General features: G+C 55.0%; 1 protein-coding gene across 1 annotated transcript; it reads left to right on the top strand.

The window, feature by feature from the left end:
- The first annotated feature begins 32,339 nt into the window (after window positions 1-32,339).
- Window positions 32,340-57,098, top strand: ZFTRAF1 (zinc finger TRAF-type containing 1). The gene is given in 4 exon segments (XM_077490464.1): window positions 32,340-32,597; window positions 41,668-41,905; window positions 48,204-48,413; window positions 51,491-57,098. Coding segments are annotated over 4 exon segments (1,083 nt in total). The 5' UTR covers window positions 32,340-32,354; the 3' UTR covers window positions 51,883-57,098.
- The last annotated feature ends 6,469 nt before the right edge of the window (window positions 57,099-63,567 follow it).

The raw sequence follows: 63,567 nt of genomic DNA, 5'->3' as shown, positions 1-63,567 counted from the left end.
GGTGAGATGATTGGAGGACGGGGACCTCATTGTCCGGTGGTGAGATGATTGGAGGACAGTGACCTCATTGTCGTGTGGTGAGATGATTGGAGGACAGTGACCTCATTGTCCAGTGGTGAGATGATTGGAGGACAGGGACCTCATTGTCTGGTGGTGAGATGATTGGAGGACAGGGACCTCATTGTCTGGTGGTGAGATGATTGGAGGACAGGGACCTCATTGTCCAGTGGTGAGATGATTGGAGGATGGGGACCTCATTGTCTGGTGGTGAGATGATTGGAGGACAGGGACCTCATTGTCTGGTGGTGAGATGATTGGAGGACAGGGACCTCATTGTCCAGTGGTGAGATGATTGGAGGACAGGGACCTCATTGTCTGGTGGTGAGATGATTGGAGGACAGGGACCTCATTGTCCAGTGGTGAGATGATTGGAGGACAGGGACCTCATTGTCCAGCGGTGAGATGATTGGAGGACAGGGACCTCATTGTCTGGTGGTGAGATGATTGGAGGACAGGGACCTCATTGTCTGGTGGTGAGATGATTGGAGGACAGGGACCTCATTGTCTGGTGGTGAGATGATTGGAGGACAGGGACCTCATTGTCTGGTGGTGAGATGATTGGAGGACAGGGACCTCATTGTCTGGTGGTGAGATGATTGGAGGACAGGGACCTCATTGTCTGGTGGTGAGATGATTGGAGGACAGGGACCTCATAGTCCAGTGGTGAGATGATTGGAGGACAGGGACCTCATTGTCTGGTGGTGAGATGATTGGAGGACAGGGACCTCATAGTCCAGTGGTGAGATGATTGGAGGACAGGGACCTCATTGTCTGGTGGTGAGATGATTGGAGGACAGTGACCTCATAGTCCAGTGGTGAGATGATTGGAGGACAGTGACCTCATTGTCTGGTGGTGAGATGATTGGAGGACAGGGACCTCATTGTCCAGTGGTGAGATGATTGGAGGACAGTGACCTCATAGTCCAGTGGTGAGATGATTGGAGGACAGGGACCTCATTGTCCAGTGGTGAGATGATTGGAGGACAGGGACCTCATTGTCTGGTGGTGAGATGATTGGAGGACAGGGACCTCATTGTCCAGTGGTGAGATGATTGGAGGACAGGGACCTCATTGTCCAGCGGTGAGATGATTGGAGGACAGGGACCTCATTGTCTGGTGGTGAGATGATTGGAGGACAGGGACCTCATTGTCCAGTGGTGAGATGATTGGAGGACAGGGACCTCATTGTCTGGTGGTGAGATGATTGGAGGACAGGGACCTCATTGTCTGGTGGTGAGATGATTGGAGGACGGGGACCTCATTGTCCAGTGGTGAGATGATTGGAGGACAGGGACCTCATTGTCTGGTGGTGAGATGATTGGAGGACAGGGACCTCATTGTCCAGCGGTGAGATGATTGGAGGACAGGGACCTCATTGTCTGGTGGTGAGATGATTGGAGGACAGGGACCTCATTGTCCAGTGGTGAGATGATTGGAGGACGGGGACCTCATAGTCCAGTGGTGAGATGATTGGAGGACAGTGACCTCATTGTCCAGTGGTGAGATGATTGGAGGACAGGGACCTCATTGTCCAGTGGTGAGATGATTTTGAGGACAGGGACCTCATTGTCCAGTGGTGAGATGATTGGAGGACAGGGACCTCATTGTCCAGTGGTGAGATGATTGGAGGACAGGGACCTCATTGTCCAGTGGTGAGATGATTGGAGGACAGGAACCTCATTGTCCAGTGGTGAGATGATTGGAGGACAGGGACCTCATTGTCCGGTGGTGAGATGATTGGAGGACGGGGACCTCATTGTCCGGTGGTGAGATGATTGGAGGACGGGGACCTCATAGTCCAGTGGTGAGATGATTGGAGGACGGGGACCTAATAGTCCAGTGGTGAGATGATTGGAGGACAGTGACCTCATAGTCCAGTGGTGAGATGATTGGAGGACAGGGACCTCATAGTCCAGTGGTGAGATGATTGGAGGACGGGGACCTCATTGTCCAGTGGTGAGATGATTGGAGGACGGGGACCTCATAGTCCAGTGGTGAGATGATTGGAGGACAGGGACCTCATTGTCCAGTGGTGAGATGATTGGAGGACAGGGACCTCATTGTCCAGTAGTGAGATGATTGGAGGACAGGAACCTCATTGTCCAGTGGTGAGATGATTGGAGGACAGGGACCTCATAGTCCAGTGGTGAGATGATTGGAGGACAGGGACCTCATAGTCCAGTGGTGAGATGATTGGAGGACAGGGACCTCATTGTCCAGTGGTGAGATGATTGGAGGACAGGGACCTCATTGTCCAGTGGTGAGATGATTGGAGGACGGGGACCTCATAGTCCAGTGGTGAGATGATTGGAGGACGGGGACCTCATTGTCCGGTGGTGAGATGATTGGAGGACGGGGACCTCATAGTCCAGTGGTGAGATGATTGGAGGACGGGGACCTCATAGTCCAGTGGTGAGATGATTGGAGGACAGGGACCTCATTGTCCGGTGGTGAGATGATTGGAGGACAGGGACCTCATTGTCCCGTGGTGAGATGATTGGAGGACAGGAACCTCATAGTCCAGTGGTGAGATGATTGGAGGACGGGGACCTCATTGTCCAGTGGTGAGATGATTGGAGGACGGGGACCTCATTGTCCAGTGGTGAGATGATTGGAGGACGGGGACCTCATTGTCCGGTGGTGAGATGATTGGAGGACAGGAACCTCATTGTCGTGTGGTGAGATGATTGGAGGACAGGGACCTCATTGTCCAGTGGTGAGATGATTGGAGGACAGGGACCTCATTGTCTGGTGGTGAGATGATTGGAGGACAGGGACCTCATTGTCCAGTGGTGAGATGATTGGAGGACAGGGACCTCATTGTCCAGTGGTGAGATGATTGGAGGACGGTGACCTCATTGTCCAGTGGTGAGATGATTGGAGGACAGGGACCTCATTGTCTGGTGGTGAGATGATTGGAGGACAGGGACCTCATAGTCCAGTGGTGAGATGATTGGAGGACAGGGACCTCATTGTCTGGTGGTGAGATGATTGGAGGACAGTGACCTCATAGTCCAGTGGTGAGATGATTGGAGGACAGTGACCTCATTGTCTGGTGGTGAGATGATTGGAGGACAGGGACCTCATTGTCCAGTGGTGAGATGATTGGAGGACAGGGACCTCATTGTCTGGTGGTGAGATGATTGGAGGACAGTGACCTCATAGTCCAGTGGTGAGATGATTGGAGGACAGTGACCTCATTGTCTGGTGGTGAGATGATTGGAGGACAGGGACCTCATTGTCCAGTGGTGAGATGATTGGAGGACAGTGACCTCATAGTCCAGTGGTGAGATGATTGGAGGACAGGGACCTCATTGTCCAGTGGTGAGATGATTGGAGGACAGGGACCTCATTGTCTGGTGGTGAGATGATTGGAGGACAGGGACCTCATTGTCCAGTGGTGAGATGATTGGAGGACAGGGACCTCATTGTCCAGCGGTGAGATGATTGGAGGACAGGGACCTCATTGTCTGGTGGTGAGATGATTGGAGGACAGGGACCTCATTGTCCAGTGGTGAGATGATTGGAGGACAGGGACCTCATTGTCTGGTGGTGAGATGATTGGAGGACAGGGACCTCATTGTCTGGTGGTGAGATGATTGGAGGACGGGGACCTCATTGTCCAGTGGTGAGATGATTGGAGGACAGGGACCTCATTGTCTGGTGGTGAGATGATTGGAGGACAGGGACCTCATTGTCCAGCGGTGAGATGATTGGAGGACAGGGACCTCATTGTCTGGTGGTGAGATGATTGGAGGACAGGGACCTCATTGTCCAGTGGTGAGATGATTGGAGGACGGGGACCTCATAGTCCAGTGGTGAGATGATTGGAGGACAGTGACCTCATTGTCCAGTGGTGAGATGATTGGAGGACAGGGACCTCATTGTCCAGTGGTGAGATGATTTTGAGGACAGGGACCTCATTGTCCAGTGGTGAGATGATTGGAGGACAGGGACCTCATTGTCCAGTGGTGAGATGATTGGAGGACAGGGACCTCATTGTCCAGTGGTGAGATGATTGGAGGACAGGAACCTCATTGTCCAGTGGTGAGATGATTGGAGGACAGGGACCTCATTGTCCAGTGGTGAGATGATTGGAGGACAGGGACCTCATAGTCCAGTGGTGAGATGATTGGAGGACAGTGACCTCATAGTCCAGTGATGAGATGATTGGAGGACAGTGACCTCATTGTCCAGTGGTGAGATGATTGGAGGACAGGAACCTCATAGTCCAGTGGTGAGATGATTGGAGGACGGGGACCTCATTGTCCAGTGGTGAGATGATTGGAGGACGGGGACCTCATTGTCCAGTGGTGAGATGATTGGAGGACGGGGACCTCATTGTCCAGTGGTGAGATGATTGGAGGACGGGGACCTCATTGTCCGGTGGTGAGATGATTGGAGGACAGGAACCTCATTGTCGTGTGGTGAGATGATTGGAGGACAGTGACCTCATTGTCCAGTGGTGAGATGATTGGAGGACAGGGACCTCATTGTCCGGTGGTGAGATGATTGGAGGACGGGGACCTCATTGTCCGGTGGTGAGATGATTGGAGGACAGTGACCTCATTGTCGTGTGGTGAGATGATTGGAGGACAGTGACCTCATTGTCCAGTGGTGAGATGATTGGAGGACAGGGACCTCATTGTCTGGTGGTGAGATGATTGGAGGACGGGGACCTCATTGTCCGGTGGTGAGATGATTGGAGGATGGGGACCTCATTGTCTGGTGGTGAGATGATTGGAGGACAGGGACCTCATTGTCTGGTGGTGAGATGATTGGAGGACAGGGACCTCATTGTCCAGTGGTGAGATGATTGGAGGACAGGGACCTCATTGTCTGGTGGTGAGATGATTGGAGGACAGGGACCTCATTGTCTGGTGGTGAGATGATTGGAGGACAGGGACCTCATTGTCTGGTGGTGAGATGATTGGAGGACAGGGACCTCATTGTCTGGTGGTGAGATGATTGGAGGACAGGGACCTCATAGTCCAGTGGTGAGATGATTGGAGGACAGGGACCTCATTGTCTGGTGGTGAGATGATTGGAGGACAGGGACCTCATAGTCCAGTGGTGAGATGATTGGAGGACAGGGACCTCATTGTCTGGTGGTGAGATGATTGGAGGACAGTGACCTCATAGTCCAGTGGTGAGATGATTGGAGGACAGTGACCTCATTGTCTGGTGGTGAGATGATTGGAGGACAGGGACCTCATTGTCCAGTGGTGAGAGTATTGGAGGACAGGGACCTCATTGCCTGGTGGTGAGATGATTGGAGGACAGGGACCTCATTGTCCAGTGGTGAGATGATTGGAGGACAGGGACCTCATTGTCCAGCGGTGAGATGATTGGAGGACAGGGACCTCATTGTCTGGTGGTGAGATGATTGGAGGACAGGGACCTCATTGTCCAGTGGTGAGATGATTGGAGGACAGGGACCTCATTGTCCAGTGGTGAGATGATTGGAGGACAGGGACCTCATAGTCCAGTGGTGAGATGATTGGAGGACAGTGACCTCATAGTCCAGTGATGAGATGATTGGAGGACAGTGACCTCATTGTCCAGTGGTGAGATGATTGGAGGACAGGAACCTCATAGTCCAGTGGTGAGATGATTGGAGGACGGGGACCTCATTGTCCAGTGGTGAGATGATTGGAGGACGGGGACCTCATTGTCCAGTGGTGAGATGATTGGAGGACGGGGACCTCATTGTCCAGTGGTGAGATGATTGGAGGACGGGGACCTCATTGTCCGGTGGTGAGATGATTGGAGGACAGGAACCTCATTGTCGTGTGGTGAGATGATTGGAGGACAGTGACCTCATTGTCCAGTGGTGAGATGATTGGAGGACAGGGACCTCATTGTCCGGTGGTGAGATGATTGGAGGACGGGGACCTCATTGTCCGGTGGTGAGATGATTGGAGGACAGTGACCTCATTGTCGTGTGGTGAGATGATTGGAGGACAGTGACCTCATTGTCCAGTGGTGAGATGATTGGAGGACAGGGACCTCATTGTCTGGTGGTGAGATGATTGGAGGACAGGGACCTCATTGTCTGGTGGTGAGATGATTGGAGGACAGGGACCTCATTGTCCAGTGGTGAGATGATTGGAGGATGGGGACCTCATTGTCTGGTGGTGAGATGATTGGAGGACAGGGACCTCATTGTCTGGTGGTGAGATGATTGGAGGACAGGGACCTCATTGTCCAGTGGTGAGATGATTGGAGGACAGGGACCTCATTGTCTGGTGGTGAGATGATTGGAGGACAGGGACCTCATTGTCCAGTGGTGAGATGATTGGAGGACAGGGACCTCATTGTCCAGCGGTGAGATGATTGGAGGACAGGGACCTCATTGTCTGGTGGTGAGATGATTGGAGGACAGGGACCTCATTGTCTGGTGGTGAGATGATTGGAGGACAGGGACCTCATTGTCTGGTGGTGAGATGATTGGAGGACAGGGACCTCATTGTCTGGTGGTGAGATGATTGGAGGACAGGGACCTCATTGTCTGGTGGTGAGATGATTGGAGGACAGGGACCTCATTGTCTGGTGGTGAGATGATTGGAGGACAGGGACCTCATAGTCCAGTGGTGAGATGATTGGAGGACAGGGACCTCATTGTCTGGTGGTGAGATGATTGGAGGACAGGGACCTCATAGTCCAGTGGTGAGATGATTGGAGGACAGGGACCTCATTGTCTGGTGGTGAGATGATTGGAGGACAGTGACCTCATAGTCCAGTGGTGAGATGATTGGAGGACAGTGACCTCATTGTCTGGTGGTGAGATGATTGGAGGACAGGGACCTCATTGTCCAGTGGTGAGATGATTGGAGGACAGTGACCTCATAGTCCAGTGGTGAGATGATTGGAGGACAGGGACCTCATTGTCCAGTGGTGAGATGATTGGAGGACAGGGACCTCATTGTCTGGTGGTGAGATGATTGGAGGACAGGGACCTCATTGTCCAGTGGTGAGATGATTGGAGGACAGGGACCTCATTGTCCAGCGGTGAGATGATTGGAGGACAGGGACCTCATTGTCTGGTGGTGAGATGATTGGAGGACAGGGACCTCATTGTCCAGTGGTGAGATGATTGGAGGACAGGGACCTCATTGTCTGGTGGTGAGATGATTGGAGGACAGGGACCTCATTGTCTGGTGGTGAGATGATTGGAGGACGGGGACCTCATTGTCCAGTGGTGAGATGATTGGAGGACAGGGACCTCATTGTCTGGTGGTGAGATGATTGGAGGACAGGGACCTCATTGTCCAGCGGTGAGATGATTGGAGGACAGGGACCTCATTGTCTGGTGGTGAGATGATTGGAGGACAGGGACCTCATTGTCCAGTGGTGAGATGATTGGAGGACGGGGACCTCATAGTCCAGTGGTGAGATGATTGGAGGACAGTGACCTCATTGTCCAGTGGTGAGATGATTGGAGGACAGGGACCTCATTGTCCAGTGGTGAGATGATTTTGAGGACAGGGACCTCATTGTCCAGTGGTGAGATGATTGGAGGACAGGGACCTCATTGTCCAGTGGTGAGATGATTGGAGGACAGGGACCTCATTGTCCAGTGGTGAGATGATTGGAGGACAGGAACCTCATTGTCCAGTGGTGAGATGATTGGAGGACAGGGACCTCATTGTCCGGTGGTGAGATGATTGGAGGACGGGGACCTCATTGTCCGGTGGTGAGATGATTGGAGGACGGGGACCTCATAGTCCAGTGGTGAGATGATTGGAGGACGGGGACCTCATAGTCCAGTGGTGAGATGATTGGAGGACAGTGACCTCATAGTCCAGTGGTGAGATGATTGGAGGACAGGGACCTCATAGTCCAGTGGTGAGATGATTGGAGGACGGGGACCTCATTGTCCAGTGGTGAGATGATTGGAGGACGGGGACCTCATAGTCCAGTGGTGAGATGATTGGAGGACAGGGACCTCATTGTCCAGTGGTGAGATGATTGGAGGACAGGGACCTCATTGTCCAGTAGTGAGATGATTGGAGGACAGGAACCTCATTGTCCAGTGGTGAGATGATTGGAGGACAGGGACCTCATAGTCCAGTGGTGAGATGATTGGAGGACAGGGACCTCATAGTCCAGTGGTGAGATGATTGGAGGACAGGGACCTCATTGTCCAGTGGTGAGATGATTGGAGGACAGGGACCTCATTGTCCAGTGGTGAGATGATTGGAGGACGGGGACCTCATAGTCCAGTGGTGAGATGATTGGAGGACGGGGACCTCATTGTCCGGTGGTGAGATGATTGGAGGACGGGGACCTCATAGTCCAGTGGTGAGATGATTGGAGGACGGGGACCTCATAGTCCAGTGGTGAGATGATTGGAGGACAGGGACCTCATTGTCCGGTGGTGAGATGATTGGAGGACAGGGACCTCATTGTCCCGTGGTGAGATGATTGGAGGACAGGAACCTCATAGTCCAGTGGTGAGATGATTGGAGGACGGGGACCTCATTGTCCAGTGGTGAGATGATTGGAGGACGGGGACCTCATTGTCCAGTGGTGAGATGATTGGAGGACGGGGACCTCATTGTCCGGTGGTGAGATGATTGGAGGACAGGAACCTCATTGTCGTGTGGTGAGATGATTGGAGGACAGGGACCTCATTGTCCAGTGGTGAGATGATTGGAGGACAGGGACCTCATTGTCTGGTGGTGAGATGATTGGAGGACAGGGACCTCATTGTCCAGTGGTGAGATGATTGGAGGACAGGGACCTCATTGTCCAGTGGTGAGATGATTGGAGGACGGTGACCTCATTGTCCAGTGGTGAGATGATTGGAGGACAGGGACCTCATTGTCTGGTGGTGAGATGATTGGAGGACAGGGACCTCATAGTCCAGTGGTGAGATGATTGGAGGACAGGGACCTCATTGTCTGGTGGTGAGATGATTGGAGGACAGTGACCTCATAGTCCAGTGGTGAGATGATTGGAGGACAGTGACCTCATTGTCTGGTGGTGAGATGATTGGAGGACAGGGACCTCATTGTCCAGTGGTGAGATGATTGGAGGACAGGGACCTCATTGTCTGGTGGTGAGATGATTGGAGGACAGGGACCTCATTGTCCAGTGGTGAGATGATTGGAGGACAGGGACCTCATTGTCCAGCGGTGAGATGATTGGAGGACAGGGACCTCATTGTCTGGTGGTGAGATGATTGGAGGACAGGGACCTCATTGTCCAGTGGTGAGATGATTGGAGGACAGGGACCTCATTGTCCAGTGGTGAGATGATTGGAGGACAGGGACCTCATAGTCCAGTGGTGAGATGATTGGAGGACAGTGACCTCATTGTCCAGTGGTGAGATGATTGGAGGACAGGGACCTCATTGTCCAGTGGTGAGATGATTGGAGGACAGTGACCTCATTGTCCAGTGGTGAGATGATTGGAGGACAGGGACCTCATTGTCCAGTGGTGAGATGATTGGAGGACGGGGACCTCATTGTCCAGTGGTGAGATGATTGGAGGACAGGGACCTCATTGTCCAGTGGTGAGATGATTGGAGGACGGGGACCTCATTGTCCAGTGGTGAGATGATTGGAGGACAGGGACCTCATTGTCCAGTGGTGAGATGATTGGAGGACAGGGACCTCATAGTCCAGTGATGAGATGATTGGAGGACAGTGACCTCATTGTCCAGTGGTGAGATGATTGGAGGACAGGAACCTCATAGTCCAGTGGTGAGATGATTGGAGGACGGGGACCTCATTGTCCAGTGGTGAGATGATTGGAGGACGGGGACCTCATTGTCCAGTGGTGAGATGATTGGAGGACGGGGACCTCATTGTCCAGTGGTGAGATGATTGGAGGACGGGGACCTCATTGTCCGGTGGTGAGATGATTGGAGGACAGGAACCTCATTGTCGTGTGGTGAGATGATTGGAGGACAGTGACCTCATTGTCCAGTGGTGAGATGATTGGAGGACAGGGACCTCATTGTCCGGTGGTGAGATGATTGGAGGACGGGGACCTCATTGTCCGGTGGTGAGATGATTGGAGGACAGTGACCTCATTGTCGTGTGGTGAGATGATTGGAGGACAGTGACCTCATTGTCCAGTGGTGAGATGATTGGAGGACAGGAACCTCATAGTCCAGTGGTGAGATGATTGGAGGACGGGGACCTCATTGTCCAGTGGTGAGGTGATTGGAGGACGGGGACCTCATTGTCCAGTGGTGAGATGATTGGAGGACGGGGACCTCATTGTCCAGTGGTGAGATGATTGGAGGACGGGGACCTCATTGTCCGGTGGTGAGATGATTGGAGGACAGGAACCTCATTGTCGTGTGGTGAGATGATTGGAGGACAGTGACCTCATTGTCCAGTGGTGAGATGATTGGAGGACAGGGACCTCATTGTCCGGTGGTGAGATGATTGGAGGACGGGGACCTCATTGTCCGGTGGTGAGATGATTGGAGGACAGTGACCTCATTGTCGTGTGGTGAGATGATTGGAGGACAGTGACCTCATTGTCCAGTGGTGAGATGATTGGAGGACAGTGACCTCATTGTCGTGTGGTGAGATGATTGGAGGACGGTGACCTCATTGTCTGGTGGTGAGATGATTGGAGGACAGGGACCTCATTGTCTGGTGGTGAGATGATTGGAGGACAGGGACCTCATTGTCCAGTGGTGAGATGATTGGAGGATGGGGACCTCATTGTCTGGTGGTGAGATGATTGGAGGACAGGGACCTCATTGTCTGGTGGTGAGATGATTGGAGGACAGGGACCTCATTGTCCAGTGGTGAGATGATTGGAGGACAGGGACCTCATTGTCTGGTGGTGAGATGATTGGAGGACAGGGACCTCATTGTCCAGTGGTGAGATGATTGGAGGACAGGGACCTCATTGTCCAGCGGTGAGATGATTGGAGGACAGGGACCTCATTGTCTGGTGGTGAGATGATTGGAGGACAGGGACCTCATTGTCTGGTGGTGAGATGATTGGAGGACAGGGACCTCATTGTCTGGTGGTGAGATGATTGGAGGACAGGGACCTCATTGTCTGGTGGTGAGATGATTGGAGGACAGGGACCTCATTGTCTGGTGGTGAGATGATTGGAGGACAGGGACCTCATTGTCTGGTGGTGAGATGATTGGAGGACAGGGACCTCATTGTCTGGTGGTGAGATGATTGGAGGACAGGGACCTCATAGTCCAGTGGTGAGATGATTGGAGGACAGGGACCTCATTGTCTGGTGGTGAGATGATTGGAGGACAGGGACCTCATAGTCCAGTGGTGAGATGATTGGAGGACAGGGACCTCATTGTCTGGTGGTGAGATGATTGGAGGACAGGGACCTCATTGTCTGGTGGTGAGATGATTGGAGGACAGGGACCTCATTGTCCAGTGGTGAGATGATTGGAGGACGGGGACCTCATAGTCCAGTGGTGAGATGATTGGAGGACGGGGACCTCATTGTCCGGTGGTGAGATGATTGGAGGACGGGGACCTCATAGTCCAGTGGTGAGATGATTGGAGGACGGGGACCTCATAGTCCAGTGGTGAGATGATTGGAGGACAGGGACCTCATTGTCCGGTGGTGAGATGATTGGAGGACAGGGACCTCATTGTCCCGTGGTGAGATGATTGGAGGACAGGAACCTCATAGTCCAGTGGTGAGATGATTGGAGGACGGGGACCTCATTGTCCAGTGGTGAGATGATTGGAGGACGGGGACCTCATTGTCCAGTGGTGAGATGATTGGAGGACGGGGACCTCATTGTCCGGTGGTGAGATGATTGGAGGACAGGAACCTCATTGTCGTGTGGTGAGATGATTGGAGGACAGGGACCTCATTGTCCAGTGGTGAGATGATTGGAGGACAGGGACCTCATTGTCTGGTGGTGAGATGATTGGAGGACAGGGACCTCATTGTCCAGTGGTGAGATGATTGGAGGACAGGGACCTCATTGTCCAGTGGTGAGATGATTGGAGGACGGTGACCTCATTGTCCAGTGGTGAGATGATTGGAGGACAGGGACCTCATTGTCTGGTGGTGAGATGATTGGAGGACAGGGACCTCATAGTCCAGTGGTGAGATGATTGGAGGACAGGGACCTCATTGTCTGGTGGTGAGATGATTGGAGGACAGTGACCTCATAGTCCAGTGGTGAGATGATTGGAGGACAGTGACCTCATTGTCTGGTGGTGAGATGATTGGAGGACAGGGACCTCATTGTCCAGTGGTGAGATGATTGGAGGACAGGGACCTCATTGTCTGGTGGTGAGATGATTGGAGGACAGGGACCTCATTGTCCAGTGGTGAGATGATTGGAGGACAGGGACCTCATTGTCCAGCGGTGAGATGATTGGAGGACAGGGACCTCATTGTCCAGTGGTGAGATGATTGGAGGACAGGGACCTCATTGTCCAGTGGTGAGATGATTGGAGGACAGGGACCTCATAGTCCAGTGGTGAGATGATTGGAGGACAGTGACCTCATTGTCCAGTGGTGAGATGATTGGAGGACAGGGACCTCATTGTCCAGTGGTGAGATGATTGGAGGACAGTGACCTCATTGTCCAGTGGTGAGATGATTGGAGGACAGGGACCTCATTGTCCAGTGGTGAGATGATTGGAGGACGGGGACCTCATTGTCCAGTGGTGAGATGATTGGAGGACAGGGACCTCATTGTCCAGTGGTGAGATGATTGGAGGACGGGGACCTCATTGTCCAGTGGTGAGATGATTGGAGGACAGGGACCTCATTGTCCAGTGGTGAGATGATTGGAGGACAGGGACCTCATAGTCCAGTGATGAGATGATTGGAGGACAGGGACCTCATTGTCCAGTGGTGAGATGATTGGAGGACAGGAACCTCATAGTCCAGTGGTGAGATGATTGGAGGACGGGGACCTCATTGTCCAGTGGTGAGATGATTGGAGGACGGGGACCTCATTGTCCAGTGGTGAGATGATTGGAGGACGGGGACCTCATTGTCCAGTGGTGAGATGATTGGAGGACGGGGACCTCATTGTCCGGTGGTGAGATGATTGGAGGACAGGAACCTCATTGTCGTGTGGTGAGATGATTGGAGGACAGTGACCTCATTGTCTGGTGGTGAGATGATTGGAGGACAGGGACCTCATTGTCCGGTGGTGAGATGATTGGAGGACGGGGACCTCATTGTCCGGTGGTGAGATGATTGGAGGACAGTGACCTCATTGTCGTGTGGTGAGATGATTGGAGGACAGTGACCTCATTGTCCAGTGGTGAGATGATTGGAGGACAGGAACCTCATAGTCCAGTGGTGAGATGATTGGAGGACGGGGACCTCATTGTCCAGTGGTGAGATGATTGGAGGACGGGGACCTCATTGTCCAGTGGTGAGATGATTGGAGGACGGGGACCTCATTGTCCAGTGGTGAGATGATTGGAGGACGGGGACCTCATTGTCCGGTGGTGAGATGATTGGAGGACAGGAACCTCATTGTCGTGTGGTGAGATGATTGGAGGACAGTGACCTCATTGTCCAGTGGTGAGATGATTGGAGGACAGGGACCTCATTGTCTGGTGGTGAGATGATTGGAGGACAGGGACCTCATTGTCTGGTGGTGAGATGATTGGAGGACAGGGACCTCATTGTCCAGTGGTGAGATGATTGGAGGATGGGGACCTCATTGTCTGGTGGTGAGATGATTGGAGGACAGGGACCTCATTGTCTGGTGGTGAGATGATTGGAGGACAGGGACCTCATTGTCCAGTGGTGAGATGATTGGAGGACAGGGACCTCATTGTCTGGTGGTGAGATGATTGGAGGACAGGGACCTCATTGTCCAGTGGTGAGATGATTGGAGGACAGGGACCTCATTGTCCAGCGGTGAGATGATTGGAGGACAGGGACCTCATTGTCTGGTGGTGAGATGATTGGAGGACAGGGACCTCATTGTCTGGTGGTGAGATGATTGGAGGACAGGGACCTCATTGTCTGGTGGTGAGATGATTGGAGGACAGGGACCTCATTGTCTGGTGGTGAGATGATTGGAGGACAGGGACCTCATTGTCTGGTGGTGAGATGATTGGAGGACAGGGACCTCATTGTCTGGTGGTGAGATGATTGGAGGACAGGGACCTCATAGTCCAGTGGTGAGATGATTGGAGGACAGGGACCTCATTGTCTGGTGGTGAGATGATTGGAGGACAGGGACCTCATAGTCCAGTGGTGAGATGATTGGAGGACAGGGACCTCATTGTCTGGTGGTGAGATGATTGGAGGACAGTGACCTCATAGTCCAGTGGTGAGATGATTGGAGGACAGTGACCTCATTGTCTGGTGGTGAGATGATTGGAGGACAGGGACCTCATTGTCCAGTGGTGAGATGATTGGAGGACAGTGACCTCATAGTCCAGTGGTGAGATGATTGGAGGACAGGGACCTCATTGTCCAGTGGTGAGATGATTGGAGGACAGGGACCTCATTGTCTGGTGGTGAGATGATTGGAGGACAGGGACCTCATTGTCCAGTGGTGAGATGATTGGAGGACAGGGACCTCATTGTCCAGCGGTGAGATGATTGGAGGACAGGGACCTCATTGTCTGGTGGTGAGATGATTGGAGGACAGGGACCTCATTGTCCAGTGGTGAGATGATTGGAGGACAGGGACCTCATTGTCTGGTGGTGAGATGATTGGAGGACAGGGACCTCATTGTCTGGTGGTGAGATGATTGGAGGACGGGGACCTCATTGTCCAGTGGTGAGATGATTGGAGGACAGGGACCTCATTGTCTGGTGGTGAGATGATTGGAGGACAGGGACCTCATTGTCCAGCGGTGAGATGATTGGAGGACAGGGACCTCATTGTCTGGTGGTGAGATGATTGGAGGACAGGGACCTCATTGTCCAGTGGTGAGATGATTGGAGGACAGGGACCTCATTGTCTGGTGGTGAGATGATTGGAGGACAGGGACCTCATTGTCCAGTGGTGAGATGATTGGAGGATGGGGACCTCATTGTCCAGTGGTGAGATGATTGGAGGACAGGGACCTCATTGTCTGGTGGTGAGATGATTGGAGGACAGGGACCTCATTGTCTGGTGGTGAGATGATTGGAGGACAGTGACCTCATTGTCTGGTGGTGAGATGATTGGAGGACAGTGACCTCATTGTCCAGCGGTGAGATGATTGGAGGACAGGGACCTCATTGTCCAGTGGTGAGATGATTGGAGGATGGGGACCTCATTGTCTGGTGGTGAGATGATTGGAGGACAGGGACCTCATTGTCCAGTGGTGAGATGATCGGAGCTTTGTGACATGGAGCATTATCCTGCTGGGAGGAGCCATCAGAAGATGGGGACACTGTAGTCCTAAAGGGATGGACATGGTCAGCAACAATACTCAGGAAGGTCGCGGTGATTGAACCATACTCAATTGGTACTAAGGGGCCCAAAGTGTGCCATGAGAACAACATAGATTACAGCGCACATCCAGAAACTACATCAAATTCCGCAAGACTATTTAAAACACCGGAACATATTTAAGAAAATATGGGGATTTGGTCACATCATATGGTATCCCACTTACTGAGACAAAGCACCAAATCCCCATATTTTCCTGAATATGTTCCGGTGTTTTAAATAGTCTTGCGGAATTTGATGTCGTTTCTGGATGTGCGTTGTAATGTTGTGTTCTCTTTGCAGTCTTATAGCAGCACCATCTTCAATGTAAATGCATTTTTAGGGTGCGCCCTCCAAGTCTCCAGTGATACCCCATCCCCCACACCATTACACCCCCACCACCAGCCTGAACCGGTGATATCCCATCCCCCACACCATTACACCCCCACCACCAGCCTGAACCGTTGATACCCCATCCCCCACACCATTACACCCCCACCACCAGCCTGAACCGGTGATACCCCATCCCCCTCACCATTACACCCCCCACCACCAGCCTGAACCGGTGATATCCCATCCCCCACACCATTACACCCCCACCACCAGCCTGAACCGGTGATACCCCATCCCCCTCACCATTACACCCCCCACCACCAGCCTGAACCGGTGATATCCCATCCCCCACACCATTACACCCCCACCACCAGCCTGAACCGGTGATACCCCATCCCCCTCACCATTACACCCCCCACCACCAGCCTGAACCGGTGATATCCCATCCCCCACACCATTACACCCCCACCACCAGCCTGAACCGGTGATACCCCATCCCCCACACCATTACACCCCCACCACCAGCCTGAACCGGTGATATCCCATCCCCCACACCATTACACCCCCACCACCAGCCTGAACCGGTGATATCCCATCCCCCACACCATTACACCCCCACCACCAGCCTGAACCGGTGATATCCCATCCCCCACACCATTACACCCCCACCACCAGCCTGAACCGGGGATACCCCATCCCCCGCACCATTACACACCCACCACCAGCCTGAACCGGTGATATCCCATCCCCCGCACCATTACACCCCCACCACCAGCCTGAACCGGTGATATCCCATCCCCCGCACCATTACACACCCACCACCAGCCTGAACCGGTGATATCCCATCCCCCGCACCATTACACCCCCACCACCAGCCTGAACCAGTGATACCCCATCCCCCACACCATTACACCCCCACCACCAGCCTGAACCGGTGATACCCCATCCCCCACACCATTACACCCCCACCACCAGCCTGAACCGGTGATATCCCATCCCCCGCACCATTACACCCCCACCACCAGCCTGAACCGGGGATACCCCATCCCCCGCACCATTACACACCCACCACCAGCCTGAACCGGTGATATCCCATCCCCCGCACACCATTACACCCCCACCACCAGCCTGAACCGACGATATCCCATCCCCCCACCATTACACCCCCACCACCAGCCTGAACCAGTGATACCCCATCCCCCACACCATTACACCCCCACCACCAGCCTGAACCGGTGATATCCCATCCCCCACACCATTACACCCCCACCACCAGCCTGAACCGGTGATATCCCATCCCCCACACCATTACACCCCCACCACCAGCCTGAACCGGTGATACCCCATCCCCCACACCATTACACCCCCACCACCAGCCTGAACCGGTGATATCCCATCCCCCGCACCATTACACCCCCACCACCAGCCTGAACCGGTGATATCCCATCCCCCACACCATTACACCCCCACCACCAGCCTGAACCGGTGATATCCCATCCCCCACACCATTACACCCCCACCACCAGCCTGAACCGGTGATATCCCATCCCCCACACCATTACACCCCCCACCACCAGCCTGAACCGGTGATACCCCATCCCCCACACCATTACACCCCCACCACCAGCCTGAACCGGGGATACCCCATCCCCCGCACCATTACACACCCACCACCAGCCTGAACCGGTGATATCCCATCCCCCGCACCATTACACCCCCACCACCAGCCTGAACCGGTGATATCCCATCCCCCACACCATTACACCCCCACCACCAGCCTGAACCGGTGATATCCCATCCCCCACACCATTACACCCCCACCACCAGCCTGAACCGGTGATACCCCACCCCCCACACCATTACACCCCCACCACCAGCCTGAACCGGTGATACCCTATCCCCCACACTATTACACCCCCACCACCAGCCTGAACCGGTGATATCCCATCCCCCCACCATTACACCCCCACCACCAGCCTGAACCAGTGATACCCCATCCCCCACACCATTACACCCCCACCACCAGCCTGAACCGGTGATATCCCATCCCCCACACCATTACACCCCCACCACCAGCCTGAACCGGTGATATCCCATCCCCCACACCATTACACCCCCACCACCAGCCTGAACCGGTGATACCCCATCCCCCACACCATTACACCCCCACCACCAGCCTGAACCGGTGATATCCCATCCCCCGCACCATTACACCCCCACCACCAGCCTGAACCGGTGATATCCCATCCCCCACACCATTACACCCCCACCACCAGCCTGAACCGGTGATATCCCATCCCCCACACCATTACACCCCCACCACCAGCCTGAACCGGGGATACCCCATCCCCCGCACCATTACACACCCACCACCAGCCTGAACCGGTGATATCCCATCCCCCGCACCATTACACCCCCACCACCAGCCTGAACCGGTGATATCCCATCCCCCACACCATTACACCCCCACCACCAGCCTGAACCGGTGATATCCCATCCCCCGCACCATTACACCCCCACCACCAGCCTGAACCGGTGATATCCCATCCCCCACACCATTACACCCCCACCACCAGCCTGAACCGGTGATATCCCATCCCCCACACCATTACACCCCCACCACCAGCCTGAACCGGGGATACCCCATCCCCCGCACCATTACACACCCACCACCAGCCTGAACCGGTGATATCCCATCCCCCGCACCATTACACCCCCACCACCAGCCTGAACCGGTGATATCCCATCCCCCACACCATTACACCCCCACCACCAGCCTGAACCGGTGATATCCCATCCCCCACACCATTACACCCCCACCACCAGCCTGAACCGGTGATACCCCACCCCCCACACCATTACACCCCCACCACCAGCCTGAACCGGTGATACCCTATCCCCCACACTATTACACCCCCACCACCAGCCTGAACCGGTGATATCCCATCCCCCACACCATTACACCCCCACCACCAGCCTGAACCAGTGATACCCCATCCCCCACACCATTACACCCCCACCACCAGCCTGAACCGGTGATATCCCATCCCCCCACCATTACACCCCCACCACCAGCCTGAACCAGTGATACCCCATCCCCCACACCATTACACCCCCACCACCAGCCTGAACCGGTGATATCCCATCCCCCACACCATTACACCCCCACCACCAGCCTGAACCGGTGATATCCCATCCCCCACACCATTACACCCCCACCACCAGCCTGAACCGGTGATATCCCATCCCCCACACCATTACACCCCCACCACCAGCCTGAACCGGTGATACAAGGCAGGATGGATCCATGTGCCAAATTCTGACCCTAGAGATGATTGGAGCTGTTCCAGTCTCAGATCAGCTCTATGGTCAGCCAGTGGAACCGCTGGATGTACTCCTGGGTCTCCAGCGTTCCCCTCCCGCCGCTTATAAAATCACTCCAGTGGCTAATTATCTGCTAGGATTGCTTTTCCAAAAGGGGTTCTAAAAAACAAAGGGGGGTGATGCCGGCAGCTGCACCGTCCCGGTATTACCATCAGAAGTCCAGCCATGTGCTGCTCCGTTGCTGGTTTGTCAAATGACCCGCCTCCGGATTCCTGGTGGCAGAGCCAAAGACCACTAAACTGTATTGATGACCCCCAACTGGCCTGACTGTGGCCCCCCCACCCCCAAGTCCATGGCTATACAATGAAAAGGCACCTCGATAATGGGGGGTGGTACTAGTAGGGGAAAGATCAGGTAGAACTCACAAAAGTCCTTCATTTCCCGACACACTCCGAGCCAAGAAAGCCACCCCCCCCCCCCAACATGAGACAAATATAAGACTCTGGGCCCGAGAGGGCGGGGTGCCCTCAGCTGTTCGGTCATCTCATTCTCCTCATTGGTTCCCCGTACAAGTCACATGATCCTGAGCAAGTTGGGGGAACCATAGATCTGCCCCAGGCCGGGTGCTTGTGGATCACCATATAACGCTGTGACTGGCTCCCTGGTGGGGCCCCAAAATCTGAGTGCTCAGAGAGGAGGGTGCGAGGGGTGTGTGTAGTGTATTGGGGGAGGGGGTGCACTTGGTTGGGGGGGTGCGGTCTGCTGGAGGAGAGATTTTGTTTGTTGGGGGAGGTTAAACACAAAGAATGAATAAGATACTGTGTTCTCCATGTCCCCCCTCCCCCGCACCCTCCGGTAAGTGGCCATGGAGTGTGTGAGGTATGTACAGAGAAAAGTAATTACAATGAAGGCTATAGAAGTGATTAGAGATCCGTCTGCCGCTACTATACAGGGAATCATTCATATGTGCGCTCAACGCGTTTCTACTGATCTTCCTCAGGAGAATTCCACACATAGGAACACATCAAATCTACACAGACTTATCCGACACCCGGATACATGGAGACCACCCGACATCCAGATACATGGAGACCCCCGGATACATGGAGACCCCCCACCCGGATAACCCCAACACCTGGATACATGGAGACCCCCCGACACATGGAGACCTCCGACACCCCGAATACATGGAGACCTCCGACGCCCCGGATACATGGAGACCCCCCCGACACCCTGGATACATGGAGACCCCCCGACGCCCCGGATACATGGAGACCCCCGACGCCCCGGATACATGGAGACCCCCCCGACACCCTGGATACATGGAGACCCCCCGACACCCTGGATACATGGAGACCCCCGACGCCCTGGATACATGGAGACCCCCGACACCCTGGATACATGGAGACCCCCGACACACTGGATACATGGAGACCCCTGACACTCGGATACATGGAGACCTCTGACACCCCAGATACATGGAGACCTCTGACACCCCAGATACATGGAGACCCTCGTATACATGGAGACCACCGACATCCCGGATACATGGAGACCTCCGACACCCCGGATACATGGAGACCCCCGACAACCCGGATACATGGAGACCCCCGACGCCCCGGATACATGGAGACCCCCCGGATACATGGAGACCCCCGACGCCCCGGATACATGGAGACCCCCGACGCCCCGGATACATGGAGACCCCCGACACCCTGGATACATGGAGACCCTCGTATACATGGAGACCACCGAAACCCCGGATACATGGAGACCTCCGACACCCTGGATACATGGAGACCCCCGACAACCCGGATACATGGAGACCCCCGACGCCCCGGAAACATGGAGACTCCCGACGCCCCGGATACATGGAGACCCCCGACGCCCCGGATACATGGAGACCCCCGATGCCCCGGATACATGGAGACCCCCGATGCCCCGGATACATGGAGACCTCCGACGCCCCGGATACATGGAGACCTCCGACGCCCCGGATACATGGAGACCCCCCGATACATGGAGACCCCCCCGACACTCGGATACATGGAGACCCCCGACAACCCGGATACATGGAGACCCCCCCGACAGCCTGATACATGGAGACCCCCCCGACAGCCGGATACATGGCGACCCCCCCGACAGCCGGATACATGGCGACCCCCCCGACACCCGGATACATGGCGACCCCCCGACACCCGGTACGTGGAGACCCCCGACACCCGGATACATGGAGACCCCCGACACCCGGATACATGGAGACCCCCCCGACGCTTGGATACATGGAGACCCCCGACAACCCGGATACATGGAGGCCCTCGACAACCCGGATACATGGAGACCCCCCCACACCCGGATACATGGAGACCCCCCCGACAGCCGGATACATGGCGACCCCCCCGACGCTTGGATACATGGAGACCCCCGACAACCCGGATACATGGAGGCCCTCGACAACCCGGATACATGGAGACCCCCCCACACCCGGATACATGGAGACCCCCCCGACAGCCGGATACATGGCGACCCCCCCGACACCCGGATACGTGGAGACCCCCGACACCCGGATACATGGAGACCCCCGACACCCGGATACATGGAGACCCCCGACACCCGGATACATAGAGACCCCCCCGACGCTTGGATACATGGAGACCCCCGACAACCCGGATACATGGAGACCCCCCCACACCCGGTTCCACGGAGAACCGCCCACACCCGGATACATGGCGACCCCCCCCGACACCCGGATACATGGCGACCCCCCGACACCCGGATACATGGAGACCCCCCGACACCCGGATACATGGCGACCCCCCCACACCCGGTTCCACGGAGACCCCCCCACACCCGGATACATGGCGACCCCCCCGACACCCGGATACATGGCGACCCCCCGACACCCGGATACATGGCGACCCCCGACACCCGGATACATGGAGACCCCCGACAACCCGGATACATGGAGACCCCCCCTTACACCCGGATACATGGAGACCCCCTTACACCCGGATACATGGAGACCCCCCCGACACCTGGATACATGGAGACCCTGACACCCGGAGACCCCCGACAACCCGGATACATGGAGACCCCCGACACCCCGGATACATGGAGACCCCCGACACATGGAGACCCCCGACAACCCGGATACATGGAGACCCCCCCTTACACCCGGATACATGGAGACCCCCCTTACACCCGGATACATGGAGACCCCCCCGACACCCGGATACATGGAGACCCCGACACCCGGAGACCCCTCGACAACCCGGACACATGGAGACCCCCGACAACCCGGATACATGGAGACCCCCGACAACCCGGATACATGGAGACCCCCGACAACCCGGATACATGGAGACCCCCGACAACCCGGATACATGGAGACCCCCGACACCCCGGATACATGGAGACCCAAGACAACCCGGACACATGGAGATCTCCGACACCCCGGATACATGGAGACCCCCGACACCCAGATACATGGAGACCCCGGACTCCCCCGATACATGGAGACCCCCCGATACCCTGTATACATGGAGACCCCTGGCACCCCGGATACATGGAGACCTCCGGATACATGGAGACCCCGACACCCGGATACATGTAGACCCCCGACACCCCGGATACATGGAGACCCCCGACAACCCGGATACATGGAGATCTCCGACACCCCGTATACATGGAGACCCCCGGATACATGGAGACCCCCGACACCCGCATACATCTAGACCTTCGACACCCCGGATACATGGAGACCCCCGGATACATGGAGACCCCCGACACATGGAGACCCCCGACACCCCGGATACATGAAGACCCCCCGACACCCCGGATACATGGAGACCCCGACGCCCCGGATACATGGAGACCCCCGACGCCCCGGATACATGGAGACCCCAACACTCGGATACATGGAGACCTCTGACACCCCAGATACATGGAGACCCTTGTATACATGGAGACCACCGACACCCCGGATACATGGAGACCCCCGATGCCCCGGATACATGGAGACCCCCGATGCCCCGGATACATGGAGACCTCCGATACCCCGGATACATGGAGACCTGCGACAACCCGGATACATGGAGACCCCCGATGCCCCGGATACATGGAGACCCCCGACACCCTGGATACATGGAGACCCCCGACACCCGGATACATGGAGACCCCCGACAACCCGGATACATGGAGACCCCCGACACCCTGGATACATGGAGACCCCCCTTACACCCGGATACATGGAGACCCCCCGACGCCCCGGATACATGGAGACCCCCGACAACCCGTATACATGGAGACCCCCGACAACCCGGATACATGGAGACCCCCGATGCCCCGGATACATGGAGACCTCCGACACCCGGATACATGGAGACCCCCGACAACCCGGATACATGGAGACCCCCGATGCCCCGGATACATGGAGACCCCCGACACCCTGGATACATGGAGACCCCCGACACCCGGATACATGGAGACCCCCGACAACCCGGATACATGGAGACCCCCGATGCCCCGGATACATGGAGACCTCCGACGCCCCGGATACATGGAGACCACCGACACCCTGAATACATGGAGACCTCTGACACCCCGGATACATGGAGACCACCGACGCCCCGGATACATGGAGACCCCCCCACACCCGGATACATGGAGACCCCCGACGCCCCGGATACATGGAGACCCCCAACAACCCGGATACATGGAGACCCCCGACAACCCGGATACATGGAGACCCCCCCACACCCGGATACATGGAGACCCCCGATGCCCTGGATACATGGAGACCTCCGACACCCGGATACATGGAGACCCCCGACACCCAGATACATGGAGACCCCCAACTCCCCCGATACATGGAGACCCCCGATACCCTGTATACATGGAGACCCCTGACACCCCGGATACATGGAGACCTCCGGATACATGGAGACCCCGACACCCGGATACATGGAGACCCCCGACACCCCGGATACATGGAGACCCCCGACAACCCGGATACATGGAGACCCCCGACAACCCGGATACATGGAGATCTCCGACACCCCGGATACATGGAGATCTCCGACACCCCGGATACATGGAGACCCCCGGATACATGGAGACACCTGGATACATGGAGACCCCCGACACCCGCATACATCTAGACCTTCGACACCCCGGATACATGGAGACCCCCGACACCCCGGATACATGGAGACACCCAGATACATGGAGACCCCCGACGCCCTGGATACATGGAGACCTCCGACAACCCGGATACATGGAGACCCCCCGACGCCCCGGATACATGGAGACCCCCAACAACCCGGATACATGGAGACCCCCGACAACCCGGATACATGGAGACCCCCCCACACCCGGATACATGGAGACCCCCGATGCCCTGGATACATGGAGACCTCCGACACCCGGATACATGGAGACCCCCGACACCCAGATACATGGAGACCCCCGACTCCCCCGATACATGGAGACCCCCGATACCCTGTATACATGGAGACCCCTGACACCCCGGATACATGGAGACCTCCGGATACATGGAGACCCCGACACCCGGATACATGGAGACCCCGACACCCGGATACATGGAGATCTCCGACACCCCGGATACATGGAGATCTCCGACACCCCGGATACATGGAGACACCTGGATACATGGAGACCCCCGACACCCGCATACATCTAGACCTTCGACACCCCGGATACATGGAGACCCCCGACACCCCGGATACATGGAGACCCCCGACACCCCGGATACATGGAGACACCCAGATACATGGAGACCCCCGACGCCCTGGATACATGGAGACCTCCGACGCCCCGGATACATGGAGACCCCCGACGCCCTGGATACATGGAGACCTCCGACGCCCCGGATACATGGAGACCCCCGACGCCCCGGATACATGGAGACCCCAACACTCGGATACATGGAGACCTCTGACACCCCAGATACATGGAGACCCTCGTATACATGGAGACCACCGACACCCCGGATACATGGAGACCCCCGATGCCCCGGATACATGGAGACCCCCGATGCCCCGGATACATGGAGACCTCCGACAACCCGGATACATGGAGACCCCCCTTACACCCGGATACATGGAGACCCCCCGACGCCCCGGATACATGGAGACCCCCGACAACCCGTATACATGGAGACCCCCGACAACCCGTATACATGGAGACCCCCGACAACCCGTATACATGGAGACCCCCGATGCCCCGTATACATGGAGACCCCCGATGCCCCGGATACATGGAGACCCCCGATGCCCCGGATACATGGAGACCCCCGACGCCCCGGATACATGGAGACCACCGACACCCTGAATACATGGAGACCTCTGACACCCCGGATACATGGAGACCACCGACGCCCCGGATACATGGAGACCTCCGACACCCCAGATACATGGAGACCCCCCTTACACCCGGATACATGGAGACCCCCCTTACACCCGGATACATGGAGATCCCCCGACGCCCCGGATACATGGAGACCTCCGACAACCCGGATACATGGAGACCCCCGACAACACGGATACATGGAGACCCCCCCACACCCGGATACATGGAGACCCCCCCACACCCGGATACATGGAGACCCCCGATGCCCTGGATACATGGAGACCTCCAACACCCGGATACATGGAGACCCCCGACGCCCCGGATACATGGAGACCCCCGACGCCCTGAATACATGGAGACCTCTGACACCCCGGATACATGGAGACCTCCGACAACCCGGATACATGGAGACCCCCCGACGCCCCGGATACATGGAGACCCCCCGACGCCCCGGATACATGGAGACCCCCGACGCCCTGGATACATGGAGACCTCCGACGCCCCGGATACATGGAGACCCCCGACGCCCCGGATACATGGAGACCCCAACACTCGGATACATGGAGACCTCTGACACCCCAGATACATGGAGACCCTCGTATACATGGAGACCACCGACACCCCGGATACATGGAGACCCCCGATGCCCCGGATACATGGAGACCCCCGATGCCCCGGATACATGGAGACCTCCGACAACCCGGATACATGGAGACCCCCCTTACACCCGGATACATGGAGACCCCCCGATGCCCCGGATACATGGAGACCCCCGACAACCCGGATACATGGAGACCCCCCTTACACCCGGATACATGGAGACCCCCCGACGCCCCGGATACATGGAGACCCCCGACAACCCGTATACATGGAGACCCCCGACAACCCGTATACATGGAGACCCCCGACAACCCGTATACATGGAGACCCCCGATGCCCCGGATACATGGAGACCCCCGATGCCCCGGATACATGGAGACCACCGACACCCTGAATACATGGAGACCTCTGACACCCCGGATACATGGAGACCTCCGACAACCCGGATACATGGAGACCTCCGACACCCCGGATACATGGAGACCCCCCTTACACCCGGATACATGGAGACCCCCCGACGCCCCGGATACATGGAGATCTCCGACACCCCGGATACATGGAGACCCCCGGATACATGGAGACACCTGGATACATGGAGACCCCCGACACCCGCATACATCTAGACCTTCGACACCCCGGATACATGGAGACCCCCGACACCCCGGATACATGGAGACACCCAGATACATGGAGACCCCCGACGCCCTGGATACATGGAGACCTCCGACAACCCGGATACATGGAGACCCCCCGACGCCCCGGATACATGGAGACCCCCAACAACCCGGATACATGGAGACCCCCGACAACCCGGATACATGGAGACCCCCCCACACCCGGATACATGGAGACCCCCGATGCCCTGGATACATGGAGACCTCCGACACCCGGATACATGGAGACCCCCGACACCCAGATACATGGAGACCCCCGACTCCCCCGATACATGGAGACCCCCGATACCCTGTATACATGGAGACCCCTGACACCCCGGATACATGGAGACCTCCGGATACATGGAGACCCCGACACCCGGATACATGGAGACCCCGACACCCGGATACATGGAGATCTCCGACACCCCGGATACATGGAGATCTCCGACACCCCGGATACATGGAGACACCTGGATACATGGAGACCCCCGACACCCGCATACATCTAGACCTTCGACACCCCGGATACATGGAGACCCCCGACACCCCGGATACATGGAGACCCCCGACACCCCGGATACATGGAGACACCCAGATACATGGAGACCCCCGACGCCCTGGATACATGGAGACCTCCGACGCCCCGGATACATGGAGACCCCCGACGCCCTGGATACATGGAGACCTCCGACGCCCCGGATACATGGAGACCCCCGACGCCCCGGATACATGGAGACCCCAACACTCGGATACATGGAGACCTCTGACACCCCAGATACATGGAGACCCTCGTATACATGGAGACCACCGACACCCCGGATACATGGAGACCCCCGATGCCCCGGATACATGGAGACCCCCGATGCCCCGGATACATGGAGACCTCCGACAACCCGGATACATGGAGACCCCCCTTACACCCGGATACATGGAGACCCCCCGACGCCCCGGATACATGGAGACCCCCGACAACCCGTATACATGGAGACCCCCGACAACCCGTATACATGGAGACCCCCGACAACCCGTATACATGGAGACCCCCGATGCCCCGTATACATGGAGACCCCCGATGCCCCGGATACATGGAGACCCCCGATGCCCCGGATACATGGAGACCCCCGACGCCCCGGATACATGGAGACCACCGACACCCTGAATACATGGAGACCTCTGACACCCCGGATACATGGAGACCACCGACGCCCCGGATACATGGAGACCTCCGACACCCCAGATACATGGAGACCCCCCTTACACCCGGATACATGGAGACCCCCCTTACACCCGGATACATGGAGATCCCCCGACGCCCCGGATACATGGAGACCTCCGACAACCCGGATACATGGAGACCCCCGACAACACGGATACATGGAGACCCCCCCACACCCGGATACATGGAGACCCCCCCACACCCGGATACATGGAGACCCCCGATGCCCTGGATACATGGAGACCTCCAACACCCGGATACATGGAGACCCCCGACGCCCCGGATACATGGAGACCCCCGACGCCCTGAATACATGGAGACCTCTGACACCCCGGATACATGGAGACCTCCGACAACCCGGATACATGGAGACCCCCCGACGCCCCGGATACATGGAGACCCCCCGACGCCCCGGATACATGGAGACCCCCGACGCCCTGGATACATGGAGACCTCCGACGCCCCGGATACATGGAGACCCCCGACGCCCCGGATACATGGAGACCCCAACACTCGGATACATGGAGACCTCTGACACCCCAGATACATGGAGACCCTCGTATACATGGAGACCACCGACACCCCGGATACATGGAGACCCCCGATGCCCCGGATACATGGAGACCCCCGATGCCCCGGATACATGGAGACCTCCGACAACCCGGATACATGGAGACCCCCCTTACACCCGGATACATGGAGACCCCCCGATGCCCCGGATACATGGAGACCCCCGACAACCCGGATACATGGAGACCCCCCTTACACCCGGATACATGGAGACCCCCCGACGCCCCGGATACATGGAGACCCCCGACAACCCGTATACATGGAGACCCCCGACAACCCGTATACATGGAGACCCCCGACAACCCGTATACATGGAGACCCCCGATGCCCCGGATACATGGAGACCCCCGATGCCCCGGATACATGGAGACCACCGACACCCTGAATACATGGAGACCTCTGACACCCCGGATACATGGAGACCTCCGACAACCCGGATACATGGAGACCTCCGACACCCCGGATACATGGAGACCCCCCCACACCCGGATACATGGAGACCCCCCCACACCCGGATACATGGAGACCCCCCGACGCCCCGGATACATGGAGACCTCCGACGCCCCGGATACATGGAGACCCCAACACTCGGATACATGGAGACCTCTGACACCCCAGATACATGGAGACCCTCGTATACATGGAGACCACCGACACCCCGGATACATGGAGACCCCCGATGCCCCGGATACATGGAGACCCCCGATGCCCCGGATACATGGAGACCTCCGACAACCCGGATACATGGAGACCCCCCTTACACCCGGATACATGGAGACCCCCCGACGCCCCGGATACATGGAGACCCCCGACAACCCGTATACATGGAGACCCCCGACAACCCGTATACATGGAGACCCCCGACAACCCGTATACATGGAGACCCCCGATGCCCCGTATACATGGAGACCCCCGATGCCCCGGATACATGGAGACCCCCGATGCCCCGGATACATGGAGACCCCCGACGCCCCGGATACATGGAGACCACCGACACCCTGAATACATGGAGACCTCTGACACCCCGGATACATGGAGACCACCGACGCCCCGGATACATGGAGACCTCCGACACCCCAGATACATGGAGACCCCCCTTACACCCGGATACATGGAGACCCCCCTTACACCCGGATACATGGAGATCCCCCGACGCCCCGGATACATGGAGACCTCCGACAACCCGGATACATGGAGACCCCCGACAACACGGATACATGGAGACCCCCCCACACCCGGATACATGGAGACCCCCCCACACCCGGATACATGGAGACCCCCGATGCCCTGGATACATGGAGACCTCCAACACCCGGATACATGGAGACCCCCGACGCCCCGGATACATGGAGACCCCCGACGCCCTGAATACATGGAGACCTCTGACACCCCGGATACATGGAGACCTCCGACAACCCGGATACATGGAGACCCCCCGACGCCCCGGATACATGGAGACCCCCCGACGCCCCGGATACATGGAGACCCCCGACGCCCTGGATACATGGAGACCTCCGACGCCCCGGATACATGGAGACCCCCGACGCCCCGGATACATGGAGACCCCAACACTCGGATACATGGAGACCTCTGACACCCCAGATACATGGAGACCCTCGTATACATGGAGACCACCGACACCCCGGATACATGGAGACCCCCGATGCCCCGGATACATGGAGACCCCCGATGCCCCGGATACATGGAGACCTCCGACAACCCGGATACATGGAGACCCCCCTTACACCCGGATACATGGAGACCCCCCGATGCCCCGGATACATGGAGACCCCCGACAACCCGGATACATGGAGACCCCCCTTACACCCGGATACATGGAGACCCCCCGACGCCCCGGATACATGGAGACCCCCGACAACCCGTATACATGGAGACCCCCGACAACCCGTATACATGGAGACCCCCGACAACCCGTATACATGGAGACCCCCGATGCCCCGGATACATGGAGACCCCCGATGCCCCGGATACATGGAGACCACCGACACCCTGAATACATGGAGACCTCTGACACCCCGGATACATGGAGACCTCCGACAACCCGGATACATGGAGACCTCCGACACCCCGGATACATGGAGACCCCCCTTACACCCGGATACATGGAGACCCCCCGACGCCCCGGATACATGGAGACCTCCGACAACCCGGATACATGGAGACCCCCGACAACCCGGATACATGGAGACCCCCCCACACCCGGATACATGGAGACCCCCCCACACCCGGATACATGGAGACCCCCGATGCCCTGGATACATGGAGACCTCCAACACCCGGATACATGGAGACCCCCGACGCCCCGGATACATGGAGACCCCCGACGCCCCGGATACATGGAGACCACCGACACCCTGAATACATGGAGACCTCTGACACCCCGGATACATGGAGACCTCCGACAACCCGGATACATGGAGACCTCCGACAACCCGGATACATGGAGACCCCCCCACACCCGGATACATGGAGACCCCCGATGCCCCGGATACATGGAGACCTCCGACACCCGGATACATGGAGACCCCCGATGCCCCGGATACATGGAGACCCCCGATGCCCCGGATACATGGAGACCTCCGACGCCCCGGATACATGGAGACCTCCGACGCCCCGGATACATGGAGACCCCCCGACACCCCGGATACATGGAGACCCCCCCACACCCGGATACATGGAGACCCCCCGACGCCCCGGATACATGGAGACCTCCGACAACCCGGATACATGGAGACCCCCGACAACCCGGATACATGGAGACCCCCCCACACCCGGATACATGGAGACCCCCCCACACCCGGATACATGGAGACCCCCGATGCCCTGGATACATGGAGACCTCCAACACCCGGATACATGGAGACCCCCGACGCCCCGGATACATGGAGACCCCCGACGCCCCGGATACATGGAGACCACCGACACCCTGAATACATGGAGACCTCTGACACCCCGGATACATGGAGACCTCCGACAACCCGGATACATGGAGACCCCCCGACGCCCCGGATACATGGAGACCCCCGACAACCCGGATACATGGAGACCCCCGACAACCCGGATACATGGAGACCCCCCACACCCGGATACATGGAGACCCCCGATGCCCCGGATACATGGAGACCTCCGACACCCGGATACATGGAGACCCCCGATGCCCCGGATACATGGAGACCCCCGATGCCCCGGATACATGGAGACCCCCGATGCCCCGGATACATGGAGACCTCCGACGCCCCGGATACATGGAGACCTCCGACGCCCCGGATACATGGAGACCCCCCGACACCCCGGATACATGGAGACCCCCCCACACCCGGATACATGGAGACCCCCGATGCCCTGGATACATGGAGACCTCCGACACCCGGATACATGGAGACCCCCGATGCCCCGGATACATGGAGACCCCCGATGCCCCGGATACATGGAGACCACCGACACCCCGGATACATGGAGACCCCTGACACCCCGGATACATGGAGACCCCCGACACCCCGGATACATGGAGACCTCTGTGACGGGTGATCTCTGCGGATTCCTCCTGAGGAAGTTTGGTAGAAACGCGTTGAAAGTAGCTATGGAACGATTCCTTGTGGATATTTCATGACTGTCCTCTGTAGTTACCTCACACCCTCCATGACCACTTACCGGAGGGTGTGGTGTGTGTGTGGGGGAGGGGTGGTATGGAGAATTGCGGCTCCTCCCCGTCACACACAGTAGGGGGCGGGGTTATGAGGCGGAAGTGGGCGGACGGGATAAACAAAGATGGCGGCCGGGCGGTCAGGTGACGCTGCGCCAAGGGCGGGGCGGACTGCGGAGAGAAGCAGGAAAACAAAGATGGCGGAGCGGCGGTGGTGAGCGGACATGTCGGAGGATCGGGAGGAGGCGGCGGCCACTATGGCCTCTTCATCGTCCATCCCGGAGAGCGACGAGGCGGCGAGAGACTCGGAGCACGACTGGCCGCCTAAGAAGCGCCTGAGACCCGATCACCCCGGAGGGGCCGTCCGCCTGGAGGAGCGACTCTACTCCGTCCTGTGCTGCACCGTGTGCCTCGACCTGCCCAAGGCCTCCGTCTACCAGGTGACCCCGCCCACACACAGGACACACACAGGACACACCCCGCCCACTCCTCGTCTACCAGGTGACCCCGCCCACACACAGGACACACCCCGCCCACTCCTCGTCTACCAGGTGACCCGCCCCGCCCACACACAGGACACACCCCGCCCACTCCTCGTCTACCAGGTGACCCGCCCCGCCCACACCTCTGATAGGACACACCCCGCCCACTCCTCGTCTACCAGGTGACCCCGCCCACTCCTCTGATAGGCCAAGCCCCGCCCACTCCTCGTCTACCAGGTGACCCTGCCCACTCCTCTGACAGTCCAAGCCCCGCCCACTCCTCTGACAGTCCAAGCCCCGCCCACTCCTCTGACAGTCCAAGCCCCGCCCACTCCTCTGACAGTCCAAGCCCCGCCCACTCCCCCTGACAGTCCAAGCCCCGCCCACAGCTCCTCTGAAAGGACAGACCCCGCCCACCCCTCCTCTGACAGGACAAGCCCCGCCCACTACTCACCTAACATCTGACCCTTCCCCCTCGTAATACCTGACCCCCTCCCCCCTCCTAATGCCTGACAGCTGACCCCTCCTCCTCCTGAAATCTGTCAGCTGACCCCTCCCCCTCGTAATACCTGACCCCCCTCCCCCTCGTAATACCTGACCCCTCCCCCTCGTAATACCTGACCCCTCCCCCTCGTAATACCTGACCCCTCCCCCTCGTAATACCTGACCCCTCCCCCTCGTAATACCTGACCCCTCCCCCTCGTAATACCTGACCCCTCCCCCTCGTAATACCTGACCCCTCCCCCTCGTAATACCTGACCCCTCCCCCTCCTAATACCTGACCCCCTCCCCCTCCTAATACTTGACAGCTGGCCCCTCCCCTCCTAATACCTGACAGCTGACCCCTCCTCCTCCTGAAATCTGTCAGCTGACCCCTCCCCCTCGTAATACCTGACCCCTCCCCCCTCGTAATACCTGACCCCTCCCCCCTCGTAATACCTGACCCCTCCCCCTCATAATACCTGACCCCTCCCCCTCATAATACTTGACAGCTGGCCCCTCCCCTTCTAATACCTGACAGCTGACCTTTCCTCCTGAAATCTCACAGCTGACCCCTCCCCTTCGTCATACCTGACAGCTGACCCCTCCCCCTCCTAATACCTGACCCCTCCCCTCCTAATACCTGACCCCTCTCCTTCCTAATACATGACCCCACCCCTTCCTAATACCTGACAGCTGGCCCCTCCCCCTCGTAATACCTGACAGCTGGCCCCTCCCCTCGTAATACCTGACAGCTGGCCCCTCCCCCTCGTAATACCTGACAGCTGGCCCCTCCCCCTCGTAATACCTGACCCCCTCCTAATACTTGACAGCTGGCCCCTCCCCTTCTAATACCTGACAGCTGACCTCTCCTCCTCCTGAAATCTCACAGCTGACCCCTCCCCCTCTTAATACCTGACAGCTGGCCCCTCCCCCTCTTAATACCTGACAGCTGGCCGCTCCCCCTCCTAATACCTGACCCCTCCCCTCCTAATACATGACCCCACCCCTTCCTAATGCCTGACAGCTGGCCCCTCCCCCTCCTAATACATCACCCCTCCCCCTTGTAATACCTGACAGCTGGCCGCTCCCCCTCGTAATACCTCACAGCTGGCCGCTCCCCCTCGTAATACCTCACAGCTGGCCCCTCCCCCTCCCAATACCTCACAGCTGGCCCCTCCCCCTCCTAATACATCACCCCTCCCCCTTGTAATACCTGACAGCTGGCCCCTCCCCCTCCTAATACCTGACAGCTGGCCCCTCCCCCTCGTAATACCTCCCCCTCGTAATATCTGACAGCTGGCCCCTCCCCCACTCGTTATACCTGACAGCTGGCCCCTCCCCCTCCTAATACCTGACCCCTCCTCTTCCTAATACATGACCCCTCCCCTTCCTAATACCTGACTGCTGGCCCCTCCCCCTCGTAATACCTGACTGCTGGCCCCTCCCCCTCGTAATACCTGACTGCTGGCCCCTCCCCCTCGTAATACCTGACTGCTGGCTCCTCCCCCTCGTAATACCTGACTGCTGGCCCCTCCCCCTCGTAATACCTGACTGCTGGCCCCTCCCCCTCGTAATACCTGACTGCTGGCCCCTCCCCCTCGTAATACCTGACTGCTGGCCCCTCCCCCTCGTAATACCTGACTGCTGGCCCCTCCCCCTCGTAATACCTGACTGCTGGCCCCTCCCCCTCGTAATACCTGACTGCTGGCCCCTCCCCCTCGTAATACCTGACTGCTGGCCCCTCCCCCTCGTAATACCTGACTGCTGGCCCCTCCCCCTCGTAATACCTGACTGCTGGCCCCTCCCCCTCGTAATACCTGACTGCTGGCCCCTCCCCCTCGTAATACCTGACTGCTGGCCCCTCCCCCTCGTAATACCTGACTGCTGGCCCCTCCCCCTCGTAATACCTGACTGCTGGCCCCTCCCCCTCGTAATACCTGACTGCTGGCCCCTCCCCCTCGTAATACCTGACTGCTGGCCCCTCCCCCTCGTAATACCTGACTGCTGGCCCCTCCCCCTCGTAATACCTGACTGCTGGCCCCTCCCCCTCGTAATACCTGACTGCTGGCCCCTCCCCCTCGTAATACCTGACTGCTGGCCCCTCCCCCTCGTAATACCTGACTGCTGGCCCCTCCCCCTCGTAATACCTGACTGCTGGCCCCTCCCCCTCGTAATACCTGACTGCTGGCCCCTCCCCCTCGTAATACCTGACAGCTGGCCCCTCCCCCTCCTAATACCTGACCCCTCCTCTTCCTAATACATGACCCCTCCCCTTCCTAATACCTGACTGCTGGCCCCTCCCCCTCGTAATACCTGACTGCTGGCCCCTCCCCCTCGTAATACCGGACAGGTGGCCCCTCCCCCTCGTAATACCGGACAGATGGCCCCTCCCCCTCCTAATACCTGACAGTAGAGCTGCACGATTCTGGGAATAATGAGACTCAAAATTCTCCAGAACTTTTTTTATTTTAAAGATTTAAAACTTCTGAACATCATATATATATATATCTCATCCTCCGTATGTCACCACCCACACATCTACATTCTAAAATGGTTCAATTAAAGCGGAGAACCTCCCTAAAAAAAAAAAAAAAAAAAAAAATACATTTATATTCTTAAAAAAATATATATATATATAAAAAAAAAAAAAAAAGAAACATTTGAAAAAAAAAATATTTTTACTCACCAGAAAGCGCTGTTGCTAGGCAGTCTTCCTAATCTGCCTCTTCCGCGGAGCTGTTCGGTTCCGCACATGTCCCAGAACACAACGGGGGCCGTTCACAAAGAGCCGCACGACTCGCGCATGCGCAGTAGGAAATGGGTAGTGAAGCTGCGAGGCTCTGTTGCCTGTTTCCCTTCGTTAGGATGGCGGCACCGGGACCCCGATCTGATGGACGGATCGGCCTGGGGGGAGGAGGGGGAGGGGCGACATTGCGGGGTCGCTGGATAGGTAAGTGTCCTTATTAAAAGTCAGCAGCCACAGTGTTTGTACCTGCTGATTTTTTTTTTTTTTTTTAAATGGCGGAACGCCCCTTTAAAAAATAAACATCTGTATCGAAGTTAAACTCAACAAGAAAAAAATAAATATAAATAAATCCAAAACATCTGGAGTACCAAGTAGGCTTGCACCAATACTAATATCAGTGCCTATACCGAGCATTTACCCCAGTAATTGTACTCGGGCAAATGCTCTGATGCCTAATCCGATACCTGGGCAGTCAGGGGTGATCGGTGCGGTGGTGGGAGGAGTTACAATCACTGATCTTCCTGTATAGATTTCAATAAAGCAGCTGACAGCCGCTTCTCCTCCTCTCCCTCCTGCGGCTGTCAGCTGTTCATTGAAATCTATACAGGAAGATCAGTGATTGTAACTCCTCCCACCACCGCACCGATCACCCCTGACTGTCCTCCTTTCCATGCTCCCCCTGGTCCCCCTCCATGCTCCCCCTGGTCCCCCTCCATGCTCCCCCTCCATGCTCCTCCTGGTCCCCCTCCATGCTCCTCCTGGTCTGCTCCTCCTGTTCCCCCTCCATGCTCCTCCTGGTCCCCCTCCCTGGTCCCCCTCCATGCTCCCCCTGGTCCCCCTCCATGCTCCTCCTGGTCCCCCTCCATGCTCCTCCCTGGTCCCCCTCCATGCTCCTCCCTGGTCCCCCTCCATGCTCCTCCCTGGTCCCCCTCCATGCTCCTCCCTGGTCCCCCTCCATGCTCCCCCCTGTTCCCCCTCCATGCTCCCCCTGTTCCCCCTCCATGCTCCCCCTGTTCCCCCTCCATGCTCCCCCTGTTCCCCCTCCATGCTCCCCCTGTTCCCCCTCCATGCTCCTCCTGTTCCCCCTCCATGCTCCCCCTGTTCCCCCTCCATGCTCCCCCTGTTCCCCCTCCATGCTCCTCCTGGTCTGCTCCTCCTGTTCCCCCTCCATGCTCCTCCTGTTCCCCCTCCATGCTCCTCCTGTTCCCCCTCCATGCTCCTCCTGTTCCCCCTCCATGCTCCTCCTGGTCCCCCTCCATGCTCCTCCTGGTCCCCCTCCATGCTCCTCCTGTTCCCCCTCCATGCTCCTCCTGTTCCCCCTCCATGCTCCTCCTGGTCTGCTCCCCCTGGTCCCCCTCCATGCTCCCCCTGGTCCCCCTCCATGCTCCTCCTGTTCCCCCTCCATGCTCCTCCTGGTCCCCCTCCATGCTCCCCCTGGCTCCTCCTGTTCCCCCTCCATGCTCCTCCTGTTCCCCCTCCATGCTCCCCCTCCATGCTCCCCCTGGTCCCCCTCCATGCTCCCCCTGGTCCCCCTCCATGCTCCTCCTGGTCCCCCTCCATGCTCCTCCTGGTCCCCCTCCATGCTCCTCCTGGTCCCCCTCCATGCTCCCCCTGATCCCCCTCCATGCTCCCCCTGTTCCCCCTCCATGCTCCCCCTGTTCCCCCTCCATGCTCCCCCTGTTCCCCCTCCATGCTCCTCCCTGGTCCCCCTCCATGCTCCTCCCTGGTCCCCCTCCATGCTCCCCCTGTTCCCCCTCCATGCTCCCCCTGTTCCCCCTCCATGCTCCCCCTGTTCCCCCTCCATGCTCCCCCTGTTCCCCCTCCATGCTCCTCCTGTTCCCCCTCCATGCTCCCCCTGTTCCCCCTCCATGCTCCCCCTGTTCCCCCTCCATGCTCCCCCTGTTCCCCCTCCATGCTCCCCCTGTTCCCCCTCCATGCTCCTCCTGTTCCCCCTCCATGCTCCTCCTGGTCTGCTCCTCCTGTTCCCCCTCCATGCTCCTCCTGTTCCCCCTCCATGCTCCTCCTGTTCCCCCTCCATGCTCCTCCTGGTCCCCCTCCATGCTCCTCCTGTTCCCCCTCCATGCTCCTCCTGGTCTGCTCCCCCTGGTCCCCCTCCATGCTCCCCCTGGTCCCCCTCCATGCTCCTCCTGTTCCCCCTCCATGCTCCTCCTGGTCCCCCTCCATGCTCCCCCTGGCTCCTCCTGTTCCCCCTCCATGCTCCTCCTGTTCCCCCTCCATGCTCCTCCTGGTCTGCTCCCCCTGGTCCCCCTCCATGCTCCCCCTGGTCCCCCTCCATGCTCCCCCTGGTCCCCCTCCATGCTCCCCCTGGTCCCCCTCCATGCTCCCCCTGGTCCCCCTCCATGCTCCTCCTGGTCCCCCTCCATGCTCCCCCTGGTCCCCCTCCATGCTCCTCCTGGTCCCCCTCCATGCTCCCCCTGATCCCCCTCCATGCTCCCCCTGATCCCGCTCCATGCTCCCCCTGATCCCGCTCCATGCTCCCCCTGGTCCCCCTCCATGCTCCCCCTGGTCCCCCTCCATGCTCCCCCTGGTCCCCCCTCCATGCTCCCCCTGGTCTGCTCCTCCTGTTCCCCCTCCATGCTCCCCCTGTTCCCCCTCCATGCTCCCCCTGGTCCCCCTCCATGCTCCTCCTGGTCCCCCTCCATGCTCCTCCTGGTCCCCTCCATGCTCCTCCTGGTCCCCCTCCATGCTCCTCCTGGTCCCCCTCCATGCTCCCCCTGGTCCCCCTCCATGCTCCCCCTGGTCCCCCTCCATGCTCCCCCTGGTCCCCCTCCATGCTCCCCCTGGTCCCCCTCCATGCTCCTCCTGTTCCCCCTCCATGCTCCTCCTGGTCCCCCTCCATGCTCCCCCTGGCTCCTCCTGGTCCCCCTCCATGCTCCTCCTGGTCCCCCTCCATGCTCCTCCTGGTCTGCTCCTCCTGTTCCCCCTCCATGCTCCCCCTGGTCCCCCTCCATGCTGCTCCTGGTCACCCCCTCCATGCTCCCCCTGGTACCCCTCCATGCTGCTCCTGGTCACCCCTCCATGCTCCCCCTGGTCCCCCTCCATGCTCCCCCTGGTACCCCTCCATGCTGCTCCTGGTCACCCCTCCATGCTCCCCCTGGTACCCCTCCATGCTGCTCCTGGTCACCCCTCCATGCTCCCCCTGGTACCCCTCCATGCTGCTCCTGGTCACCCCTCCATGCTCCTCGGATCTCTTCCAGTCCCCCTCCATGCTCTGTCACTGTAACCTGTGTTTACAATGCTTCAGTTTATGAATGGAGAGGAGCTTCTGTCTCCTCTCCATTCATCTTCAGTGCAGCTGAAGCTGCAGAGAAAGGGACTGGGGAATCTGTGTCCTCAATCCCTTTCCCTGTGTCAGAGGGGAGATGTCAGGGGTCTGTTAAGAACCCTGATATCTCACCAAAGACCCCCCCCCCCCCAACACGGGGCTAATTAAAAAAAAAAGTAATAATTATTGAAAAGTATTGAATTATAAAAATAATAAAAAAAATATAAATAAAAAACACACTGACCCCCCCCCCCCCACCTCCCGCAAAACAAGAAATTGTTGTAAAAAATTTAATGGCTGTGTGTTGAGTTATTTTGAGGGGACAGGAAATTTACACTGTTATACAAGCTGTACACTCACTACTTTACATTGTAGACAAGTGTCATTTCTCCAGTGTTGTCACATGAAAAGATGTCACTGAGGGGTGTACTTACTTTTGTCACATACTGTATATACACCTTAACCCTCCTAAATACACCCGACCCCCCCTCCTGTCTGACTACTACACATGACTCCTCCCCCCGACCCCTACATACAGGTGTCCCCTCCCCCTATCCCTACATACAGCGGACTCCTCCCCTTCTTACTCCTACATTCACCTGACATACACCTGACCCCTCCCCCCCTGACCCCTGCATACACCTGACCCCTCCCCTTCTGACCCCAACATACACCTGATCCCTCCCCCAACCTCTGCATACAGTTGACCCCTCCATACAACTGACCCCCTCCCTTGCTGACCGGGTTTGGGTTATGACCCCCCCCCCCCCCCCCCCCCCTGACGTGGGATGATCAGAGAGTTGTCAGGCTGTATGGGGTCCAAGTTGGGGTAATGACCTCCCTGAGGTGGTGTGATTCAGAGCGGTGTCAGGGTGTGCATGGTCCGGGTTGGGGTAATGACCCACATGAGGTGGTATAATCGGAGAGATGCCGGGGTGTACGAGGTCTGGGTTGGGGTAATGACCCCTCCCTGAGGTGGGTTGTTCAGAGAGGTATCGGGGTGTCTGTAGGAATTTGTGCCCATTGGTGAGGTCAGGTACCGATGTTGGATGAGAAGACCTGGTGTTCCAATTCATCCCAAAGGTGTTCAGTAGGGATGAGGTCAGGGCTCTGTGTAGGAAACTGGAGTTCCTCCAAACCAAACTGGTTACACTATGTCATTGTGGAGGTGGTGCCACTCTTCCAGAAAAGCTTCCCACAAAATTTGGAAGTGTGTCTGTGGGATTTTGTGTCCATTAAGCCAAAAGAACCTCCGTGAGGTCCGGTATTTATGTTGGATGAGAAGACCCAGATCACCATTGGTGTTCCAGGTCATCCCAAAGATGTTCAGTAGGGATGAGGTCAGGGCTCTGTGCAGGACACTCAAGTTCCTCCACACCAAACTGGTCACACCGTGTCTTTGTGGATCTGGCTCTGTACACGGGGGGGGGGGGGGGGGGGACACAGTCATGAGGGAACAGAAAAGGGACTAAACTGTTACCACCAGGCTGGAAGAGCCCAGTGTCTGCAATGTTTATGGATGGTGGAGTATTAAGAGTAATTTGCTGGGAACTCCACAACTCCCCCCCCCCGAACTCCACAACTCCCCCCCCCCCCCCCGAACTCCACAACTCCCCCCCCCTCCCCCCCCCCGAACTCCACGCAAACACCGCCTGAACTCCACAACTCCCCCCCCCCCCCGAACTCCACAACTCCCCCCCCCCCCGAACTCCACAACTCCCCCCCCCCCCGAACTCCACAACTCCCCCCCCCCCGAACTCCACAACTCCCCCCCCCCGAACTCCACAACTCCCCCCCCCTCCCCCCCCTGAACTCCACGCAAACACCGCCTGAACTCCACAACTCCCCCCCCCCCCTGAACTCCACGCAAACACCGCCTGAACTCCACAACTCCCCCCCCCCCCCCCCCCCCCGAACTCCACAACTCCCCCCCCCCCCCCCCCAACTCCACAACTTTCCCCCCCCCGAACTCCACAACTTTCCCCCCCCCCGAACTCCACAACTCCCCCCCCCCCGAACTCCACAACTTCCCCACCCCCCCCCCCCCGAACTCCACAACTCCCCCCCCCCGAACTCCACAACTCCCCCCCCCCCCCGAACTCCACAACTCCCCCCCCCCCCCCCGAACTCCACAACTCCCCCCCCCCCCCGAACTCCACAACTTCCCCCCCCCCCCCCCCGAACTCCACAACTTTCCCCCCCCGAACTCCACAACTCCCCCCCCCCCCCGAACTCCACAACTTCCCCCCCCCGAACTCCACAACTCCCCCCCCCCGAACTCCACAATTCCCCCCCCCCCCCCAACTCCATCGTTTGGAGGGGGGTGTCACATACTTTTGGCCATATAGTGTATAAATGAGTTATTTGTGAATGTAAAGGAGTGTGCAGATATTTTGTGACTTCCTTCCTCTAGATCCCTCAGAAGTTCTAAAGAAATAGATATTTTTTTTGTTTTCATCCTCCTGTAGCCCCCCCCGATGTCTGTATATGTAATTGCGCTCTCCCCTCTGCAGTGCACCAACGGACACCTGATGTGCGCCGGCTGTTTCATTCACCTCCTGGCGGACGCCCGGCTGAAGGAGGAGCAGGCCACCTGCCCCAACTGCCGCTGTGAGATCAGCAAGAGCCTGTGCTGCCGGAACCTGGCGGTGGAGAAGGCGGTGAGCGAGCTGCCCACGGAATGCGGGTTCTGTATGAAGGCTTTCCCTCGCGCTCTACTGGAGCGGCACAAGAAGGAGGAGTGCAGGACAGGTGCGACATTCCTCATGCCAGCCTCATGTGTCATGTATATCTTTTCTGCTGGAAAGTCCTTGTGAACTCCGGGCACAGCTGTCCATCCCGTGTTTTAGTTGTAGCCGTTTTTGCATGCCGCCCTCGGTACCCTCCTAGCATGGTCATTACATTCACCCTTCGGGGACCAGAGGCCGTGGTGCCCAGGTGCCCAGGACAAATTTAACCCTTTTGACTTGTATGCCAAATCAATTTTGTAAGCAGATTTTTAAAGGCATTGAAGGCTTTTATTTGGAACAATGTTTTATATAAAAGAAAATCCTCTTCCGTTTTATATTCTATGCTCTCAAACATGCAAAAATATAATTCCCATTTCATTTATCATCAGTTGAGGGACAGGAATTGAGAATTCTTCAGGTCATACAGCTTGAAGATTGGGTCAAAAAAAAAGGTCATACAGCCCACAGTATGAGCTGTCCTCTACCGAGCATGCTCCAGTTTTTTGTTGGAGTCCTAGGAGGATGGACTTCTTTTTTTTTTATTCATCTTTTTATTTTTGGAATTCCTTTTTCATCAACTCCAATCAAGATTCTTTGTTATATTGCTGGTCTTTACAGTTCTCCAGGTCAGCCATGCTTTGGAGTGCCGCACCTAGACGCCGCTGGGGCTTGCCTGTGGTGCGACCTTCAGGCATTGGGCTTTGCATTGTGTCACTTTCCAAACCCAAGTCTACCGGTTCAAGGAAAAGTGTGGCCAAAGCTGCTTTTTATTTTATTTATATTCCCGTGCTTTTCCTCTGGATCACAGGAGTTCAGTTCGTTCTACACTCCTGCGACCCGATTACAGCTGACAGCGGGATCAATTCGGCTGACGTCACTCAGCGAGTCCAGGCTCTGGAAAGATCCCGACTTTAACTGCTTCCTTGATTCTAAGGCTGATGGGCGGCGGCACTCTCATTCTGGGAGGATGTCATATGACGTCCTCCCATTCTTGCCCGCACATGCAGCACGCCCGGCGGTGCCCGTGTGGTTCTGAAGGCATCTACTCGGCTTCCTCTGGAGGAGCCAGTGTCTGTAACCTGTACACCATTGTTATTGGGTCTCCCTCAGCTCTGTCGGGTGGGACTGAGTCCCTGGCTCTATTCCCAAGGACCTCTACATCCTCTTGGGACCTTTTGAACACATTCGCTCAACTGTGCAAATCCCAGAATGTCTCAAAGTGCTTCAGCGCCAACCCCTGCAGAGTGTATCTGGGACTGTCCAGGGCCCTTGGATCGGGCTGGACTACTTGTCCCTGTGATTATCCCTGATTCAGAGTTCCAACTTTGTTATGCCCTCGGTCTTGTGTTGGCAGTGACCTTTTAATATGTCGGTAGGTTAGTTCCCTGCAAAGGGGTATCTCCTCTGGTGGAGTGGGCTCTTGTTTCAGAGAGAATATGGAGACTTGTGCTTCAGATGTGATGATTTATTACAAGCTTCTAAACTTGTATCCCTTCTGGCTCCATACAGATGCACGGGGCTCTCTGGTTGCATTACTGGGATACCGATGACCCATCCAAAGCATCTGACTTGGTTGGCCTTTTGAAGGACGTTGTCACTTCGGTCCTGTGCTTCACACAGTGATCAGGGTCATGTCGTGGGGGGCCGGAGCATGATCGGTGTCGTGGGGGGCCGGAGCATGATCGGTGTCGTGGGGGGCCGGAGCATGATCGGTGTCGTGGGGGGCCGGAGCATGATCGGTGTCGTGGGGGGCCGGAGCATGATCGGTGTCGTGGGGGGCCGGAGCATGATCGGTGTCGTGGGGGGCCGGAGCATGATCGGTGTCGTGGGGGGCCGGAGCATGATCGGTGTCGTGGGGGGCCGGACCAGATAGGTGTCGTGGGGGGCCGGACCAGATAGGTGTCGTGGGGGGCCGGACCAGATAGGTGTCGTGGGGGGCCGGACCAGATAGGTGTCGTGGGGGGCCGGACCAGATAGGTGTCGTGGGGGGCCGGACCAGATCGGTGTCGTGGGGGGCCGGACCAGATCGGTGTCGTGGGCGGCCGGACCAGATCGGTGTCGTGGGGGGCCGGACCAGATCGGTGTCATCGGTGTCGTGGGGGGCCGGACCAGATCGGTGTCGTGGGGGGCCGGACCAGATCGGTGTCGTGGGCGGCCGGACCAGATCGGTGTCGTGGGGGGCCGGACCAGATCGGTGTCATCGGTGTCGTGGGAGGCCGGACCAGATCGGTGTCGTGGGAGGGCCAGAGTGTGTTCTGGCCACAATGTAGAAGATCTATAGAGAGGTTGGTTGAATATCTCCCTTCTCCTAAAGCTAGTTCTGCAGTAAGTGTCCCCAGGCCCCGTGAGCCTGATTGAATTTCAGCCCACAAAGGTTGAAACTGCTAATTCTCCTCCATGAAGGTGTCCCCCCCCCCCCACCCCCCCATCTTCAAGTTGGAGGTTGATTGTGCATCCTGGGTGGCCTCCCTCTCCAGGATACCAGTGCAAGGAGCTCCTGTTGGCACTCGGGGTAATCTCTTGCTTCTGAGGCCCCCGCCAGTTGCTCCTTCCTCAGGTCCTTGTGATATTTCAGATTCTTCAGCCATTCTCAATCTGGGTTCCTCCCCCCCTTCCATGGGAAGACCCGATGGATGTGAACAAGACATGAACATGGTACATTGTACCTCTCACGTTCTCACGACTCCTCAGCCTACAAGTTAACTAGAGGGCAGGGTGGTCCTTCCCAAGTCATCCCTGAAGAGGCCTAAATTTGGTGTGGGGTGTTGGGGAAAACAGTTGCCCCTCAGTATGACTCCTACCTGGCTGGTTCTCTTCTGGCTTCTTGCAGCCTCCTTCCCTGTGGTTGCAGGTTTGAGCAAGCCTGAGATACGGTTTCTCTGAATCAGTTAGTCCCTTCCTAATCTTTTATCATCTTCACGTGACTAGGGTAGTCTTTTCCTACCATTTCTAGGGCATTTCATGCATGAGTTACTCTATTGCTGTGGCTACCATCTGATGCCTCAGAAATATGTCCCTTTACTTCAAGGACCTTGATTAAGTGTCCCACTAAGGTACTTTATGCTGATGGCAGAGTTTGTCCAGATGATTTTGTGAGACCCCTTTAGGGGGAATTGGCCCTTCCTCCCTGACTGATCAGCCCCTGCCTGGGGAAGGTTCACAAGATGCCTCCCTTGGTCGTGCTCTTATTCAGACTGATATTCTTAGCACTTCAAGATTCTTGTTCCTCACTCTAGTGCCCCGTACACACAGTCGGACTTTCAGACGGAAAAATGTGCAATCAGATCGTGTTGTCGGAAATTACGATCGTGTGTGGGCTCCATCAGACTTTTTCTGATGGAATTTCCCGACACACAAAGTTTGAGATCCGGATCTAAAATTTTCCGACAACAAAAACCGATTGTTTAAATTCTGATCGTGTGTAGACAATTCCGACGCACATAGTGCCACGCATGCTCAGAATAAATGACGAGACGGAAGCTATTGGCTATTGCCCTCTTTATAGTCCCATCGTACGTGGTTTATATCACCTCGTTCTGAACAATCGTTTTTTCCGACAACTTCGTGCGGCCGTGTGTATGCAAGACAAGTTTGGGCCAAAAGCCATCTGAAAAAATCCGATCGTGTGTACGGGGCATGTTGATGCTTCATTGGACCCGAGGGATCTGGAGCTTCTGAAAATGATGCCAATGGTTAAGGTGTAGACGGGGCCAGCAGCATTTTTTTTCTGCAGATTCTAGGGTTTCCTATGGGTAGCGGAGGAGGTTTGGCTTTTCCTCCTCTGTGTCCCTTGGCAGTCCATATCTCTCCTGTCTGAGGCCCACCCTTGTGGTGGGGTTTCCTGGCACCCTCTTTCTTCCATATATTTTTTTATTTTTATTTTGTTGTTGACTTTGTAGAATTGAACCCTTGAGGTTCTGTAGTCGGCTCAGAGGTCTCCTCACAAACTCATTGGCTTTTAGTTTGTACTATACCATGCGTTCTCTGGTATACCTGGCTTGGTGGGTTTGGTTGCTCGGCTAGATAAACCTACTTTAGTCACTGAGTTTCATTGCCTTGGCACTAAGAAGCAGGATAACGGGCCTGTGGCCTTCCCATGTAGGCTAGCTGGTCTATTACCAAGACCCGTCTCATGATTCCTTTGGACCCTGTTCTTCCTGCTGATTATCTCCAATGCTTTGTTCTGTTGACCATTTCAGGTTTTTATTGGCAGGTTAATTGTCTACATGTTTCTGGTGGGTCCTAATTAATCAGTTTTTTTCGCTGGCTCTGGTTCAGTGGTCCTTCTGTGTAGTCACCCCCCCCTCCCTCCTCTAGTAATGGCCTTCTCCATGTTGGTCTTGAGCATCAGATGGATCTTCCATGCAGTCATGTTGGGTCCTCCTGTCTGGTAGGAGGTTTCACCTCATCCATTCCAGTTTGAGTGTTAGTCCTTCAGATAGCTCCTAGGCTGCGGGTGGCCCCCAGTTCTCCTGGTGTGGCATGTGGGTTGTTCTTTTCCTGTGTTGCCCGTCCCTCAGTTGGATTTGCTTTTGGAGATCCAGATAGTATCGGAATTCCCGTGTCCCTCAGTGGATGAGAAAGGAAAATGCAATTTTCGTGTTTTACCATAAAATCCTTGCTGGGTAGAGGCAGGGCCCTCTTTAACACTGACTGGACCCTGGGCAAACATTTTCTTGGGCCCCCTCTTCTACGCAATTTCGCTCTCCACATGCTTTGAGACATACAATAAATAGCAGCTAGACTCAAATTCAGTTTACTGAATCAGATCAGGCAGCATTTGCGATTGGTTGCCAGAGGTTACAGTGTATCATTACCGCTCACTGGCTGGCTGCTAGAGGTTACAGCACATATTATGGCTCACTGTTATTTTCTAGAGGTTACAGCACATGACTTCTACTTGTTTGGTTGCTAGAGATTACTGTACATCAATACTGCTCACTGATTGCTAGAGGTTACTGAACATCTATACCACTCACTAATTGGTTACTGCACAGCATTACTGCTCACTGATTGGTTGCTAAAGGTTACAGCACATCATCTCCTCACTGCCTGCCTTTGTAAAACAGGCTGATGTTAGGCTTAATGACCACAGTTGTAGGCAGGACTTTCAAGCATGCCCCTTTAACTCCCCAGTGGGCAGCATTCAGCAGACATAATGGTGGCTGTGACCTCAGGGGGACACGATATACATATGAATGCCGCCTCTATTTACATATCAATGCTGAGGTACACGACTATTTACATATTATTGCAGCTCCTTTTTACATATCAATGCAGGTTAGTTACATGTAAACACAGGGTCTGCAGGTAATTCATCTGTACGTGGCAATAGGGCAAAGCTGGGCAGCAGCAGCAGAAGTTTACACTGAGATATCAGGACACAGCACGGGACTAAAACTTCAAGGAATAAGGGAATTTAAACTGGGATAGTTGGCAAGTATGAGGCAGCTGCTTTGGGCCCCACAACAATGATGGGGCCCAGGGCAGCTGCCCCTTTTGCCCTGCCTTAAAAACTGGTCCTGGGTAGAGGAGGGGTACGCTGGCTTACTTTTTTTTTTTTTTTTCTCCTGTTTGTCAGGGTAGAATCCTCCTCAATTATGGCATATATCACCTGACTCAATGCCTGTACCCTTCAAGATATCATGTGATCTCTGTCAGAACATCTTTAAGAACCACTGTGATTTTGGTTCCTGGGTGTCAGTGGTGACTCCGGCTGTTGGTGGCGGTCGGGATTGGGATCTAGCAGCTGTGCAAAGTGGCGTCTGCCGGCTGTCAAAAGGGGAGAATATTTATTTGCGCGTCCTCGGTGCAGCATATCACGCCTGGGAACGGAAATAAAACAAATTTATAGAATTTAGGTAAAAAAATTCAAACCGTTGTTAGAAAGCGACCAGCTACTGAGATACCCAAATACGAAATGTTAAAGATGATGTGATTTCGGTTTACGTGTCTTTCCAGTTGCCGACCACCAAACTGGGAATTTACATCATGACTTTGAAGATAAATAGCAGGGTTAAGGCTGCAGCCGGATGCCATAACCCCAGTATTTTCTTTTCCCTTAGGCTCCTGGCTTTCAGCTAAAAGTGGTCCCTGCGGCGCATTCGCCTTGGGATCACTTTTAGACGTGGCGAAAGAGGTGCGCCCCTTCCCGGGCTTATGTTGCTAATCCCTGAGCCCGGATTTAGAGATTGTTTCCTTATCTCGGGAGTTCAGCTTTAGGTCTATATTTTATTTTTTATTGTTGTATTGAATTGTCTGACGCTCATAAACTCCACAACTAACTTTCCCCGGCTCTCTGTTTTGCTCACCATGCAGAGTGACGCAGTGTAAATACAAGAGGATTGGCTGCCCTTGGCAGGGTCCCTTCCATGAGCTGACCGGGCACGAGTCCGAGTGTTGCCACCCCACCAAAACCGGTAATGAGCTGATGGAGATCTTGGACGAGATGGACCAAAGCCACAAGAAGGAGATGCAATTGTACAACAGCATCTTCGGCCTGCTGAGCTTCGAGAAGATCGGTTACACAGGTAAGGGCTGAACTGGCCGCTCCTTGGCCTGTAGGAGTCAATAGTGTCTGTTGGGGGCTGTCGGTGGAGAGATGATACACAGCCGTTCTTTGTGCATGTCACTCTTTTGCTTTGTAGGTGTCGTTAAAGGATGTAGTTGTCATTCTGCAGCTGAGAATCTGAAGAGCGGGGGTTACCATGTGGGTTTGTCCAACCATCCCCCCCCCCCCCCCCCCCCACCAAATCATGTGTTGCTGTAGGGTAAGTGTCACCAAGGACATGAAGAGGGGCAGCTGTCACTGCGAATTAGCTGCTGATCTTTATGTACTGACCCGCCTCTGATTGGTCTCCTTGATGGCACATGATTCCCCTCTGATTGGTCTCCTTGATGGCACATGATTCCATACGCACTGCCCATGCCTCATCCTAGTGGGAGGAGCTGTGTGTGTCGGTATATGTCTTTCTTTGATGTTGAGAAGCAGGTTTCAGAAGAAGATGAAGAGGACCACCCCCATATCTAAGCAGCACTGGGCCCCACTTATGCAGGGGAAGCCCCCCCTTCCCCTCCCTTCCCTTGGATTACCGATGTGCTTCAGCTTTCTGGTGGAAGGTAAGTCTGCAACAATCTTACTTTGTGGTCTGGAAGCGGTCAAAGTGCCTGGATGTGTCTAAATCTGGGGTACGTACTGAGCTCTGTGTAACTACAAAGGCAGAAAATGTCGGCCCGAGCGGGAGCCCCCAGCCGCCTTCATTTCTTGTCCTTCTCTCTTCTAGATCTCCTGTCCTTTTCTCTCTTCTAGATTCCTGTCCTTTTTTCTCTTTTAGACCTCTCGCCCGTTTCTCTCTTCTAGACCCCCCGCCCCTTTTTTCTCTTCTAGACCTCTCGCCCGTTTCTCTCTTCTAGACCTCTCGCCCGTTTCTCTCTTCTAGACCTCTCGCCCGTTTCTCTCTTCTAGACCTCTCGCCCGTTTCTCTCTTCTAGACCTCTCGCCCGTTTCTCTCTTCTAGACCTCTCGCCCGTTTCTCTCTTCTAGACCCCTTGCCCCTTTTCTCTCTTCTAGACCCCCCGCCCCTTTTCTCTCTTCTAGACCTCTCGCCCGTTTCTCTCTTCTAGACCTCTCGCCCGTTTCTCTCTTCTAGACCTCTCGCCCGTTTCTCTCTTCTAGACCTCTCGCCCGTTTCTCTCTTCTAGACCTCTCGCCCGTTTCTCTCTTCTAGACCCCCCCCCCCGCCCCGCCCGTTTTCTCTCTGGTAGACCCCCCCCCCCCCCACCCGTTTTCTCTCTTGTAGACCTCTTGCCCGTTTTCTCTCTTGTAGACCCCCCCCCCCCGCCCGTTTTCTCTCTTCTAGACCCCCCCCGTTTTCTCTCTCCTAGACCCCCCCCCCGCCCGTTTTCTCTCTTCTAGACCTCTCGTCCGTATTCTCTTTCTTCTTCCTCTCTCTAAACTATTTACAACAGTGTTCTGTCTGGGTAAAACATTTAGTGACGGCTTTTAGGTGTTTTTTTTTTTTTTATTTTTTTTTTATTTTTTTTGCCATTTGACAGAATTTATTATGGTGAACAGGGGGGTTGAGGAAGGGTATGATGGTAGGTCGTATCACCCTGACCGGGTAAGTACGTAACCTTGAAAATTGATCGTGTTTTCACCGTGTTATTTTCTCTTTTTTGTAAATAACGATTTTAATGTTGCCTTCTCCTCCATCAGGATGGACTTTTGTTTATTTTAATAGTCGTATAAAGGAGGTGAGAGATTTGTATATAGCGGAAGCACATTGATCTGTCCAAAATAAAAATTTCTTCAGCCATGTGTTGATTGGTTTTGTAACGTCGTACCCGGGTCACGGCACCAAAATGTTATGATTTCATATAACGAGTGGGAAAGGAATGTCGTAAAGGTTCCCGTTTCTTGTATTGTGCAATGTGTGTTCTCTGACTCTCTAGGGACCATTCCGGTATTGTATCAATCATGAACCTGTTTTTTTGATTTTTGATTTTTTTTTTTTTAGCTTTGTATGACTTTGGAATAAACTTTTATTCTCTGAAATGGATATCTCTCTCTGTGTGTTCTTAAAAAAAATGCAGCTGAAAGAAAAACGATTGTGTTTTTTTTTGCTCTTACAATGTTGGCTTTTAATACAAAGCGTGAATTTTTGTTCAATAAAAGCGAAGGAGGATTGTACGAACTAATGAAAAAGATGGTATGTGCTCTAATGCTCCTAGCGTTAGGCTTGTAGACGTTGTCATCCAAGATCAATTCTGTGAACTCCAGCCAAGACTTAAAACGCGTGGACATTGAGGAACCTCCGGCAGGACGTTATTCTGAGTATCAGAGAAAGTAATTATGTCATAGAGTTGTAAAGCCACATAGAATACTTTTTAGTATTTCGTTTAAAGTCTGTCAAGTACCTGAAAAAATACCATAGTTACTCCCTTCACTAAGTTTGTCTGCAGGACAGGGACAGGGCTCAACCCCCAAATATCTGCCCAGTGCTGTGACATTCCTCTTGAGATTGACAGTAAGACTCCAGCCAGGAGCCGTTGCCGATCAGGCAGAGAAGTGGGTGAGCCTGTGACATCACAAGTCATGGCTTCCTGTAGATCCCAAGCAAAGAGAGGGCACAAGCTGGCGATGCTACCATGGATATGGATCCGTGGGTAGAGTGGTCAGAACATGACAGGAAGGCCTACAACATGAAGGAAACTTGCAGGATAACCAGCTATTTAGTCTTCAGTAATATCTCACAACCAATGAAAGGCAGCATTATACGTAGGAGGAAGGTAAGAAGAATGCAAAATTGTAAATTTCATCATTTTGGGTTAACATTTTAACAATTTAATGATCAGGTAGGCCTTGTCTGTATGGGACCGTCTTTTGTTTGACACGCAATTTACTGCATGTGTTGAGCAACCTTTATCTCCCTTTCCCCTTTTTAAGAGATAAAAAGATATAAAAGATCCCATTATGAGGCAAACCAGTGCAGAAGCGGCCACTGACCGGTCAACGGTAACAGGTAAAGTGGTGTCGTTGGGGGAATGTGAAACAACATCTTCACCCAATAATTTTCTTTTTTTTTTTCCTTCCTCCCCATTCTCACAGAAGTCCAGTTTCGACCCTACAGAACAGATGACTTCATTACCCGCCTGTACTACGAGACCCCGCGCTTCACAGTTCTCAACCAGACCTGGGTTCTGAAGGCCCGCGTCAACGATTCAGAAAGGAACCCCAACTTGTCTTGCAAGCGAACCCTCTCCTTCCAACTCATCCTAAAAAGCAAGGTCAATTCTCCCGTGGAATGCTCCTTTCTGCTGCTCAAAGGCCCCTACGACGATGTCAAAATTCACCCGGTCATCTACCACTTTGTCTTCACCAACGAGAATAATGAGACTGAGTACGTGCCCCTACCCATCATAGACTCCGTGGAATGTAACAAACTTCTGGCTGCGAAGAACATCAATCTGCGGCTCTTTATATTCCAGATCCAGAAGTGAAGGCTGGCCACGTGCAGAACCATACTTACCTCATCTAGCTCCCTGACTCCAGCCCAACTCTTTCTCCTCCAGTAGCCATGGCTGCCATTACCTTGCAATGGTTGGGTGGAGAGCCCAACTCTTCCTCCTCCAGTAGACATGGCTGCCATTACCTTGCAATGGTTGGGTGGAGAGCCCAACTCTTCCTCCTCCAGTAGCCATGGCTGCCATTACCTTGCAATGGTTGGGTGGAGAGCCCAACTCTTCCTCCTCCAGTAGACATGGCTGCCATTACCTTGCAATGGTTGGGTGGAGAGTCCAACTTTCTCCTCCAGTAGACATGGCTACTATTACCTTGGCAGGGGAGGGTGGAGAACAAAACTCTTCCTCCTGTAGTAGACATGGTTGCCTTTCCATGGCAGGGGAGGGTGGAGAACCAAGCTCTTTCTCCTCCAGTAGACATGGCTGCCTTTCCATGGCAGGGGGAGGGTGGAGAGCCCAACTCTTCCTCCTCCAGTAGATATGGCAGGGGGAGGGTGGGGAACTCCACTCTCCCCCCCTAATAGTAGATATGGCTGCCATTCTCCTTGCCAGGAGAGGGTGGATAGTTGTGCAGGATCCTTGCTGTTTGTTTTAGTTTGCTTTTAATTTGTAGTTTGCATGTGTAGAGTAGAGATGAGCTCCGCTTTCAGCCTTGGGTATACACCATGGACACATGGACATTTACTACTAGGCCTCACTTCAGCTTGTCCATGTCCTGTTTTCTGGGTGTCCAGCCTGTTTTGATTTCTAGTTTTAGTTTCTCTTCTCTGTTCTCCAAAATTTTATCTGATTTTGTTTATTATTAAGATTATTTTTATGTAGTTGAAGTAGCCTACTTAGGAACTGAAGATATCTTTGCAGGAGGTAGAAAACCCTATAAGTTAGTCTCTTATCACATAGCTGAAAAAATTCTACTCTAAATTTTCTGATCCCTTCCTGCCCATTTTCTGTTAAGGTTTCCTTCCACGTATGATCATCTAGTGGAATTTGAGATTTGATAGTTATCAGAAACTGTTCCACTGCTGGCAGGGTTTCCTCTGTGTAAAGAATGCTCCTATGGAAAGATGAAGGATCCTCTCAAGCTTTAATCCCTCTTCATTTATATACGGCTGAGTATCGGTTTCACCAGCCTGAGGGTCTGACCCCCCCCCCCCCCCCACACGTAGCACACCCCAATCCCACCACATCGTTCATCAAAGCAGCAAAGCCACAGAGCTGGAAAGTGAGCAGATCACTTGACCACTTCTTATTGCCAGTTTGGTTGAGGCAATAAGGAGGTGTTCTGAAGTCCATCACAAAGCTTCGTAGATGACTGATGAGCAGCATGGTGTGAGTGAAGGTTCCCAAATGTTGGTAAATACCGCCCTACCATTACCCTCCCACCATTCTTAACCTACCTCCTTGGCTTCATTCACTAGTCAACCATTCTGAATGACAATAAATCGCATTCCTTGGTTGACGTTACTGTCTAGATCAGCCTTTCCCAACCAGAGCTCTGTGGAACTAGGAGTTCTTCTCAGATAAGTAGCTACTAACACCAATAACCTTTTTTTAGGGGAGAGTCTTCCTACTGACCGCAGATGTGATGAGCAATCTTCCCACTAACCAACATACTAATCTACCATGAGATGTAGACATAGCAAGGAGGGATTTCCATAACGCCAGAAAGTTCTTTGAAGGGTCATTTTTGTGTTTAAAAGGGTTGAGAAAGGCTGGTCTAGATTTTTGCAATAATCATTCACATAGCACACTCCCTCTGCCGCCCCTCACCCTGTGACCATCCGGTGTAACAATCCATCACATAGGACGCTTCCTCTACCGCCCCTCACCCTGTGACCATCCGGTGTAACAATCCATCACATAACACGCTTCCTCTACCGCCCCTCACCCTGTGACCATCCGGTGTAACAATCCATCACATAGGACGCTTCCTCTACCGCCCCTCACCCTGTGACCATCCGGTGTAACAATCCATCACGTAGCACACTCCCTCTGCCACCCCTCACCCTGTGACCATCCGGTGTAACAATCCATCACATAGCAAACTTCCTCTACCGCCCCTCACCCTGTGACCATTCGGTGTAACAATCCATCACATAGCAAACTTCCTCTACCGCCCCTCACCCTGTGACCACCCGGTGTAACAATCCATCACATAGCAAACTTCCTCTACCGCCTCTCACCCTGTGACCATTCGGTGTAACAATCCATCACATAACACGCTTCCTCTACCGCCCCTCACCCTGTGACCACCCGGTGTAACAATCCATCACATAGCAAACTTCCTCTACCGCCTCTCACCCTGTGACCATCCGGTGTAACAATCCATCACATAGGACGCTTCCTCTACCGCCCCTCACCCTGTGACCATCCGGTGTAACAATCCATCACATAGCACACTCCCTCTGCTGCCCCTCACCCTGTGACCATCCGGTGTAACAATCCATCACATAGCAAACTTCCTCTACCGCCCCTCACCCTGTGACCATCCGGTGTAACAATCCATCACGTAGCACGCTTCCTCTACCGCCCCTCACCCTGTGACCATCCGGTGTAACAATCCATCACGTAGCACACTCCCTCTGCCACCCCTCACCCTGTGACCATCCGGTGTAACAATCCATCACATAGGACGCTTCCTCTACCGCCCCTCCCCCTGTGACCATCCGGTGTAACAATCCATCACATAGGACGCTTCCTCTACCGCCCCTCACCCTGTGACCATCCGGTGTAACAATCCATCACATAACACGCTTCCTCTACCGCCCCTCACCCTGTGACCATCCGGTGTAACAATCCATCACATAGCAAACTTCCTCTACCGCCCCTCACCCTGTGACCATCCGGTGTAACAATCCATAACATAGCACGCTTCATCTGCCGCCCCTCACCCTGTGACCATCCGGTGTAACAATCCATCACCTAGCACACTCCCTCTGCCACCCCTCACCCTGTGACCATCCGGTGTAACAATCCATCACATAACACGCTTCCTCTACCGCCCCTCACCCTGTGACCATTCGGTGTAACAATTCATCACATAGGACGCTTCCTCTACCGCCCCTCACCCTGTGACCATCCGGTGTAACAATCCATCACATAACACGCTTCCTCTACCGCCTCTCACCCTGTGACCATTCGGTGTAACAATCCATCACATAGGACGCTTCCTCTACCGCCCCTCACCCTGTGACCATCCGGTGTAACAATCCATCACATAGCACACTCCCTCTGCCACCCCTCACCCTGTGACCATCCAGTGTAACAATCCATCACATAGGACGCTTCCTCTACCGCCCCTCACCCTGTGACCACCCGGTGTAACAATCCATCACATAGCAAACTTCCTCTACCGCCTCTCACCCTGTGACCATTCGGTGTAACAATCCATCACATAACACGCTTCCTCTACCGCCCCTCCCCCTGTGACCATCCGGTGTAACAATCCATCACATAGCAAACTTCCTCTACCGCCCCTCACCCTGTGACCATCCGGTGTAACAATCCATCACATAACACGCTTCCTCTACCGCCCCTCACCCTGTGACCATCCGGTGTAACAATCCATCACATAACAAACTTCCTCTACCGCCCCTCACCCTGTGACCATTCGGTGTAACAATCCATCACATAGCACACTCCCTCTGCCGCCCCTCACCCTGTGACCATCCGGTGTAACAATCCATCACATAGCACACTTCCTCTACCGCCCCTCACCCTGTGACCATCCGGTGTAACAATCCATCACATAGCACACTTCCTCTACCGCCCCTCACCCTGTGACCATCCGGTGTAACAATCCATCACATAGGACGCTTCCTCTACCGCCCTTCACCCTGTGACCACCCGGTGTAACAATCCATCACATAGCAAACTTCCTCTACCGCCTCTCACCCTGTGACCATCCGGTGTAACAATCCATCACATAGGACGCTTCCTCTACCGCCCCTCACCCTGTGACCATTCGGTGTAACAATCCATCACATAGGACGCTTCCTCTACCGCCCTTCACCCTGTGACCACCCGGTGTAACAATCCATCACATAGCAAACTTCCTCTACCGCCTCTCACCCTGTGACCATCCGGTGTAACAATCCATCACATAGGACGCTTCCTCTACCGCCCCTCACCCTGTGACCATCCGGTGTAACAATCCATCACATAGCACACTCCCTCTGCTGCCCCTCACCCTGTGACCATCCGGTGTAACAATCCATCACATAGGACGCTTCCTCTACCGCCCCTCCCCCTGTGACCATCCGGTGTAACAATCCATCACATAGGACGCTTCCTCTACCGCCCCTCACCCTGTGACCATCCGGTGTAACAATCCATCACATAGGACGCTTCCTCTACCGCCCCTCACCCTGTGACCACCCGGTGTAACAATCCATCACATAGCACACTTCCTCTACCGCCCCTCACCCTGTGACCATCCGGTGTAACAATCCATCACATAGCAAACTTCCTCTACCGCCCCTCACCCTGTGACCATCCGGTGTAACAATCCATCACATAGCAAACTCCCTCTGCTGCCCCTCACCCTGTGACCATCCAGTGTAACAATCTATCACATAGCACACTTCCTCTACCGCCCCTCACCCTGTGACCATCCGGTGTAACAATCCATCACATAGCACACTTCCTCTGCTGCCCCTCCCCCTGTGACCATCCGGTGTAACAATCCATCACATAGCACACTTCCTCTACCGCCCCTCACCCTGTGACCATCCGGTGTAACAATCCATCACAGCTGTTCTTTGAATAGTCCCCTAGGGTTGTAAATGGTCAGGTCAGACATTTATTCATGTAGACTTCTGATAGGTCGGCCTCCAGCTCTCAGAATCGATGATATCAATTGGACGACATGTCTTCTCTGCCTGCTGGCCAGACGGTGACTTTGCTGCTTTGCAGTTTTGGGTTGGGGGAAGAATATTTGGCGGTGGAATGAAGTTCTAGGCTCTGCTCGCATGGTGTGGATGAGAGGGGACGTTGTTCTATGGAGGTCTGAGCTCTGCTATTGGTGTATCTCACAAGAACGCTCCCCCAATCGCACGGCGCCTCGCCCTTCACCAATGGAAACCCAGAGCCCAATCCTACGCCCAACGGCTCCGAAGGCAGAACCTGACCCTGGCTTTGCCCTCCGTCTGTGTATGTTTTTGTTTTATTTCTCGCTAATAAATGAATGAATTGGTTCCTGCAGCCCAGGACTGGTGTGATTTGTGTGTGGAGTCCATGAATATCTCAGCAGGACTTCATGTCTCCGGGAGGACCACTCCAAGGTCCACCGACGTCACCACCTCCAGCTGACGGTGGTCACTTCTCCGGGATCTGCTCCACTCTGCAGCCAGGCTACATAAGATGATCGGAAGCCGCACACTGCTCTTCTGTTGGGAACAAAAACAATTTCTTCTCCAGCACTGTTGGGGACACTCAACCCAAACCCCCCCCCCCCCGCTGACGCATTTCCCCCCCCCCCCCCCCGAGCTTAAAGTGATACTAAAGTCTTGTTTTTTTCTTTAAAAATAACAAACGTCATACTTCCCAGCTCTGTAATGGTTTAGCACAGAGCAGCCCCGATCCTCCTCTTCTTGGGTCCCTCACTGGAGCTCCTGGCCCCTCCCTCCTGCCGAGTGCCCCCCCCACAACAAGCAGCTTGCTATGGAGGGCACCGAGCCGCAGCTTTGCGTGTCCAGACACCAAGCTCTGCCCCCTCTCTCTTCTGATTGGCTCCCGCCGCTGTCAAAATCAGTTGGCCAATGGCGCTGCTGCTGTGTCTCAGCCAATCAGGAGGGAGGGTCTCGGACGGCCAGGGCACATTGCTGGACAGAGATGGGGCTCGGGTGAGTATTAGGGGGGGGAAGCTATTAATCTTCATCCATAGAATGCACCTTCTGCCTTTACAATCTCTTTAATCATAGAGAGAGTTTAGACCTCCCAGCCATCCCGGATCCTGAGGGACTGTCCTAGGATTTCTCTCGCAGGTCTGGGCTGTTTACTGGAGCGATTTCTGGCACTTGGCTCCAATCATTTACTTACCCAGCAGGCAGTGTTCATTTACTCAACGAAAATATGACTAAAACTAAAATGGCATTCAAGCCAAAAGACTATGACTAAAACTAAATCAAAATTTGACATCAAAACTAACACTGCCAGCAGGGGCGTTCTAGCGCCGGGCACGTGCCCGTATCCCCGGGGGTGCCCTGGGTCCTCGGTGCTGCGATCCCCAGCTACTGTAGCCATTGGCATCTCTCCCTGCCAGCTTCTTGTCTCAACAAAAAGCATCAGAGACCAGGGAAGCCTCCCCCAGGCTCCTCCTCCTCGGCTCTGACGTGGCCCAAAGGAGGGAGGAGCCAGGAGGGAAGAACGTCCCGCAGCATCTGAGGTCTGCATGTTTTGGACAGTAGTGCCAAAATGTACTGGGTGGGGACACAATGAGCTGACGGAAGGGGGTGTTGTAATGATTTGTGATGGGGTGAAATTTATGCTGGGGGGGAGCGATTTAAGGGGGAGAGGGGGGGTAAGGATTTTTTTCTGGGGTTGGTGGAGAGGGTTTGTGCTAGAAGTGGGGGAGAGATGTTGTGTTGGGAGGGGGCATTGGGGGAGAGGATTTGTGCTAGGAGGGGGATTGGTGCTGGAGGAGGAATTATACTAGATGGAGAATGTTAGGGGTGAAAGCAGTGGTGGCCCATCCATAGGGGGCCCCCCCCCCCTGTAGTCTCAGAAAAAAAAAAGTTAAAGAAACTGTCCCTTTAACACATTTAAAAAAAAAAGAGTAATTTGACATAGTGCACTGTGGCGCCGGTCGCAGTGCACTATGGGAAGCACCACGTCGATGCAGTCACAAGATTGCATCCATGGCGCTTCATTTGCGGCTATTTAACCCACCTTGTGGCGCAAAGCAGAGTGCCGACTAGCTTCCACCCGTAAAATCACAGATTTTTTTTTTTTAAAGCACCCAGTCCCGACGCGCTCGCGCCCAGAAGCGAACGCATACGTGAGTACTGCGCCGTCTCCTGACACTATGGGTGGAAGGAAGTGGAATACAGGGGATGGATTGGGTGGATTATATAAGGGGTGTGCTTTATGAGAAGTGGGAGGGGGGCAAAAACGATGGGCGGAGTTTGGCGTCCCCCCCCATCCAAAAACTTCACCAGCCGCCACTGGGTGGAAGAGGATGTGTACTGGGGTGGGGGGGGTGTACTGGGAGGAGAAATTGTGCTGAGAGGGAGAATTTGTGGGGGGGGGGATTTGCAATTTGAAGGATTTGTTCTGAGATGGTTGATTTTTGAGGAGAGGGGTAAGAAGTTGTGTTGGGGGGGGGGGGGGGGATTGGGTGAAAGAGAGGATTTGGGGAAAAATATGTGCTTGGTTGGGTGGGGGGGGGGATATTTACTGGGAAATTGATTTTGGGGTAGAATTTGTACTACAAGGGGGAGAATAGGGTGGATGATTTATTCTAGCAGAGGATAACGAAGGAAAGTGTATTTGTGCTGGAAGAGGGGTTTAAGGGGTGGATTTATGCTGGAAGGGAGATTTGGAGGGGAGGATGTTTTGGGGGGGGGGGGTGATTTGTATTAGAAAGGGGATTTATAGGGGAGGATTTGTGTGTGTGTGCTAGAAGGGGGTGGGGTTATTTGTGCTGGGAGGGAGGATTGAGAGGGAAAGTATTAATGCTATACTGGTTGATGGAAGGGGGGAGTTGAGGGAGAAGGATTTGTGCTGGGGGGGATTTTTGCTGGGACAATTGATTTGGGGGAAAGATTTGTGTTAGGAGGGGAAAAAGTGTGGGAAGGAGGACTTTTGCTGGGAGGGGTGATATGGGGGAGGGGCTTTGTGCTGGTACGGTGGATTTGGGAAAGAATAAAAGGATTTGTATCAGAAGGGGGATTGTGAGGGAGGACTTGTGCTGGGAGGAAGGATTTGGGTGTTTGTGGGGGGAGGGGTGGAGTTACTAAAAGCGTGGAGAGGATTTGTGCTCAAAGGGGCTATGCGGTGGGATTGGCAGGGGGTAGAGGATTTGCTGGGGGGAAATTTTGGGCAAAGAGGATTTGTGCGGGGACAGGAAATTTGGTTGAGAATAAAAGGATTGGTGCTAGAAGGGGAATTTAGAGGAGAGGATTTATGACAGAAGGAGGAAAAGTTTTTGTATTGGGAGGGGGATTTTTTTTAGGAGGATTTATGGTGGGGGAATGTGGAGGGTACGAGGATTTTTGCTTGGAGGAGGAACTTGGGTGGGAGAATTGTCCTAGAAGGGGATATGGGGATTGTGCTGGCAGGGGAGAGGGGATTTGGGGGAAGAGGATTTGTGTTTAGGGGGAATTTTGGGGAAGAGGATTTGTGCTAGGAGGGGAAGGCTATGGGGAGGGGGGGTTGTAAAGATTCGAATGAGGAGGATTTATACTGGGGAAATTTAGAGGGGAAAAGTATTTGTGCTGGGAGGTGGAATGTGGGGGTGGTAGAGGGTTTGTAATGGGGGGGGGGGGGACTTGTGCTGAGAGGGGGAAATGTGAGGGATGATTTATGCTGGCAGAGGAGAGATGATTTGTGTTAGAAAGAGGATTGAAGGGATATGGCTGGGTGGGTTGTACCAGACGGGAATAGAGGATTTGTGCTGGGGGGGGGGGTTATGGTGGGAGAGGTTTGAGGTGAAGGATTTGTGCCGGAATGGTTTATATGGGGGGGGGAGATTTGTGCTAGGAATAGGGTATTAGAGGGGAAGGAGATTTTGAGATTTAAATAATTTGTCCCTAGAGAGGGATTTGGAGGGGGAGGATTTGTGCTGGGAGAGGGTATTTGTGCTAGGAGGGAGGATTTGTGCTGGGAAGGGGGAGGATTTGTGCTGGGAAGGGGGATTTGTGTTGGGAGGGGGAGGATTTGTGTTGGGAGGGAGGATTTGTGTTGGGAGGGGGGATTTGTGTTGGGAGGGGGAGGATTTGTGCTGGGAGGGGGGATTTGTGCTAGGAGGGAGGATTTGTGCTGGGAAGGGGGATTTGTGCTGGGAAGGGAGGATTTGTGCTGGGAGGGGGAGGATTTGTGCTGGGAAGGGGGGATTTGTGTTGGGAGGGGGAGGATTTGTGTTGGGAGGGGGAGGATTTGTGTTGGGAGGGGGGATTTGTGCTGGGTGTGTCCTGTGAGAAGAGTAAGTGAGAGCGTCAATGCTACATGCGGACAGGAATCCGTTGAGTGGGGGAAATGGGGATTGGAAGGATTTTTTGCCTTAATACTGAGAATGAATTAAGGTAAAAATAAAAAGTGCCGGGGGGATTTGGAGGAAAAGTGAATTTGCACCAGAATGGGGCATTCGGGGGAGGGGGATAGCTTGCAGATTAATACTGACTTAAAAAAAGAAGTGAGTATTGCTTTTGGGGGGTAATTTTGCACTACTATGTGTGTTACATGCCCAGATTCCATTTAGTTGTATACTACTGCACCCTGCACTCTGCATTTCCTACACCCGAACCCTGCACTCTGTCCATTTCCTACGCCTGAGCCCCGCTGTCTGGCCATGTCCTACTCCTAAACCCTGCTCTCTGTGCATTTCCTTCTCCCGAACCCTGTACTCTATCCATTTCCTACACCCGAGCCCCGCTGTCTGGGTATGTCCTACTCCTAAAGCCTGCTCTCTGTGAATTTCCTACCCCTGAGCCCTGAACTCTGTCCATTTCCTATGCCTGAGCCCTGCACTCTGGAAATTTCTTATGCCTGAGCCCTGCACTCTGGAAATTTCCTACTCCCAAACCCTGTACTGTATCCATTTCCTACTCCCAAACCCTGTACTGTATCCATTTCCTACTCCCAAGCCCTGCACTCTGTCCATTTCCTACTTCTGAGCCCTGCACTCTGGAAATTTCTTACGCCTGAGCCCTGCTCCCTGCCCATTTCCTACACCTGAGCCCTGCCCCCTGACCATTTCCTACGCCTGAGCCCTGCTCTCTGTGCATTTTCTACTCCTGAACCCTGTACTCTATCCATTTCCTACACCGAGCCCTGTTCTCTGCCCATGTCCTACTCCTGAGCCCTGCTCTCTGTGCATTTCCTACGCCTGAGCCCTGCTCTCTGTGCATTTCCTACCCCTGAGCCCTGTTCTCTGCCCATGTCCTACTCCTGAGCCCTGCTCTCTGTGTATTTCCTACTCCCGAACCCTGTACATTTCCTATGCCTGAGCCCTGCTCTCTGTGAATTTCCTACTCCTGTGCCCTGCACTCTGTCCATGTCCTACCCCTGAGCCCTGCAATCTGTGCATTTTCTACTCCCAAGCCCTGCTCTCTGTCCATTTCCTACACCCGAGCCCTGCACTCTGTCCATGTCCTACTCCTGAGCCCTGTGCTCTGTGAATTTCCTACTCCTGAGCCCTGCTCTCTGTCCATTTCCTATTGCTAAGCCCTGCTCTCTGTGCGTTTCCTACTCCCGAGCCCTGCACTCTGTCCATTTCCTACTTCTGAGCCCTGCACTCTGTGCATTTCCTACGCCTGAGCCCTGCTCTCTGTGAATTTCCTACCCCTGAGTAGTGATGGCCGAACGGTTCGCCCGGCGGTCGTTTCGCGGCGAATTTCCGACATTCGCGGTCCGCACGTTCGAACGCCTTTTTCCGTCGTTCGCCGCGGCGGACTTACGTGTTTAATGTATACAAAAACTTTAACCTTTGGTGACACGTTTATCATGTGATACAGGACAGCCAATTGAGACATGACAGCACATGGACACTTGGACATTCCCCCTAACCTATAAATACACCCGATCCGGTGGCCATTTTACATTCTTTCTTCTGTTACGATAGGGACAGGTTCCTGTGTGGAGTAGGGAGAGATAAACCACTAGCTATTTGGTACACAAAAGTTCTTTTCAGGACTGGTATAGGTGTTAGGTGTTGATAGGTTTGCTGTGCTGCTGATTCTTGCAGCAGCCTGAGTGTCTTTTGTTAGTTTAGAGAAAGGGAAAGGACGGTGTATGCTACAGGGACAGCCAGATTAGTCTTTCATCATCATCATCATCATCATCATCATTAGCTGTTACTATCAAGGTCCACAAAAGAGCTGTTCCAGTAACCACTAATCGTTCTCTTTTTTTGCCAATTTGTATAGGGACAGGAAGGAAGCAGTGTTGTCAGGCAGTGAGGGTAATTTTAAAGACTTGCTGTTATTATTAGTTCCACAAAGGTTCTTTTCAGGACTGGTATCAGTGGTACAGTAATAGGCTTGTACATGTATAATATTCTTTCTTCCAAATATAGAAAGGATATTATACTTGACTGCTGCCCTTCTGCTGCAGTCTGCTAAACATTCACAACTCACTTGTTCCACAAAAGTTCTTATAAGGACTGGTAACTTGGTATAGGGTGCTACGGTACATAGGCTTGAGTGCGGTACAGTCTGCTGTTCTGTAAGGACCGCTATCGGTCCACAATAGATAGGGTTGACGTGCACCACTGCTGACCGCTGCCCTATACTGCAGCAGTCCTTCAGCGGTATAGGGACTGACGTACAGTCTGCTAATCACTAACACACAACCTGCTTGGTCCACAAAAGTTCTTATAAGGACTGGTAACTTGGTATAGGGTGCTACGGTACATAGGCTTGAGTGCGGTACAGTCTGCTGTTCTGTAAGGACCGCTATCGGTCCACAATAGATAGGGTTGACGTGCACCACTGCTGACCGCTGCCC

The sequence above is a fragment of the Lithobates pipiens genome, unplaced genomic scaffold (assembly GCF_037356315.1).
Source record: "Lithobates pipiens isolate NorthernLeopardFrog02 unplaced genomic scaffold, aLitPip1_a1.2 Scaffold_19, whole genome shotgun sequence".
Taxonomy (NCBI): domain Eukaryota; kingdom Metazoa; phylum Chordata; class Amphibia; order Anura; family Ranidae; genus Lithobates; species Lithobates pipiens.
This window is presented reverse-complemented; position numbering and strand designations above follow the sequence as displayed.